This window comes from Durio zibethinus, chromosome 22 (genome assembly GCF_047325235.1).
Source record: "Durio zibethinus cultivar Kanyao isolate XHJ-2024 chromosome 22, ASM4732523v1, whole genome shotgun sequence".
NCBI lineage: Eukaryota > Viridiplantae > Streptophyta > Magnoliopsida > Malvales > Malvaceae > Durio > Durio zibethinus.
This window is the reverse complement of record NC_143183.1, coordinates 14685753-14757841: the sequence shown is the minus strand read 5'-3', so window position 1 is coordinate 14757841 and position 72089 is coordinate 14685753. Positions and strand designations below refer to the sequence as shown.

Below are 72089 nucleotides of genomic sequence, written 5' to 3'. Positions count from 1 at the left end.
TTAATTTTAATTTTAATGTTATTTTGGTTAAAAATTTGAAAGAGTGAAAAAAAAAGTTTAGAAAGGGCATAAGAAAAACGTCATATTTTGCAAAAAGGAAAGCCAATAAACCAAACAAAAAACATGTGAATTGTTTTGTTGACCCTTGGATTCGAGTTGGATTTTGGAATTTAATGGTTGAAGATTCTTAGGGAAACTTGGTCCCCAATTCATGCAAAAAAGGGAAAGAATTACTTAATTGAATCTCACAAGAAGTCCTAGATTAGGTATGACTTAGAAATTTCCAAATTCAAAAGGATTTGTCCCTATATGAATAACCCCCAGTCAAGAATCAAGGACACACAATAAGTAACCATGCACATAGAAGTAATAAGTGATCAAGCAGTAAAAAACTCAAGCAATCAACAGCAATTAAAAAATTTTCTAGGTTTTAACTCTGAGATTTTGGGTGATTTTCTTGGCTTTGATTCTTTTGGAATTTTTTAGGAAGTTTGGGCTTTTTGTGGTTTTGTTGGAAGTTGATTTTTATTTTTAGGTTTTGATTTGGTTTTAGATTTTGGTTTTTCAATTCATTTAAGTGTGCGTCTGAATTCACTGGAATTTTTTTGGAATTTTAGTTTTTTTTCTTGGAATTTTTTAAGTTTTAGGTTGAATTCTAGAAATTTTTTAGGTTGGAGTTTGAATTTTTGGGTTTTCTATAAATTGTTTGAATTTTCCAACGATGCTTTAATTTTTCAACAAGATACCCAACGGCCAAAGGGAATTTAAAGTTGTTAATTTTTAGGGTTTTTGGGTTGTTTGAATTTTTAAACAAGGCTTGAGTTTTTTTATGCTGAAATCTAGTTTTCTTAGCTAGTTTCTAGTTTACAGTTTTTGGTGTGTTTTTAGAAAGAAAGAAGAGAAACTGAGGACTAAAGAGAGAAAAAGCTAAGATAGTCTAAGAAGAACCAAGATTTTTGGCTTTTATACGTGATCAAAATGGTGTCATTTTGGAGAAACCTTTGACTTGTGTTTAGACCCAATTGCTTGCGCGTTGACTTGCATTAAGAACCGATCTAATCGCAGGTTTTTACTTTTCTTTTTCTATTTATTTTTGTTTTTTATGTTCTAGTTTTTTTTCCTGCTTTGCTTTTCTATTTTCTATTTTTATTTATTATTTTTAATTGTTCATTGAATTAAAAAAGAATGAAGAAAAAGAAAAGGAAAAATTGGTAAGATTTTATATGATATTTTTACTAATTTTTTTTTTTTTTGTAAAATATTAATTTTTGCATGAATTTAATTTAATTGCATATATTTGCATGATTATATATATATATACATGTTTATTGATTATTTGCATAGTTATTAATATATTTGCATGATTCATTATTATTAGCATGATTTGTTATATACATAATTTATCATATATTTGCATGATTTTTTTGCATGTTTATTTCTACATGATTTATTATGATATTTTTGGAATGATTATTCTATGATTTTATATTTATTGCATGATCTTTGCATGATTATGGTGTATTTTTATATATTTACTTGATTTTTGCATGATTTGCATGATAAAAACCATCTTTAGTTAAGGCTTACGTAAGATAACATGTAATTAATATGATACTAATTTTAGACGTAATGGGGTGCTAATATCTTCCTTGCACATAACAGACTCCCAAATTTAGTTCTATTGATGTAGATTAAAACCTATTCTTTTTAAGGTCCCTTAGTTTAAACTTAGAATAGCTTTAAAAATGATAGATTCATATAGGTAATCAATCATACATAGATAAAAAAGATTGGTGGTGACTTTATGATTTTTTTCTCTAATGGGTAGGTTTTCAGACTTAAATGTTATGACACCCTCAAAATTCCCCCCTAAAAAGAAAAAAAAACAAACAACAAACAAAATTGCTAACCTTATTCCTTATAAGAAAATCATACAAGTAGAAGGATTTATATGTATAGGGTATTTGGTTTTTTGTTTCTGAGATTCATTGGGCTTAGGGGAGTTTCTTAGAAAAATTTAATTTAGGGGTGTAAGAAGGAAAATAAGAGGTAATGTTCTAGGTTGAAAGTGGTGGTGGAAATGGCGGCAACGTAGGGGTGGTCCACTGTGGTGCGAATTGTTGGACGATTGGAAATGGTGGGAAGGAAAAAGAAAAGAATGAGAACATACTAAAATTTTAAAAGGATTGGACGATGGAAAGATGAAATTTTTTGGTTTAAAGTTTCAGTCCAAATTTTTATATTTAGGTAGATTTAGGCCATTTTGAAAAAATCTGAGGCTAGAAAGGTGATCAAAAGGTCAAAAAGAGCTTGTAGTGAAAATTTGGGCAGGAAAAGAGACAAGCCAACGACAGTGGGCTACAATGGGACAATCAACCTACCAAAAATTAGACAGATTGGGTAGTTATATATTAAAAAAAGATGGTTTTTTTTTTTTAAAACAAGATGAAAATGAATTAAAAAATGGTGGCTTTTTATAGCAGTTTAAAAAAAAAAAAAAGTTTGCAATTTAGTAAGGTGCTAAACGTACCATTTAGGTGAAAAGGAAAAAAAGCAGCTACTGACACAACCCAATATCAAGCCCAACTAGAATTAGGAACCCAACCCTACCTACATCAATTCCTTACCCAAGGGCCTCATAGATTTAGGGCCATCTTGTTTCGGTTGACTTTGGGTCAAGTCTAGATATTTGTTAAATACGTTTTCTCCCTAAATTTGAAGATGTCATTATTATATGAAATTGTTTGGTTGATAATTATTTGTGTTCTTTTTATTAAATAATCTTTGAAAATAAATTATTGACATCATAACAAATTAAATGAAAAAATAATAATAAACACCAAATACTTTTATTAGTAAAAGAGAAATGATAAATAAATTTGAAAAAAGGAATCAATCATTTTGATAAAAGCTTTAAAAAGTGATTTTAAGGAAAATAAAATGAAAGATAATATTTTTAAGTAAAATAATCTTAGAAACCTTACCTAGATATTAAAAGGAATTCAAATAATTATTTTACAAAGAAATATCAACTTTTTTTTTTTAATTTCATTATGTGAGTTCTTTTCAATTGAAAATTTATTTATTTTTATTTCTACATAGACATTGGGGAGTTAAAATAAATAAAAATAAAAATTTTTAACACCAAAAAATGTCATTCCATCATGAATAAAATCTATATTAAAAAGAAATGCAACCACATGCTACATACATCATTTAATTTATCTCATATTATCATATATACATTTTATGCATTAATAATAAATGTGAAATAGCAAAATAACAATTACGAAATATTCTTTTACAAAAAGATATGAAATAATTTTTTTAAAAAGTATTTTGGAGACCTTATCTAGATATTGAAGGAAATTCAAATCATATTTTATTAGGAAACATTATATTCATTTTTATAAAAAATAATTACGAGAATTTCTTAAATGAATGATTAATTTTCTTTAAATTCCACTTAGATATTGAAAAATTAAAAAAAATTTCCAACACAAAGAATAATAATAATAATAATAATAATAGCAACAATAAATAATAATAAATAAAATTTCTTTTATCACTAAAAGTTTTTAAAATAAATAATAAAAAATAGTAAAAAGCGATAAAAAAGAAAGTTTATAAGATGAATTCAATTGGCCATTTGCATCTTTTAATTTGTATCATCTGTTGGTTTTATATATGTTACATGATGCATTTTATTATTGTCAAAAACTATAAGGTAATAAATGGTGATTTTGGAAATTTGTTTTTGAAAAATAAAAGTAAACATTCTTAAATAAAAAGAATTGTTAGGACCCTACCAAGATATTGGAGGGCTTCTCAATAATTATTCTTTATAAAAAAATATTACGCCAGATTTGAAGAATAATTATGAGAATCTCAAGTGGAGAAATATTCTTCGAAATTTCGTCAAATGTTGGGTAATTTAGAAAATGTTTTGAAACTAAAGGTTTTCATTTTGTTCCGAAATAAAATGTTTTAAAAAGATTTTTGTAAAAAATAAAATAAAAAGGGGATTATTTTAAAAATTAGAATTAAGGTAATTTTTATCAAAGCAAAAAGATAAAATATGATCAGTTGATACTATTTTTAAAAAGGGCTCTGTGAGGGTACTAATCTTTGTCTACATGTAACTGTATTTTCGAACCTAAATTTATTTTTGAAAATCGAACGAAAATTATATTTTTAATAAGTTTTAATTTAGTTTAAAATTTTATTAAGAAGATAAGTTTGTAAGTAGCCAATCACATCTAACCAAAAAAGATTAGTGATGATTTCTCCTATTTTGAAATTTTTAAAATTTTCATCTAATAGTCCCTAAAATCATTATAACATTTAAAATCATAATTTTGTTATGTCATATACTAGAAAAGCCAATAACCTTTCCATTAGTCTATTCGTCTAAGAAATCAAATTTTTTTAAAAAAATGCAAGTTTTCATCTTCACATGATGTCAAGTACTCTTTTACTGTGAACTATCGGTGTAGCTAACAACAAATGTTGCCTTATTTCTCCATCTTTTTGTATCATGATCATCAGTTAAATTATTTACATTTCCTTTTGTATTTTTGGCATTGCCAATCCATGTATGATTGGCTAAAAAAATCCATATAAGTATATACAAAACATATAAAAGTTAGTTATATGTTGAAATTTTCTTTATTGTGCTTCAGGGTTATAAATGAAATGTTATGTACCAAAAAGGAAAAGTTTTTTTTTCTTTTAATGTTTGATTGTCACTTGGAAAAATGCCAATAAAAAAGCAAACACCAATAAAACTTGATAAGACTTGTGTTGATATCAAATAATTGCAAATATAAAGGAGAAAATAGGCTGAAACATAAAGCCAAAGGTGAATGGTTTGTCAAGTTATGTAATGGTGTTTGATAATCTCAATCAACTCTTTAAACTAATCTCTTGCCAAGAGTCAGCAAAAGTCGATTTGAACCAACTAGATCGACCAAAACTGAGTAGATTCAGTTCAGTTTATCCAATTTTGGTTATAATTGATTTTTTAAATCTATTAAATTGGTTAACTCGGTTAGTTTTCGATTTTTAAAATTGATAATTGAACTAATCGAATTAATCGACTTTCTAATAAGTAAAGATTAAAAATTTGAGATTAGTATTTTTATTTATTTTTTTCTTGTAAAATATTGTTGAAATTATTAAATTCTTTGGTGATTTAGTTTGAATGATACTTGAATTTGAGTTTTATTGAATTGAATTTGTGGTTAAATAATTATTCATAATAGGAAGAAAAAATAATAAAAAAAATTTGGTTATTTAATCGAATCGACCAAACTAAACCAATTTTGGTCAGCTCGGTTATAGTTAATTATTTAAAAATTTTCAATTGATTCTGTTATTTGTTAAATGAAAGTCAGTTAAATCAATTATTGATTTTTTCATACTGAACCGACCAATTGCTCACCCCTATTTCTTGGACCTGGAGATATTTTGTTTGGCCTTATTAACCCTAACAATGCTTTTGCTTGAACTTTAAATAGCAGAAGCAACCCGGCTAAACTATATATATCAGGGTTAATAGTAGAATGTTTTGCAAGTTTAAATATTTGAAAAAAAGAGACAACAGGGAGCTTGGGGGAATGGTTAAGTTTTTAATTTCCATTAAAAAAATATATTACAAAGGATTCTATCAAATTGGTTTGCATATAAAGATTTGCTACTTGTATTCTTTATTTTTTTTGATAAGTTACTATTTGTTCTCTTGTTTCATGGGTTTTTTTCCTCAAGAAATGGGTAATTTTTCAAGTATGTTTGGTTTGAATTGCTTTTTGTTTTATTTGTTGTTGGCAATTGAATTTATAACCCTTAGCTTTTGTTCGTATATGGCATTGAAATGTGCACAGCTGTTGTACTAAAATTTTAAATCTATAATGCTCATTGTCTTGACCTCAATTGATGAAATGGACATATCAACCATATATATATATATATATATATATATATAGATAAAGAGTTTGGATTTTGACCTTCTTAAGACATTGCAAGAGTTAGGATTAACTGTTCATTGTCTAGAGAAGCTTGCTAGCTTATTGGACATGAAATATTAAAAAACTAAAAAAAAAAAAAAACAGAAAGCATACCCTAACACCACAGGCAATTGATGAAGTAAGATTAGATTCATATTACTTACTTATTTTACTACAATTTAACAATTATTGAATCTCAAATATGTATAATAAGAAAGCTTAAAAAAAGCTTAAATGATTCCAAAAGTTCAAATTTTGCAAAAAGAAAAAAGACCCAAAGAAGAAAGGAAACCAATGTTTTCTTTCTGGTAATCGAGGACACTTGGTAAAAAGCTACCCAAAGTCAGACAAAAAGACAATAAAGATGATATAAGATATTACTAATATCTTTGGTATTATTAATCTTTCAGATGATTACCATGAATCAATCTTCTCCCTTGATGATGAACAGACTAAGAGATCATTATTCATGGTTAAGTAGTATGATGATAACAGCTCAAACTTAGACACAAATGATTATTCAAAAGATGATCATTGTTTTAAGTACATGTCAGTCTAAGAACTCTAAAAAATTCAAACCTTTCAACCTTCAAAAGTGACCTTAGCTCCAGTAGAGATCTTTACCCATAAACCACAAACACTCTTCTCCCATAACAGTCATAGCCTTCTTTGACATAGGTGTTGCCTAAACCATAGCCATCCTATTGTTTTACCAAAATCCTTTTGGAAAAAAATAGAAAACCTTTTTCAAAACCACTAATGAGAATGTATTTTCTATAGACTTTATGAGTAACCCTATTACCCTTTAAATATTCCTAGGATGTCAGATAACCCAAAGAATTTTAGGATTGCCACTTCCACAGAAATACCTAGTTATTGGTTTTGATGTGATTACTAGTATAATAGGTTTAAGACTCAATGGAAAAGGTATCAAGTTTGAAAATTATTTTCAACCTTAGAAAAACCTTCTAAACCTCTTCACAATCCAAATAGATTTATTCCAAGAATTCAAACAAAAGTTCATTCAGATTTCATGTGCAAATAATCATTCATAATTCCTCCAGAAATGTAAAACCCACTTTGGCAAAACCCTGATTTCTTCATTTCCCTTCTATTCAAGAAAGATGAAAATGTCAATCCCACAAAAGCTAGTCATTCAAGAACGACCCTAGATCATTTGAAACTAGCAATTGAAGAAAGTTCACCACTCTAAGCTCAAGGATTAATTGAACTAACCTCTTTTCCATAGGCATGTGAAGTGTTCTATGTTAACAAAAAATCAAAACAAGTTTGTGAAAAATTAAGATTGATGATTAATTATAAGCTTTTTAATGGTTTTCTTACAAATGTTAAGTTTCCTCTCCCCAATAGAAAGTCTTTGTTTACAAACCTGTCACAAGCTAAAATTTTCTCAAATTTTGATTTCAAGGTAGGATTTTGGCAATTAAGTATATATTCATAGGACAAATACAAAATGGTGTTTTACATTTTTTAACACCATTTCCAGTGGACAACTATGTCCTATGGTTTAAAAGTTGCTCCTTTACTATTTCAAAAAATGATGACAAAGATATTTGCCATGATTTTGGAGCATACACTTATCTACATTGATGATATCTTACTCTTCTTTTCAGATGTCACATCTCATGCACAGTTATTAGATAAGTTTTAAATAATTGTTCAACATATAGGATAATGCTCTCAGAGAAAAAGATGATCATTGGTGCTTCAGAAATTGATTTTTTAAGTATGTATTTGAAAGATGGTCAGTGCATTACTCAACCTCACATTGCTAAGACACTTGAAGATTTCCCTGATGAGTCTCCAAGAGATAAGTGCAACAATTCCTTGGCATAGTCAATTATATGAGTGAATTTCTTCTAGACTTTACTCAGATAACTCATCTTTTGAGATAAATGCTAAAGAAAAAACCATCTAAGTGGTCCCAGAAATAGACACGATTAGTATAAATGCTGAAGATAAGATCACAATCACTTTTAACTTTAAAGATTCCTTCAGATGGCAAAAGAGAATTGTAGAACAACCATTTCCTTTGCTTCTAAAACTAAAGACAAGTACAAACACTACTGCTACTTCCTTAAATCCTAACCTTGAAATTGCTTCTTAGACCTTAAAACCACTAACACAGTTTATGATTTCTCCCACACTAAATATCTTTCTAGAAATGCTACAACAAATGGCACAAGAGAACATCTTTTAATTTTTCATTGAAGATATCTTTTCCGCTAGATATGAAATAGAATCTTAGATGGAAAGTATTAAGTCAAAGAACTCAAATGATTTAGATAAAACACTTCCATAGATCTACATGATAGAATTAATAGTTGAAGTTCCAAAAGATAACCCAAAAGTGTACAACCTTGAAGTAATGGATGTTGAACAACAACCACCTCATCCTCCTTAGACACAAGCTTTTTCCACATCAATGTTTTCAACATCTACAATTGATGATATTCCTCCTTCCAGATGGTCCTTAAGACTTCAAGAGTTCCTAGCATAGGAACTTGTTAAATTAAACTTCAATCCCAATGTTATGATGAATAAGGTTTTAATTAGATTTGTCTCAATATTGGTTGGAACCCTCAAGAATTTTTAAGATAATATTGGTGAATATAGATAATTACAGTTACTCTATTGCCCAACAGTTATAGAAGCTATATCTCAATTTTCAACAATATTTTATGGCCAAGAAACTCATACATTGGAAAAGCTGAAAGAATAATTTTTCAAGCTAAAATGTTGTTTGCTTTATCCAAAAGATCTTGACAAACACTACCAATAGTTTTTTCAATATTTTTACGTACTTGGTAGATTTGATGATGTCAATCTAAAGTAAACTTTTCTTAATTCTATTTCAGAAGAACTTTCTTAATAGACAAGAGCTCACCTCAACGTAAGATCTATTTAATTAAGAACCATGAATCTTGATGATATCTACAAGATGATGATGAGAGCTTTAGCTAAGATTTGCAAAGAGCATACATACATTGCAAATTTGGTGAAAAACTCTAAAAACATGGATGGGTCATGTTCTTACTCCTCAATAGGTCTACAGATCAAATGTTCTTCCAAAGAATTCTTATGTCTTTGCCTTCATAAAAAAAAAAAAAACTTTAAAAAGATTAAACCCCTACACTAGTACCTTCACAACCAAGATAATACTTCACACTAATGTCAAAACAACCAGAACAATCTCCTTTTGGCACAACTGAAAAATGGATTCATTGACTTAGAGAAAAATAATCAGTTAATTATAAACCCAAGAGATAGCAGAACTTCCTCAAAAAGTTATTTGTAAGAAAAACTTATTCTAATATAAATATATTTTTCTAAACCCTCTCCTATCTTTTAGTAATTCTTTCCTCTTTCTTTTGCTGTTAGGTTTAGAATCAGAAAGAGTTTTCTATATCATGGTTTACAGTGATACAAGTTAAGTATGCTCTGTAGTTACCATAGTATTGTGGATCCTCTGTATCAAAAAGCCTTGTAAAATTGTCAAACAGAACATTAATCCGCTTAAGCAAAAATAATTTACTATACTAAGAAATACTAAAGTGGGCTACCATAGTGAAAGGCATGGCTCCATAAAAGTCAAGCCTCAAGTTCGACGAAATGCTAGGAAGGCACCAAGTTTTGAACACCGGCTAGAATACCTTAGTTATATGTCTGAACTATGGACTGTTTATTTTTTGCATTACTTTGATGTAGGTAATCATCCCCCCTTTCTTCGTATTAGAGCGAAACTCTATATAGAATTCTTGTTCTGTTCTATTTCTAACATTGAGTTGGATAGGAAAAGCAAAAAGATTCTTCTTTCTTATGGATTTATCAAAAGTCAATAGTTTGCAAACTTCTACTTCTAGATCTTCATTTAGTTTACCTTATCATCCTTTTCTTATAATTAGAAAATCTTTTTCTTCTAAGGTAGATTTCTTGTATGAAATTAATTATCTTCCATAAAATAAAAAAGTCCAAGAAATAAATCTTCCTATTGTAAATCCCTATATAACTTTCTCAAAAACTTTTACTTCTCTTTCTAGATCCATAAAAACCCTTTTAAAACCAAAATATCAAACTCCAAAAGAATATGTTCAAGCTTTAAAGTTTGATCAGCGTATTCTTTTAGCTGGATCTTAAGAGCATTTTGTTACTCTTCAAATTCTTCTAAATTTTCCATAACAATGGCTAGACCAAGGATATATTTACATCCACTTTGGTACCATCAGAATTGCATTAAACTTTTATGGTAAAATGGTTCTGCTTGTACTAGAATGGCTTTGCTAGATATAGGATTCAAGGATTATTAACATGCAGTACTTGGCATAATTGAGATAATGTTCAATGCTAGAACTGTCTTCTTCATAGTTTTCCCAAACTACAATATCTCTCTTTATGATTCAACACTACTAGATGCTTTAAAAGTTTAAGTATAGATTGTAGGAACTAAGTTGAAAGGATTCCAGCAACATTTCATCACCAGATGGCATATAAAATTCAAGATCATGCCATAAACTTACCTCTACCTAACTCTAGTGATGCTATATTTGTAAAGCTAAAAGTTACAGATAAAAATTCTAAATGTGTTCATATTCCAAAGCAAATCTCAAATGAAGAACTTGCTACTCTATATCCTAAGTCATGGACAATAAGTTATCAAAACATATGGAAGCAAGATGAACCAATTCAACACTTTGATCCTTCGTATAAGACAAACCTAGATAGTACTATCACAATTAAGTTTGATCATAGCAAAGAAAAAGAATCTCGACCCCAGTTGTCTTTCCCACATAGTTTATGATACAATGATGTCAAGCTGAACCAAATGTACCAATTACACATTTCAAACTTGATAAAAAACTAGTATATACATATAGATCTCTAGAAGGACATTTCTATTGGGACATTAATTGTGGATTCAAATGATGTCAGAAAGATAGCTATAGAAGCTTTCTTAATGATGATGATTCTCCAAACCAAAAAAAAAAAGTCTTCACAATAAAAGCTAAAAAAAAGGTGTGACAAAAAATACCCTAAAATTGATATCCTTGGTAAACCCTTAAGAAAGTTTGACTATTATATCATCTATCCTAAACACAAAAAACCAAACTCCCCTAAAAAAAATGTAAACCTCAAACACTTGAACACCTACAACTAAACTAACCCTTACCTTAAATGTGTATGATATAACCAAATCAGTCCTTTTATGATTTAGAATTTTGTCATTTTTAGAATTCAACAAGAGACCAATATAAAAACATTCCAAAAATCCTAAACCCCAGTGATAGAGATGAATATGAAATCAAAAAAGTATTTCTTGAGTAGAAGTAATTTTTTAGATAGAGAACTCTATTTAACAAAATGTATATCTGTACAGGATAAAAAACAAGCTAGATAAAGTGAGCCAACATTTTAATCAAAGTCTCATCAATTTGAAGAACATTATTCTTGACATTAAGATAAGAATAATTACTCTAGATAGAGAATTTACATACATGGCAAAAGCCAAAACTGGTTACATTTATGCTTTTGCAAAAAAAAAAAATGAAAAGTCTTAATATTCAACTTGCAAATCTGCATAATCAACTCCATCAGAAATAATAGTAGCAATAGTCAACTTCCAATATCTTTACTCCCATCAACATTGGAATACATAATACCACTAACCAAGCTTATGGTCCCCTTTTTTACCAACCTTACATCCCACCTTCACCTCCTAAACCTTTTTTCACACATTTTTCAGTACAAACCTATCCCATATAGCTAGACTGTTTGTAAAAGCCCTAATTCTTTTATGGTATCTTTGCCAACTTTACACTATTACCATTGAATTTAAAGTTTCAGACCTCAGGTGGGTAATCTTTATTCTAACCAACCAAGAATATCTGTACCTAGAAGATATTGGATTTGGAAAGTTTTTAAAATGGTTCAACAAGTTGAACAATTGGTTTCAATTCACTAACCATATTTCAACGCACTATCATGTCATTTTTATGTTTCATAGACCTTGTCAAGTATACAATGATGGTTTTGCCTTATTCCAGCCACATTCAAACATTTACGTATAAACTCCATATTCTTTATACAAATCTATATTCTTATATTTTGATGAGTACTGAGTTTTTTTCAAAAGGTTTTATATAATCAATCATATCTCTTAGATACTTGAAGAACTTCCCCCAGTCAAAAGAGAACCATAGTGGTGGTACTTTCCAGAATACATTTAGGAACTATGCAGACACCTCAAAAAATGGAGCCTTGAAACCTTTTTCAACAACTGATGAAGTGACTATCCAAAAAACTTATGAATTTTGATCTCTTCGACCATATATAATTAGCTCATATCCCTATTGGCAAGACCTAGAAAATGTTTCAAGAATAAAAGAAAGATTTGAACATAGAATACACAATCAGCTATTTCAAAATTATGATAAAGACCTTACTGAATTTGAAAAAAGTTATTCACATGGGTAGACAACTGTTTATCCATACAATAACATAAAGATTTTGAAGAATGATGCTGCTTCAGTCAAAAATTCAATCATGGTGTTAAAGCTAAAAGAAACCCCATGTTTTAGTCAATTATGTGTAATTATGTGTGATACTTTTTAGATTACTCCAAGACTCCAAGACAAGCATGATAATGATGTGTTAACACCAGTGTCAACATCAACATCAACTCAAGCTTTGCTTTGGTCTACATTAATTTTGGTGTCAACTTTATGTCTACTTTATAAAATGTCAGGTCATGCTTTAAGTCGTATTCAAAAAGCTACTTTGACAAAGGAAAAGGAATCTTACCTTTACTTTATTAAAGTTATTTTATTAAAGTTGCTTTAAGTCTAAGTCAATTGTTTTATGTTAAGTCATGGACACAATATAATTATTATAGGTCTTATTCTTTTTCTTTTCCGCTTATATAAGTTGTATACTTCCTTGAGAAGGATAGAGATAGCAGAACTTCCTGAAGAAGTTGTTTGTAAGAAAAACCTCGTCTAATATAAATATATTTTTCTAGGCTTTCTCCTCTCTTTTGGTTATTCTTTCTTTCTTTTTTAGTTGTTAGGTTTAGAATCAAAAAAAGCTTTTTATATCATAGTTTACAATGATACAAGTTAAGTATGCTCTGTAATTGCCACAGTATTATGGATTTTCTACATTAGAAAAGCTTGTAAAATTGTCAAACGGATCATTAATCCACTTAAGCAAAGAAAAGATACTATACCAAGAAATACTGAAGTAGGCTACTATAGTGAAAAACATGACTCCATAAAAGTCAAGCCACCAGTTCGATGTTATGCTAGGAGGGCACCAAGTCTTGAACACTAGCTAGAATACCTTGGTTATATATCTGAACTATGGACTGCTTATTTTTGGTATTACCTTAATGTGGACAATCGATCCCCTATTTCTTGGTATCAGAGCTACAGTCATGCTTTTTTATATATACTAGTTTTCATGATACAGACTAAGCACACATCATTCTTAATCAAGTTATAATTATAATATAAATTAATATAACTAAATAAATTTAATACTTTTTATAGTAAAAAAATTAAAATAATCATAACAATACTAAATTAAATTGAAAATATAAATTTGAGTTCAAAAAGTAAATAAATATAACATAAATTTTAAAATAAAACTCTAATAGAAAATAATTATAATGTCTAATATTTAAATATATAATCAGTGAATGTTAAAAAAAATGAATATAGCAAAAATTTTAAATATCTAATCTTTCTTTATTTTGATTTAGCTATTTAGAAGTTTTTTTTTCAAGTATTCTAGTGTTATGTCATCATCTTCATTCTTTTTTTATATATATTTTTTTCTTTTTTTGAAACTTTTTTACTCTAGAAATCATCTTCTATTACAACCAAATTGAATTATGCACTTTTTTTCTACTTTATGATTTTTTTAAATCTTTTTTTAGTTTCTTTGATGTGGATCTTTAACTTTAATTTTATGAATTTTTATACAATCAATAATTGTTAAACTCATTCAATCCTTGTTTCCCATCTATTTGATACTAAAAATTTAAATTCTTTGTTTTGATTTGAAAGCAAATTATTGTAAAACTATTGTTGCTTTAAATAAAATAAATATATAATGCTTCATTTTCCATCAACAACTTCCATTTTAACGCATACCTATGTATATAATATATATCATTGTAGTTTCATTTTATAATGAAAAGTGCATACTTACACTAATTTTATTAATTAAGAAATATTAATTTATAAACATGTTATAAAAAAAATGAAGCAATCAAGAAATATTAGTGTCTCAATCTAATCTTCAATGAAATTTATTTATGTATTTGCAAGGAATATTTACTAAAATTACTTTTAACTTCAAATATTGATTTCTTAAAAAACCACTAAATATACATAACTTACAAAAATGTATTACTATAAGAGTTTGAATAACTTACTTGTATATATACTTTATCCTAAATCAAATAGTTTTTTTTTTTTTATGTTCTTTAAACATTGAATACTTTTTTAATTAATTTTGATTCAATATGATTATTGTTTGTTAAAAAATATATGAATTTTAAAATTAATAAGATATGACATTTTAGATAACTGTAAAAAAATATTCTTACATTTTGAAGATAAACTTTGTTTTAAATCTTTTATTAGAATTCAAAATTATTAGTGAATTGTTTTTAATATTTGAATCTTTTGTTTTTAAATTACAATGGAGTAATTTCTTTATCTGATGGAAACTTAATTATATATCTAGTATAGGTCATATAAAAAATTCATCATTTAATTGATATTGTTATTAAATTATGTTAGAGAATTCATACTATTATTAATATTATTATTATTTAAAAATATTACGCATCCAAGAAAATAAACTTATAGATAATTTTTCTATGGTATTTTTTAAATAAGTTTCGAATCATTTCTCTTTTTCATTTCAAAGATATCCACAAAGACAATTATTTTTTGTTTAGTTGCCATTAGTGTTGTAATGGTTACCACACAACATAATAATTAATTTTAGTAAATAGTTTAAGTTAATAAAAATTAGATAGATGACAATTATATACTATAAGTTGGTGAAAATTTACTATGTTATATCATTGATTTACAATTAACATATAAATAATTTACTATTAAGTTATCAATCATTTATTGTTAAATTATCAATAATTTACTACTAAATTATCACTAATTTATTACTAAATTATCAATAATTTATTAGTTAGTTATCGATAATTTACTATTAAATTAACACTGATTTATTATTAAGTTATTATTAATTTATTGGCATCGCTAATTTATATTTAAGTTATAACTGATTCAGTATTAAGTTATTGATGATTTGTCATTAAGTTAACACTAATTTATTACTATTATTGATTTACTATTAACTAGACTCTTGATTTATTGTTAGAATATGTCTTTCCCTTTTACTTTTTAAAATCCTAATTCAACTTTAATTTTTCACACATAATTTCTAAATTTTGGCTACCCTAAGATTTATAATTTGCTTTCTTCTCACTTGTTCAGTAAACTTAATGAGTTGTTAACACTTTTATTTTTTTAGATTTATATTCTTAATTTGACCAATTTGAAATGCAAAAGTCTTTAACTCCTTAAATTTTGAATATTTCTTTCTAATCAAAGCATGTTGACATTTATTATTGTGTCTTTTTCTTTTTTAGTCCCAATAATTTCTTTCCATATTGATAAAATATAATTAAGAAATGTTCAATTGCTTTGTATATTATGCTTATGATATTCATATATTGTGCATATGATATTCATATAATTTTAATTTCTTACATGCTTATACTTATGTTTCTTAAGTTCATTATTTTAGTTTTTTTAAGGTAGTATAGCTTTCATTTTTTGTAAATTATTAGTTTATTATTTTAGTTCATCATTAATTTATCTCATAATAATTAATTACACTATTACAAGATAAATTTTTTTTATTCATCAAAACTTGGAGTTTGAAAAGTCTATTAAAAATATATGGGATTTTTTTATATAATAATATTATTATTTCATTCAAATTTAGAAATTTTTTACTAAATTTTTTTATTGAATAGGTTTGTAATAGGTTTACACTAACCCCAAAAATGAAAGTTTTGGTTTCAGTCTAGCTACTAACTAAGGTTTGATCTTTGATAACTTCAAGAGAAAAAAAAAAGTTATCATTAATTGACAACTAAGCTATCACTTATTAACTACTATGTTATCAGTGATTTACAACGAAACCATCAATGATTGTTTACTAAATTGTCATTGATTTATTACTATGTTATAAATGATTTGCTATTAAAATATTATTAATGTACTACTAAGTTATTAATAATTTTTTATACCGTTATCACTGATTTACTACTGAATTATCGATAATTTATTATAAAATTATAAATGATTAGCTAATATACTGCTAAATTATTACTGGTTTAGAACTAAATTATCATTAATTTACTATTATGTGACTTACTACTAAATTATCAATTATTACTAAGCTAGTGATAATTTGTTACTAAATTATTAATAATTTACTACTATGTTATTATGCATTTATCACTATGTTGTCATTGATTTACTATTAAGTTATTAATTATTTACTATAAAATTATCGTTGATTTACTTCTAAATTATCCATAATTTACTATTAAGTTGTCAATTATCACTAATTAACTATTGAGTTATCAATGATTTACTACTAAATTGCACTTATTTACTTTTAAGTTTCCAATGATTAACTACTAAGTTATCATTTATTTATTTACTTCTAAGTTATTTATGATTTATACTTTTAAGTTTAGCAATTCATTAATATTAAACAAAAATTGATTTACTATTAAGTTATCACTAATTTATTATTAAGTTTTCATTGATTCAGTACTAAATTATTAATGATTAACACTAAGTTTATCACTTATTTTTTATTAAGTTATTTGTGATTTACTACTATGTTATTATGCACTCACAACTATGATATAATTGATTTACTACTATGTTTTCAATTATCTACTAAAAATTATTACTAATTTACTATTAAATTATCCTTAATTCATTATTAAGTTATTATTGATTTACTATTTAGTTATTAGTTATCACTTATTGATTATTATATTATTGGTGATTTACTATTAAGTTATACTAATTTTATTTTTAAGTTTTTAAAGATCAACTACTAAATTATCAATTATTTACTATAAAGTTACATTGATTTATTTACTACTAAGTTATTTATGATTTATACTACTAAGTTTATCAATTAATTAATATTAAATTAAAATTGATTTACTATTAAATTATCACTAATTTACTACTAAATTATTGTTGTAATGTAGAGGTTTGAGAACCCAACCGATAGACGTGAAAACATCCTATGTAAAGAAAACATGCGGATTGACCTTCTACATTTATATGTGTAATACCATTAAGTAAATTTTATGTGTAACAAATTTTATACGTAATAATATTAAGTAAATATATTTTAGATTTTATATGTAATAATATTAAATAAAGATATTTTATGTTTTATTTTATTATATTTTCAAAAACTGTGTTTTTTATCTTTAAAATGTTTTCTTTATTGAATTCTAAAAAATAATTTTTTCTGCATTCAACAAAAACTGTATTTTCTATCTTAGAAACGTCATCTTTCTTAAATTTTAAAAATATTGTTTTTTACATTTTCAAACAAAACTACATTTTTATCTTAGAAATATTGTTTTTTCAACAAAGACTATGTTTTTTATTCTAAAATGGCTTTTTTTATTTAATTTTGAAAAATATTTTTTTTCTCATTTTCAATAAATGTTGCATTTTCTATCTTAAAGGCCTTATCAGTTGCTGTGGTTTATCAAAATTTAAGTTTCCATAACAACAAACATAGTCATTGATATAAAAAAAAATACACTAAAATTTAATTTTATCAATTACTACCTTTTTTACATAAAAAAATGTAGTTAAAAGTAAAAAAAAAAAAAATCATATTTTACTAATTTTATCAATAACAATATAAAAAAATGTTATGTTTCATCAATTACTACATTTTCATACTAAAAAATGTTGTTAATATTGAAAATATAAAATTTATTTTATTATTATTTTAAATGATTAACTATGTTTCATATGTGAAAAATGTAGTGCTTATGAAACTATAAAAAAATTCAAAATCATAATTTTGAAACAATTTACTACGTTTTTCTTTTAAAAATATTATTTTTAGTATAATTAATTTTTTTCATAACATATTATAACCTATGACTATGTTTCTAGCATAACAATGCTGTGTAAATGAAAATTTTTTATTTATTAAGATTTTATTTTATACAAGATCAATTATCTTTATAATTTAGAAAAGTTGTCTTTCTAAAACTTTATCAGTTGAAAACAAATATTTAAATTTATAGAATTTCAAATATACATGATTATTACTAGGTATCCAATCGTTTGGCTAAGAATGCAGTTTTGCCCAATTGTGTGGTTAGGAATGAAGCTTTGCTTGTCAAAATGGCTTTCGATTTCTCATGCAATTATGTTGATTTTAAGGAGGACAAATTTTATATTCCACCAAAAATCTTAAAAAACCTTAGCAAGAGGTGGGATTTTTATTCAGGGCTATCACCCTTATTTTTTAACACTGTTAGTAATCTTTAAAAACCTTGGGATTTAGATTCTGTGAACTAAACTAAGGAATCAAATTACGAGAAGCAAGATTCCAACCAATAATCTAACTTTCTCTCGAACCAAACACCTTTTAAGAATCTGTGTTTAATGTTTGCTAGGAGCTTAAAAAAATTTTCAAAGTTAGAAAGTTAGAGTTCTTGGTTATTTTAAAAGTGTTTAATGAAATAAAAATACAAATTTTCATGACTTTCTCAAGTGTTTGATAAATGGCTATATAGTGCTCTCTAACATGATCTAAGGGTCCTGGTCTTGGCATTGCTCATTACCTTGACTAAGCTCCTCTTTTCTCTCTTATAAATCTTTGAAAGTTGTAAATTTTTAACAATTGCAAATCTTTGAACTTATATAAATCTTAGAAATATTGCAAATCTTGGAATTTTCAACATTGAAACACTTTTTGACTTCACTTATAAATGTTTCAATCATTTATGAATCTTTGTACTTATGTTCGTAAATCTTTTGAACTAAAGCCTTTAAATCTCTAATATGAATCTAAAGCCCTACAACTATGAATCACTTACTCTAGTTGTGAATCCAGAGTCCTACAACTATGAATTGTTAACTCTAATATGAATCCAAAGTCTTATAACTATGAATCGTTAACTCTGATGTGAATCTAAAGTCCTATAACTGTGAATCTCGAGCCTTCTAATTAACCTTTGAATCTAATAAGAATTTAGACAACCTTAATTGTAAATCAAGAGTCCTACAATTGTTAATCATTGATTCTGATGTGAATCTCGAGTTTTCTAATTAACCTTCAAATTTGATATGAATAAAAAGACCTTTAGTTGTGAATCTTTGACTTTGATGTGAATAAAAGTCTTACAATTGTGAATCATTGACTTTAATGCAAATCCCAAGTCTTCTAATTTACTTTTAAGTCTAATAAAAATCTTAAGACTTCTTAGATAAGAATCTTAAGATCTAGTTGTAAATTTTTTACTCTGATGTGAATCCAGAGTCTATCAGTTATGAATCTTTGACTCCATTGTGAATTCTAATTAAAAATTAAAAAAATTAGAAATAAATAATCCAAAAAAAATTAAAAAGTTAAAAAAATCCAAAAAAGTAAAAAAAAATAAAAAATAAACTCCCTAAATCCTTAATTCCAAACAAAATTATTGTCTTTGTTTTTATATTATTTTTATTTTAAAAAAATAATGATTTAGATGTTTAAAATTCATGTTGGATTTCAAAGGAGAAGTGAAGGTACAAAAATGTCATTTAGGGGTATTTTTGTAATTTAGCCTTTTAGGAGTTGGGTTTTTGGGAAGAGCTTTAGATTATGATTAAGGATTTTTTTTCATGATTTTTGGTTAAATAAAAGCACAAAAATCATCATCAAATCATAAAATCAGGAGAAAAAGCATGGAAAAGGCATTTAATAACTAATAAAGGTAATTTGGTAAATATGCATGCAACCAAGGGACTTCTCTATATGTGGTTATAAGATGTTTTGTAATATATTGGAGCCATTAGATTTAAAGGTACAATGATCCAATAGCCCTCATTGCAAGCCTTGGTTATCAAGTTTGAAGAAAAAAAATAAAAGAATTACTACCATTGGATACATTTTGATCTAATGGTTGAGAGTCATGCTTTGACTTTTTAAATTGACGTGCATGGGACTGTAGAGACTTTCTCTTTTACAACAACCAAAAGTGCACCATAAAAAAGCTCTTAAAAAAAATTACTCCTATGGAATAAAGCTTTCTTAAGTAGTATAATTTCTTACTTTTCATGTATTTTTTTTCATCTTCATCCATGTAGTTCTTTTCATTACTTTGATAGTTTGTTGGTTGCTATTACGTGTTTTAATGAGTTTTTGGTAAAGCAATCTTATTATTGTGTGTTTCATTACTTTGTGATTTTATGCCACATGTTTTATGATTTTAACATCTAGTTTTCTTCAACTAGTTATTTTGGTAATTTGTTATGCGTTGGATAAATATTCTTGTTAATAAAAATGGTTTTTTAAATATGCTTCCCAAATGTTTGATAAAATTTTTTCAAAAGAAAAAGTAGTATTATAGGAATTTTCTATGTTTTGATGAAATAAAAATATGGTTTTTTACCATGTTTTCTAAGTGTTTGTGAAATTATCTTTTTCATATAATTGCATGGTAACCTAATTGCATTCATCATTTGCAGTTAGTTTAATTTCATTATTAGCACTTAATTATCATAAGTGTTCGCATGAGGAAAAAGTGAGAATTATGCTAATTAAACTTGTTTCAAAAGTCTACCTAAATTTTGAAGATTTATGAAGATGTTTTAATTACCATTGATGCTTCTTTTTCTAACCCTTAAATCTAAACCTAATGAAACCCTAAACCTAGCCTAAAACCTAACTAGCCAAAACCCTAAATGAAACCTTAACTTGGCCTAAACCCTAAACCTAACCCTACACCTAACCCTAAATTAAATGATAAACCTTAAACCAAGACTTAGCCCTAAATTCTAACTCAAAACCTTAAACCCAAACTACATTCTCTTATGTTTGTATTTTACTTGTTTAAACAATTTATACATGCATTAGCATGTTTAATTGTCATTCTCATGTCATTTTTATTATGATCATACATTTATATTTGGCATCTTATTTTTTTTTCTTGTTATGCATATGATTTATGTTGTCACATTTCATGCATTTTATTTTATGATTCATATCACTTATTTTATTGCACTCATGGTTTTTATAAATAAAGAAAAGAAATGTTTTAGAAATAAATAAGGATATATGCTTAGTAAAGATGATTTTAAGACTTGGCCTAAATATAGGGGAGATTTTCAATAATTATCTTTATAAAGAATAATATCTTTGTTTTGATGGATTATTACAGAATCCTTAAAGTAAAGGGATGTTTTTAGGATTTCGCTTAAATGAAGGGGAGTATAGAAAATTTTTCAATACCAAAGGTTTCCATTTTAATCCAAAAATAAAATGGTTTGCATTTTTAAAAGAAAAAACAACAAAAATAAGATTTGTGGAAACAAATTAAATCTAATGAGTTAATTTTAAAATGTAAAACTACTAGAACTCAAGAATAACATACAATTAATTAGTACCATTTTTAACAAAGATGTTGTGGGGATTCTATTCCTTTCCTAAACGTAGCCATACTCACAAACACAACTCTATTTTCAAAGATCAAAACTACTTTTTTGATAATCTTTAAACTCGTTTTTGGTTTTATTAAAAATATAAACCTTTTGGATAACTAATCACATCTACCAAAAAAAATTAGTGGGGACTCTTTGTTTTGATATCCAAGTTATTTGTCTAAGCAGTCAGGTTTTCAGAGCCGCATGTTGCGACCAAGTAAAATAATGAGTGAGTGACTTAATTTCCTCACAACTTTTATCTTGATCTATGTATATTTATAATTAACTTCTCTGAAATTGATTTAATCTTTTCCAATTATATTAAATTACTTGCATTTTTTGTTGTCCGGATGGTTGAACAAATTTAAGCAAATTATTTTAAGTAAAAAATTACTAAGTAAAGAAAGATTAATTATTTTTGATGAATTCTTTCAAGGTGAAATAAAATTTATTAGAACCATCTTTTAAATGTACTTATGTCAAAGTTACATTCATTCATGAAAATTTATATTGTTAATTTTGAAAATAAAATTGTGATAAATTGCATGGGTTCTATATAATAGGTTTGCTATTCTAATGATTGAAATTTACTTAAGAAGAAAACATGACTAGATATCAAGGTTGGAAATTCATTTTATTTTTTTTAAACTATGTATTTTAATATTTATATAATAAAACTTTACATATAAAAAATATTTTCAGGTAATAGAAAAATTATGCATTCAATGAGTCAAACGTATAATTACATTCAATTGATGAAAGCACCAATGAAGGACTAATTATCCTAAGAGAAAACAAAGATGAAAGATTGACTGGTTATATATGGCTCTATCTTCTCTTTATAACAAATAAGGTTAGTGTTATATGATATTTAATGAAAATTATACAAATGTATTGCTTTTGAAAATGTACAAATGTATTGATTTTGAATTTCTTTAGATTTAATATGAAACTCTTTTTATTAAGAAAAAATTTATATACTCCTTCATTTTCCCATTATTAAGACCTATAATAAATCAATGATAGTTTAATAGTAAATAATTGATTTCTTCAAAGTAAATCAATGTTAACATAATAGTAAATGTATAATCACTTAGTAATAAATAAATTATAACATATGTGTAAATGTATAATAATTAACATAGCAGTAAATCATGCATAACAAAAAATGAAAGGTAACTTAGCAATCAATTTGTGGTAGCTTGGTAATAAATCAATAATAACTGCAGACATTTAATTTTGTTTAGACATGTTTTAATCAATTTTGACATCTTAAAATCAAGACTCAGGTCTGTTCCAAAGTTTGTTGACCTTTATAAACATTCCAAAGTTTTTTAGTGAGTTGATTTTCATGATTGTTGTAAAGAAAAATGATCAAAGTCAAGGAAAAATCAAAACTCAACCTTAAAGCCAACTTAGTAAAACTTGGTGAACTTAATATTTTAAAGACCTAAAACTGAGGGGGAGTTTTAAAATCATTCAAGACCAGGATCATTTGATAACATTTATGAAAAAGTTTCGGTTAAATTTTTAGTGAAATTGATCTAAAAAAGTCAACCTAGGCCTAAAAAGTCAAACTTAATCAAAATAAAAGATTTTGAAGATTTTTACTTAAGGAACCTTTGGATTTGTTAGAACTTGAAAAATGATAAAAATACTCTCCAATCAAAACCTAGGTCAAAATAGGTTAAAATCAAGATGCTTTGGAAATTTTGAGTCAAACAATTGGTTTTTAGATGAGTATAAATGAGAATTTTCAAATTTGGGCAAAATTTGTTAACACAACTAAAATACCCTTGAGTTGGGCTTAGGGCACATTTTGGTCAAAGTTTGTTGAAATTGACCAAAATCATTTATCTAGTTAAGTTTTGTCAAAGCCTGATGTTTAGAAAGAAAATCCTTGAAAAATAGAATTTTGAGTTGAAATGACGAAAATACCTCTATTGCCAATACAAGATGCAAATACGAATAATGTAAATACCCCTCAAATGCAAAGTCTCATAAGAAAATCCAAATTCCATGCTGATGTAAAAAACATTTATCTTTTTTTTTTCTCTTCTTTTTTCAACAAAAATGTTTTTATTTCATGAATTAAAACTTATCTAACCAATTCTTATCATTCATAATCAAAATAATCACACTTAACTAAGCATTCAATACTTTTTTCAAGATGATAAATTGTCCCACATAATTAAATTTCTTGATAAATAAAATACCCTAAACAAATGACCTTTAAGTCTCTTAAAATTAGTAATCATTATCATAAATGAAAGGTGTGACAATTTTCTTTTTCAAATAGATTGAATAGTTAAGTATGTCAAGATCTCAGTTTATTTAAAAAGACTTCACAAATTTAAAGGAAAGAAATAGGTGTGTATTCTTCCATCTAGGCTCACAAGTAAAAACAATTATTTTTCTAAGCAATAGCAATTCCTTGAAAATCAAAATGTTTGACACTCTTTTTAATCTTCAAATGTGGCATTTTGATAAATGTCAAGATCAACTGTGATAGGCTCAAGATTTTGGAATATTATTTTGAAATGGAAGAAAAGATTCAAAATATCAATTCTCTTTAATAATCTCAAACTTTTGAAACATTGATATTCTTAGCTTTCTTAAAGCTTTAGGTTGCTTCATGTTGCCCACTTTTACTTGGTTTAGACTCCCATTTTTTAGGGTTTCACCTTTGAGCCTCATTTGTTTTTCATTTTTTCTTTGTCTTGATTATTTCATCATGCGCTCGATAATTCAAATTTCATCCAAAAAGGTTTGATGGTTCAAACAAGTATTTTGGTAGTAAAAAGAGACAAAAGACTCAAAGGTAGCTCTCTAATTTAAGCATCCACGCTTGATCAAAATAGATTTTTCAAAGGACATAACATAGGTCAAGGTTTGAGGTTGTGAAAGAAATGATAAATATGCCCAAAGCATGGGTTTATGGGTGATCAAACTAATCATCATTTCATATCCAATGAATGATTCCCTTTTAGGGCACTTATTCTTTCATTTTCACATGTTTATCACTTTTTTTAACCTCCAATATGAAGGGTGATCCTAGGTTTAAGTTATTTTAGAATGAATTCATCAAGCCCAAATGAGGTAGTAAAAGAATAATTTCATATTTATGAAGAGGTGATGAAAGACAATCATTTGTCATATCAAGCATGGTTATTTAATTTGATGGGTAAATCTTTTTAAGAAACTGTTCTTAAAGATATTTTTTTCAAAATTTTCTTTTTTGGGAATTTTTGTTTTTCTTATCTTTTTTTTTTATTTTTTTTTTCATTTGCTCTTCCTAGCTTCTTCGACCAAAATTATGTTTTTTTCAAATTTTCAAATCCTTGTTTAGATTTATTCAAACTACTTAAATGCATAAGTCATAATCATTTTTTTGTTGTTTTTTTCCTCTTTTTTCTTCTTTTTCTTTTCTTTTCTTCTCTTTTTTTTTTGTTTTTGTATGCCCTTATAACTCATATATTAATTTATTTTGCCAATAATGCAATTTTATAAAAAGGTGCCCCATTTTAGCAATTTAACTCTAATGAACTCGTTTAAGGTATCAAATTGTTCCTGTTAGTCCATAAATGAAAAAGATTGGTCATAACTTAGGTTATCTTAAGGCAATGAGTGGTCTTGCTTTTTTGGTCAATGCATCCTAAGACACAGAGCAAAGACAATATTTGGTAGAAAGTTAAATGATTAGAGTGCTTAAGGTTATCTAAAAAAATCTAGGTAGGTGGTTTTTAGCATGTTTGGAGATCTAACATAGTCTTAACACATATCAAATTACCAGCAATTAAAACCTTAAAAATGTCATATGATCTTAATTTTTAAGAATCCACAAAAAAATATTTTTCAAATTAACTGTTTCATTATTCATTGCCTAGGCAAAGATTAACACATTTTTTGTTATGGCATGATCAAATGATGGTTTGATTCATAGAATCCAAAAGTATGCCCTTTTAAATATTAAAGCTCTTAAATAATTTTCATTCAAATGGTCTTGGTCATGAAATATTTGAGAGGAAAAATGTAAGGGTATTTATTGGGATGAGTTCATTTCTAAAAGTGATTGCCAACTTTTCTATACTTTTTTCATCATTTATTATAAAATAAAACTATCTCTTCTTTTTTTCTTTTTTTTTATTTTCCCCCTTTTTTTATGGTTTTTTAAACTAATTATGTGAGGTTTTATTCTCACATAATTACTTAAAATCAAAATCTCATAAAAAATTTACAAAGCATTCAATTCTTTGGGAATGAATACAAAGATAATATTGAAAAAGATACATGCAAAAGAAAATAACGATTCAAGTGGACATATTTATTGCATACATAAAAAGAAATCCAAGTAATCCTCAAAACAAATTCAAAAAAGTCTTTTCCAAACTACTCTAGCCTATCTCATCATTTTGAGAATTACACCCCATATGGTCTAATTCAGGTTTGACATCAAGCCTCTTGGCTTATCAAAACTTATTAAGCTTGCTTTGATAAGACTTTGAACTTTGTGCATGAAAGTAGGGCAACTTTCTATTGAATGACCCATGTTCCCATTGTAATAATTGCATTTAGCATTGGCATTATATCATTTAAGAATAAGGAGGTTTTAGTGGTTCTAGATGAATAAGTGATACTAAATAACTCTTAACAAGTTCTGGGAATAACTCAGTATATGACATGGAATTCGGTCAATGTGACTTTTTTGTTGATGATCTCATGCTTTCCTTGAACCACTTATCTAGTTATTAGGCCTTGAAACTAGTCTAATAAATGGTGGAGCAATAGGGGTTTAAAACATATGATGAAAAGCTATATTAGTATTGGTTGATAGGGGTATAGTATTTAGGTCACTTGATTGTTGAAGGGTATTAAGGGGACATGTTGTTTATAGGTGGTGTGGGATAAAAGGCTTTTTGACTTTTAATTTTATTGTTTTTATGGCATTCTCAATATCTCTTCAAAGATCACCATATTAGTGAAATTTTTAATAGTATTACCTACTAGCTTGTTATCAAAATGATAGACTATAAATTCACATTAGAGTAAAAAATTTTCAACTAGATCATAAGATTCTCATCTATGAGGGCTCAAGATTCTTATCATCTCAAAACTAAATTAGAAAACTCAAGATTCATATTAGAGTCAACAATTCACAAATGTAGGTGTCATAACGTATAGATTCGTGGACCTAGCACTTGACACAACCTTAAGAGTTGCCACCAATCTCTTTTGTTTAGGTGTGATTGGCCATCTTGGTAAATCTATCCCTTTAAGAAAGTCCTAAGCTTGACTAAGGATCCATAAAAGAATAGGTTATGGTTTACATTTCAAAACTAAATTCGAAAGTTCAATTACATATAGAGACGATTGTGCCACCCCACACACCCATCCAAAAAATAGTACAACTTAATTTTAAATTATCCTAAGAATTTTTATTCTAATGGTATTCATTTAAATTTTAATGTTTAAATATTGAAAATAATTTCTAAAATTTTTTCATTAATTTGGTATAATTTTTAAAAATATTTTATCACATCAAGAGCATTCAAAAATCCAATTTACTTTCTTGAAAAAGATCCATCGTCAGATTGATTTTGATTAATTTATTGTTAATCATCATTCATTTATTCTATTAAAATTATCTAAACTTTTCACCATTCTGGAAATATTTAGAAATATTTTCCTATTTAGAAATTTAAAAGAAAATAAACCATTCTTGATTTCTTAAAATTATCATTAGATTTATCTTATTTTTATTTCAAAATTTTATTTTTATTATTTCTAAAATTTAATATTTCTATCCTTATTATTTACTATGCTTAAAATAATCATTATTAAAATTATACCTAATTTTACCAATATTCTGGCAAAAATTAGAAATAAATTTCTCATCTACAAAATTTTAGAGAATTAACTATTTTTTATCTCTTAGAGTTTCGTTATTAAAATAATTGCATAATTGAAAATATTTTTTTCAAATTATTATTTTTAATTATTAAACCAATGTTTTTTCAAATCACGAAAACATATCCTTAATCTGATAGTATAAATACATATATAAATAAAAAAAATAAAAGCAAATACATAAATAAATGTTAAAACTAAAAAATAAAATAGGAAATATAATACCAGAATTTTGGCTAAGACACAAATCAAAATCAATTTGGGATGGTTTTAGGCCTGGTTTGATCACAAGTGGAAGTAGGCCTAGAATTGCTATCCAAATGGGCTTAGCCTCAATTGCTATATTGATCAAGTCTAGAATGGGTTGCAATTGGGTTGCCTGAAACAGGTTGTAATGGTAGAAAATGGGTTTGATATTGGTGTAGATCATTTTCTTCCTTTAGACTCCAAACAATGCCATCTCCTATTAGAATAAAATCCCTTCTTTCAATCTTTTCTTCTCTCAAACTCTTTTTTGTTTCTTTTCTTTTTCCAGAGACCTCAGTCGTTTCTACAACCATGGGCCACCATTGATTGTTGGAAATGAACAGCATCGCCTTCTATCATTATAACCACCATAAATCGTTTCTCCTCTACTAACAAAAAAATCTAAAAAAATAAAAAAAACTCATAAGAAAATTAAGCCCAAACAGAGTATCATAAAGCCATAAAAAATTGTTGTTAATTTCCTTGTTATTCACCAACGAAACACCCAAAAAATATTCCTCATCACACCTTTTTGTTTAGTTGTTTGTCACCTTCTTTTAATCTCCAAGCAAGACTAGAAAATCCATAGCCCAGAAGTAGTAGCCAGTCCTTCCTTTCATCATCGTTGGCTATCAACCACCATCGTTTTCTAGTCACCCACGTAGAGAGAAAACCATATCATAGCTTGCCTCAGTCTCTTTTCTGTTTGGCTTGGTAATAAAAAGAACTTTAAGAATTAATTAAATCGAAAACTAAAAAATCTAGCCACAGTTTTTCTTTTTAGGCCAAAAAGCCTCTATCTAATCAAGTCAGTGGAAGCATAATCAAATAATAAATCAATCACACAAGAGACAACAATTTAACGTGGTTCGATCCAACTTACTTACATCCATAGATAAGAAAAAAGATCCATTAGTTGTAAAGAATTACAAACATACATTAAATTAATCTCACTTAACAATTAATACCCATAGGCTCTTTCAATCTACTCTAGACGTATGGAGTATTTTCAACATAAACAAATACATACCCATGTGTACCCTTTCAATACAAACAATACATACTCATATGTACCCATCTATCATACCTATGTGGACTATCTCTATCTCCTCTAGTCCACTTACATGCACTATACTTATGTAGATCCTCTCATAAACATACAAACATATACACCCATAAGAGGTAAATCTTCAGTAATCTTATAAGGTGTCTATCCCATAAAACCCTACAACTTTTTTACATCTTTTTCTCATACCTAATCCTACAGAGACTTCACATATTTATAAGCATACAAACTTGCTTATTAAAAATCCTTTTTCTCTTAAAATTCTTCTTTTGCAAGTCAAAGTTGCCTATTAAGAATCTCTTTCCTTTTAGAATTCTTCTTTTGCAAGTATTCTTGTCCATCAAGCAATATCTAACTAATCCCAAATAAATCTGTTATAAGATTTAAGTTACTATTTCCAACAATCTCCACCTTGACTCAAATTCCATCAAATCCTCTATCTCCATGCTAGACATGTTTAGCTCTACCTATAATAGAAATCTCACAATCATCTTCTCTTATGTATCTTCATGTTTCACACAAACTAATCCTTAATTCTCAAAATTTGAACTCGAACTCTTTTCTTGAATCGAGCTCTTCTGGGCTTGCCTCTTCCCATGCCTTGAACCATGCTCTAATACCACTTGTTGAGGATCATCATAGCTCTAATACCACTTGTTAGACTAAAAAATCTCTATCCAATCAAGCCAACAGAAGCATAATCAAATAATTAATCAATCACATAAGAGACAATAATTTAACATGGTTTGATCCAACTGACCTATGCTCACAAATAAGAAAAAAGATCCATTAGTTATAGAGAATTCCAAACATACATTAAATCAATCTCACTTAACAATCAATACCTATAGGCCCTCTCAATCTACTTTAGTCATATAAAGTATTCTCAACCAAACAAACACATACTCATGTGCACCATTTCAACACAAACAAATGTATACTTATATGCACCCATACATCATACTTGTGTAGACCATCTCAATCTCTTCTAATCCACTCACATGCATTATACCAATATGGACCTTTTCAGTTTCCTCTAATCTACTCACAAACATATAAACATATATACATATAAGACGTAAATCTCTAGTAGTTTTATGGGGTGTTTATCCCATAAAATCCTACAACTTTCTTACATCTTTTTCTTATACCTAACCCTATAAAAACTTCACCTATTTTGAGTATACAAAATTGTTTATTAAGAATCTTTTTTCCCTTAAAATTCTTTTTCTATAAGTCAAACTTACCTATTAAGAATCCATTTACTTTTAGATTTTTTTTTTGGAAATCTTGTTCATCAAGTAGTATCTAACCAATCCCAAACAAATCTATTATGGATATGAGTCACTATTTCATTTATTTTTGGCCTGTGTCCTTTTTTGGATTATTGTCTGATTTTAGGTTGTAGTTAGATTTTGAGTTTTTTGATTACTGATTTTAGTGGTTATGGATTTAGGCTAGATAACTAGGGCTGTGGGTGATTCTGACTTAGCAATAGAGCAGTGATGAAGGCAACGAGATGATGATGTAGTGGCATTTTGCTTGGTGGAGGAATGGTTTCAATTAAGATAGTGTGTCAATTTGGTAATGGGGTGGTGAGGTATTGGTGAACAATAATCTCTAGAGGAAGGGTACATCTCTATTAACACTCACTGTGGTGTATCATTTTTCTCCAATGGTTACTGTCGAGGCAAAAATTCGAGCATTTGTGCTTCTAGGTTTTTGCTAATGCTAGGCTTTCTTGACTGATAATTGAGGCTTGTTGACAATCAGATTTTTTCTTTTTGGGCTTAGGAACTAAGTTCCCCTGTTTTCTGTTTTTGACTTCCCTATTATAGAGATTAACAATAAACTTGAAAAAAGTCCAAGAAAGATTTAAATAAAATTTTATTTTGAATTTCAATTTATCAAAAATACCAACTCAGCAAGAACTCAATTCCAAATTTGGATTTATCTCTATTTTTTAGCTTTTTCAATTTTCCTTTTTTTGAAAAATAAAATAAGAAAGAAAAAAATAATTAAACTTAATTGGGCTCTAAAATGGAAAAGTCCAAAAAATTATGAATTAGGTCCAAAAAGAAACTTAAAGGCCCAAATTTAGACTAAGAGTATAAAAATCCAAATAACTTTGAAAAACCTTAAACTCAATAAGGTGTTTATTGTAGGACCCTAAATCATATTAAAGTAAAAAATTCACAATTATATGTTTATAAATTCACATTGATTCAACAATTCACAATTGGAGAACTTTGGATTCATAGTTGTAAAGCTCTAGATTCACAACTAGAGGTCTCCAGATTCAGATAAGATTCAATGATTAACAATTAGATAACTATGGACTTATAATTAGAGTTAACAATTCATAGTTGTAGTACTTTGGATTCACAACTAAAGTTAATTATTCATAGTTGTAAGATTCTAGATTCATAACTAAAGGGCTTTGGGTTCACATCAAATTCAACGATTCATAGTTGTAAGACTCTAGATTCATAACTATATGTCTCTAGATTTACATTAGATTCAACAGTTCACAATTGTAAGACTCTAGATTTATAGCTAAAGGTCTCTGGATTCATATCAGGTTCAACTATTCATAGTTGTAGGACTCTAGATTCATAACTATAGGTTTTTATATTCATATCAGATTCAACAATTCACAGTTACAGAACCAGAGTTAATGATTCATAGTTCTAGGACTCTTGATTCACAATTGTAGACTCTGGATTCACAACTTAAGGTCTCTAGATTCACATCAAATCAATGATTTACAATTGCAAGACCCTGAATTCACAACTAGAAGTCTCTATATTCATATCAGATTCAATGATTTACAATTGAAAAGCTTGAATTCACAACTAAAGTTAACGATTCACGGTTGTAAGACTCTGAATTCATAATTAGAGTTAACGATTCATAGTATAGGACTCTAAATTCACAACTAAAGTTAATGATACACAATTGTAATACTCTAGATTCGCATTAACAGTTTAAAGGTTTTATTATTATTATTTTTATATGCTCTTATTAGAATCTTTTTTTTTTTTTACATGCTCTTATAACTCATACATTAATCCATTTTGCCAACAATACAATTCATGAAAGATGCTCTATTTTAACATGCCAACCATAACGAAGGTCTATGTGAAAAAAAAATGTCATGGGAAATTAACTCATTTAGGGTGTCATATTGTTCACTCTACAAATAAAAAGGACTGGTCATTGTAGACATCAAATTTGTCCGACCTTAATCAAATTTGCTATTAAAAAATATATATTAATAAGATAATATTATTTTTATTACATACAATAATAATATAAAAAAACTAAAAAAACACAAACTAAAAAACAAAAAAGGAAAAAACAAAAGAGCTAATGGCAGTGGGTGCCGTGCACGGCACCACTGCCACCCCCCATTGTTCACTACCCATGCCCCAACCCCTGCCAAGACCTTATGCTTACCCAGGCATAGGGCCAACACCAGTAAATAGAAAAAATAAAGGTAGATGGAGGTTGGAGCCTATGGTGCCCTACACAGCACCCTCCCTTTGCCAAGCCAAGCATGGGGCATGGTCAAAGCTTTATAAATAGAGTTTCGTGCCAGACCCCAAAAAAAAAAGACAGAGAGGGGGATATTGCAAAAAAAAAAAGTTTTTAGAAAAAAATCTTTCTGTCAAAGAAAAATCATTCAAACAAAAATCACAGTCCTCGTTGAATCAGCGAGAAACCAAATGCCAAGCCAAACCTGTAATAAAAAAATAAGATAGTTAGTTTTTAGTTAAAAAAAAGGGGAGACCAAAATTTTAAACCTTAATCTACATCGATCAGGGTTGTTTTCAGTGAAAATGAGGTCGGATCTGATAAGAAGGGGTTAAGGGAAACGTTTTGGTGTTTTTTGGGTATTTTTCAATGATCGGTCGACGACCAACAATGACGATCGAAGTGACGGATGGTGATCGATCTACTGGTCTAGAGAAAAAAGGTCTGAGAGGTAAAAAGAGAAAGGGAAAAGAGAAAATGAGAGAAATTTTTTTTTTTGGCTTTTATAGAAAGCTAAAAGCCAAAACAATGTCGTTTCATTAAAGGGTCAAAACGACATCGTTTTGACCCGAAGGATCCACGCATCTGCCCACGACCCAACCCAAGATCCGTGCATCCAACCCGATAACATGTTTCTTATTTAGCCTCTGACCAGTCCAACTGAACCGAACCATATCAAGTCAAACCGACCTCGAATCGTTGAACTGACTCAGACTGAGCCGGACCAATCCCGAACCGTTAAACCCGACCAGACCGTCGAACCGTCCGGACCGTTGATCAGTCCAATTCAGGTGATTTTTTTTTAATTTTTTTTATTTTTGTAAATATTATTTTTGTTATTTTAAATTTTATTATTAATATTTATACATATTAAAATATTTAAATTTGCTAGAATAAATTTTTGTTGTTTTATAATATTAATAAATAAGAATAAATAATGAAATACATAGTAAAAATTTTTGATAATTTTGTTATTTTAAAATAAATCTTATAAAATAATACAAAAATAAGAAAGAAAAGAAAAAAATTTTTATCCAACGATGAGATTCAAAGGTACTTTGAGTAGTGATACCTACGAAATCTTTAAATGAGAAGATTTTTTTTAAAATACTGCCAGTGTTTTAGAGTATTTATTAAAAAAATTTCAATACAATAAAAATTTTCTTTTGTTATAAAATTGTAAATAATAATTAACTAATAAATTAAGAATAAGTAATAAAAAAATGAGAAAAAGGAAATTTTATCCGATGACAGGATTCTAAAAGTATTTTGAGTAAAGATGCTTTAAAAGATCCCTAGGTGAAAAGATTTTTTTAAATATTACCAGTATATTTGAATAGTTACAGAAAATCTTCAATATAATAAAAATTCTTCTTTTCTTCAAAGTTTAAAAAAAAATTATTAATTAATAAAAATTAATAAAATTTCTAAATAAAAAAAATGTGTACATTAACGTATTATCATTTGTATTACATGCATGACATAGTTTTTTGTGAAAAAATAAATTTGAGCCTCCGAGGATGAGATTCTAAGGTATTCCGAGAAGTAATGCCTAAGAAATCTCTAGGTGAGAAAGAGTTCTTTCAATGTTACCAATGTACTTGAACGTTTTAAGAATTATTTCAATAAAAAGGTTCTAATTTATTTTTCTCGAATAAAATTTGAATAATAAACTTTTTAATTTAAAGAAAAAAACTAATTTCCAATAAATAAAAAAATAAGAAAATTATTTTTTTCTAACACCGAAAATAAGACTATTTTTTATTAAATCAATGGATAACACATAGTTAATTGATACCGTTTCAAACGGACGTTATGGGAGTGCTAATCTTTCCTTACATGTAACCGACTCCCGAACCCAGACTGTTTCGCAAATCGTTTCTTTTTGATAAATTTTAATTAATTTTAAAATCTTATTAAAAGGATAAATTTTAATAGGTGGCCAATTACACCTAACCAAAAAAGATTGGCGGAACTCTTTTTTTTATTTTCGTTTTCAAATTCATCGGTGGCTCCAAAACCACTACAATAGTTTGGCAACTTCACTGGGGAGGCCATTCGAAAGTTTAGCCAAAATTAACTATATGTTATCCTTAAATTTTGATTTAAAAAACTCTAATTGTTTTTTTACTTTCGATAAGAAAAAAGCCAAAAAAACAACAAAGCGAAAACAAAAAGAAAATTTTTGCACATGGTTTTTACTATGCTTCCTATGCTTTATTTTTTTGTATATATTACTCTTGATAAATTAGGAAACATATACACACATAATCATATGATGCATCTCATGCATGAGCTCTATGCCTGGGCTTCATCCTTTATAAGAGGAAGTAAAGTACCTATGCCCTCGTGAGGTGATAACCTCCGTAATGGCAAGCGAAATACTTCCACTCAAATTGAACCCTTTCTGTTCATAGCTTGTAATGAGTGAGGATCGGGGTACCTTACTAGTTCAGCGAAGATGACAGTAAGGAATAATTTGAGAAACTTTAGATGCATGTCAACCTAAACCCAACATGAAAAAAGCCTAAAAAGCTAACCTTCAGTAAAGCTTTGCCCACCCATTTGTAAAAAAAAAACCTAAGTCCAAAACGAGTAAGAATAAAAGTTGTGTGTACTACAAAACAAAACAAAAATCTCAAAACATAAAAAATGTTTTTTAATCTCAAACCACATCATCACACTAACTCAATTTGTTTGGTTTTTTTTACATTAATCATATCATACAGTTCTACATGAAAGTATTTGATCTGAGATATTTTTCTCTTGAAAAGTCTTCATGGATCTCATAGAACTATAGATTTGCTCAAGTCTCATGTAACAAAAGTTGTATGGAATTAATGAGAATTTTTAGTGCTGAAATTTGTCCAAGAGCAAATATCTTCCATTTGCATTCATGCATCATGTGTACCATTTTTGTTTTTTTCAAAAAAAAATGCAAAGTAAGATTTTCAACACATGGCATTCTGATTTTTTTTTTTTAATTTTGTGATAACAAAGGTTTAAGAATAGCTTGCCCATCAAAAAATTTTGACTCAACCTATTTGCCATTCATACAATACAAGAGTTCAAACAAAAATCATGGAACAAAAACAAGCTAGTTGATTTGAGAGGATAAAAAGGTTCAAAAAGAGCTAAGATGGGTTATTAATAAGATAATGGACATGCTTAAGAATCTTGATAAAGAAAAGTGGTGGAAAGAAATCCCAGTTTCCAAGAGCAATCACCAAATATGGTGGATCCTACATACCCTCCAAGGTTTGGACAACGGCCAACCTAACCTTTTCAAGGAGTCAGAGTTTAAATTTTTACCCTGAGAGGATATGCTTATCCATATCTAGGAATAATGTTCACACCTGCTCTAGGACAATTCCAAAATTTTACTAATCCTGTCATGGTAGAAAAACCATCTAAACCAAACTTGATTCCATACTCAGATGATTCCAATAAGAGAGAAAAACTAAGGTTGAAGACATTTGAGAAAGTAAAAGACACCAGTGCTCAACAGAATATGAAATTATTAGAAGAAAGACTTAAAGCCATAGAGAGAGTGGATTTTTATGGCTCCATAGATGAACTGAGCTTTTTGTAGTTTCAAATGTGGTCATTCCACCTAAATTCAAGGTCCTTGAGTTTGAAAAATATGATGGCATAAATGCCTAATGACTCATATTACCATGTATTATCGCAAGATGACGACACATGCTCGTGATGAGAAGTTGTTAATGCATGTATTTCAGGATAGCCTTACGGGATCTATAGCCAAATGGTATGTTCAACTAGACAAGACTCGTATTCATTCCTGGCAAGAGCTCTTAAGGGCATTCATTACATAATACCGACATGTCATGGATTTAGCTTCAGATCGTTTATCTCTACAGAACATGAAAAAAAAGGTAACTAAAAACTTTAAAAAGTATGCACAGAGATAGAAAGATATGGCTACACAACTTCAACCTCCCTTCACTGAGAAAAAGATAACTGTCTTATTTGTGAACACCTTAAAAGCACCTTACTATGAGAGATTGATAGGCAATGCCACTAAAAGCTTTACAGATATGGTGATATCTGATGAAATTATTGAAAATGCCATAAAGAATGGCAAGCTCGATGCAAGAGAGACAAGCGAAGCAAAGAAAAGTGAAGCCCCTAAAAGAAAAGAGAATGAAGCCCACGCAGTGAACTCTATAAGGCAATAGTTTGAAGGTTTCACTCCATACCCCACACCAATGTATCAAAAGCATTACCCTCCTATAAACAATGTTACATCCATTCCTTATCCTTGTTAGTCGTATCAGCCGCTATAACAACCAGCTTGCACACTCTATTTTCAGTCATTCTTTTAGACACCCAACTATTCATACAACCATTTCACTGCATCTACTAGATCAGAACAAATATCCAATCTAAGTAATGGTCTAAGAGTCTCAAAAAATACTAAAAAAAAGAATCACTTTTGATCTTATTTCTATATCTTACACAAAATTGTTACCCCAACTCATCCAGGATTAGCTTTTGGAACCTGTGCATTTAGAACCCCTTCAACCCCCTTTCTCAAAATGGTATGATCCTAATGCAAAGTATGATTACTATAATAGAAATTAGGGTCACTCAACAAAAACTGTCCTGCATTGAAATACAAGGTTAAAGATCTTATTAAAGCTGAAAAAATAAAATTTGAAACTAATAAAGATTATCGTGTTGTTGAAAACTCTCTACCTTGATATTTTGAAAAAGAAGTGAACCAAGGGTGTTAAAGCATTGATATAAATTTTGATGTGATGGACAGATGAGGATTTGGAGAATGATTCTATGGCTTTTCTCAAAAAATGATGGATACTTCATTTGGTATTGCAAATAGGTGGATTGATTTAAAATAAAAAATGTGCCCCTTTGTTTCTTTTTTCACTTCTGTATTAAACATCTGTATAAACTTCATGACTTGTATGAAAGTTAAATTTGAATGCTAAGAGCCTTATTTTTCTCTTTTTGTCTCAAGTTTTTTAGAAAAGTAAAAAAATTTCCCTCTTTATAACAAAAAGTCTCAAAAACTTTCGTGGTTATTATTATGAACCTAGCCGAATAAAATATTCCCATGTCTTTTTCATGTCCCAAAATCACTTGAAAAAGAAACCTTAATGCTCCAAAAGATAGAAGTTTGAACTTTGTGATGCCTCTCTTAGAGTAACAAATACTAAAATGATCAATCTGAAAAAAAAAACTTTTAAGTTCATTAAAAATCAAGCAAATAATGTTCTTTTATCTAGATGTTGGTGATTTGATAGGTGTCAAGATTATGCTTTAAACAAAAACTCATATAGATAGCCATGAATACCCAAACACAATATTTTTTATCTAGGAGGAATACTAACGGAAGAGCATGATTTTTAGTTGCCTTAAGATTACCTAGTTTAAGGCACAAGGTAATTTCAGGATTATGACCCAAATAAACCCTTTCAACATGATTTTCATTGTCACATAAAGCTTATTACCTTGTTGACTTATCAAGATGGGATAAAGATTGGTTGTGATGTGAGCTATGAAAATAAGAAGAAAAAGAAAAAAATATTGATGGTTACATCGTGCACTCTAGATATTCAAACGATCCAAAAAAAATAACAAGGAAAAATAGAGGTGATAAAAATAAAATTTTGATTTTTCAAGGAATCATTCTTCAGTACAAGTGACCAGATTTGAGATGAAAAATGGACATCTGTCCTTATCCTTTCACAAATAAGAAATTATCCATTTGCTACTCGTTTTAGCCTAGTGAATTTTTTCTAAATGAACCTTGATCAAGGATCATCTTTTACATTAACAGAAAAATACAAAGAAAGATCCATCTGATGACGGCATGCTTCGACAACAAAGTAAGAATGCCTTAAGTTGTAGGGACAAATGTCAAACAAATTGAGTTTAGAAGTTTTGAACATATTCCAGCAAATATTAAAATATACAAGAAAGAGTAAAAGTGAAAGCAAAAAAAAAAAAAAAAAAAGAGAAAAATGAGATGATTAGATGTTACGACTGAAGAAATAAAAAGGATGAATGCCTAAAATAAAGTCCTGCACATGATGTAAAATGGTCATTAGTTTGATCACCTTTAAATACATATTTTGAGCCTATTTATCCATTCTTTCAGAACCTTAAATCCTGGCCTATCTTACATACCTTGAAAAGCCCATTTCGATCAAACATGGATGCTTGAACTAAAGAATTTATTTCTTGTAGAATCTTTCATCACCAACTTCGCTTTTATGCATTTTTGTTTTCACAAGAATACTTTAGTGCATGATGAAATCGTATAAAATAAAATAATAAAAAACCAAAAAAAAGGCAAAAAAAATGAAAGAATAAGCTCTATGGTGAAAACCCAAAAATGGATAGTCTAGAGCGAGAATGGGATTGCAATGTGAGAACTCATCGTAACCAATGATTGAGATGTGTATAAGGGTTATCATAGAAAATCTTGGCCTTGTCCAATATGATCTTGAATTTACCACAGCTGGTCTTGACATCTATTAAAATACCACATTGTGTACTAAAAAGGGTGTCAAATCTGATTTAACCACAAAAAACCTCCCAAAAATTTTTTTTGTGAAGCCTAGATAAAAATTTAATTTTCCATGGAGACCTTAATTTGACAATTAATCATCCAAGCCTTTTGAAAAAATAAAATTGCCATTTGCATAATAATAATCACTATTTTTTTTAGACTTAAAAGTCACATTGCTTCATAAAGGTTGACTAAGGCAATTTTTTTTTTTTAGAATTTTTATCATTAAAATAAAATGTTTTTAGAGAGGAAATAGAAAATTTTAAAAAAAATTGAGTAAAATAAGGGGTAATATGGGAACACAAAAGTATGTTTAATCAATTGAGTTTTTACCATGGTTTAAGGGCACGTTTTTTTTAATTCCCTTTCATCAAGTTTGAATTGGTCATATATATGTTCGATTTGAAGATGAAAATGGAAAGGAAAGTCGAGAAATCCAAATTGTGAAGAAAGAAAGCAAAATTGATGAAAATGAGTAGCAAAGAAAGGATTTGGAATTGAGATGGAAAATTCGAGATTGAATGAAAGAGAACTTTGAAGAAAAGAAGATTTTGGGCAATAGCATATCTTGACCTTTTTAAAAAAAAAAAAACTTAAGCATTTGAACCTTTTAACATTTCATTTGCATCATTAGCTTGTCATTCATTGATAAAGCATGTGTTTATTGGTATATTTTGAAAAGATATTTGTATTTCATGTGCATCATTTTAAGAAAAGACATTTGTATTTCATGTGCATCATTTTAGGAAAAGATATTTGTATTTGCATCCTCATTTTAAGAGAAGACATTTGCATCATAATGGTGTTCACCAATTTTGAAAGCAGAAAAAAGAAAAAAAAAGGGTAAAAACATACTCTAAAGATTAAGATGAAATGGCATAAGATGAGAGCTTTAAACCTAATATAGCTGGCAAGAAAGTTGTTAACCTAGTGAAATCGACATCAGCAAGGAAAATATTGTGATAAATTATTTTCAAAGTTCTCGGTGGTGATATTCAGGTATTAAAGTATGAGTTACATTTTTTTGTGGTGATATCCGTGACATTTTCAAAAATAATCGGTGGTGATATTTGAGTTTAAAGTTTAAATTTGCACTTGCATTCTCTCAGTAGTGATATCCGAGTATCAAGGCTTGAATTACATTTTCTTGATCGTGATATTCAAGTTTCTTTCGGTGGGCGATATCCGAAGTCATTTGCATCTTCTTAGTAGTGATATTTGAGTTTAAAGTTTGAATTTGCATTTGCATTCTCTTAGTGGTGAGATCCGAGTATCAAGATTTGAATTGCATTTTCTCGATGGTGATATCCAAAGTCATTTACATCTTTTTGATGGTGATATTCGAGTTTAAAGTTTGAATTTGCATTTGCATTCTCTCGATGGTGATATCTGAGTATTAAAGCTTGAATTGCATTTTTTTGATGGTGATATTCGAGCTTCCTTTGGTGGTGATATCCAAAGTCATTTATATCTTCTCGGTGGTGATATCTGAGTTTAAAATTTGAATTTGCATTTGCATTCTCTCGGTAGTGATATATGAAGTTATTTGCATATTCTTGGTGATGATATCTGAGTTTAAAGTTTGAATTTGCATTTGCATTCTCTTAGTGGTGATATCCGAGTATTAAAGCTTGAATTACATTTTCTTGATGGTGATATTTAAGTTTCCTTTAGTGGAGATATTTGAAGTCATTTACATATTCTTGGTGGTGATATCCGAGTATTAAAGCTTGAATTGCATTTTCTCGATGATAATATTCGAGTTTCCTTCGGTGATGATATTTGAAGTCATTTGCATATTCTCGATGGTGACATCTAAGATTATTTATCCTTCGATAGTGATATTTGAAGTTATTTTTTTAAAGGTTTAATTTAAAGTTGTTTAGCCTCTACTAAGAGGAGCTTTTTTCAAGATTAGAATTTTTTTAAGTTGTTGAGCCTCTATTGAGAGGAGCTAGTTTCAAGATAGAATTTTTAAAGATGTGGAGCCTCTGCTGAGAGAAGCTTTTTTCAAGATAGATTTTAAAGTTGTTGAACCTCTGTTGAGAGGAGCTTTTTCTAAGGTGAGATTTTAAAGTTGTTGAGCCTCTGCTGAGATAAGCCTTTTTCATATTTTAAATTTTCAAAAGTTGTTGAACCTTGAGTATAAGGAGCATTTTGATTTGATGAGAAAAGCTTTCTGATTAGTTTAAGTATAAAAAAAATATTTTTTTGAACAAAATTGATGTCTTTGTCTTTGCACTATTCCTAATTCTCAGCAATGTGCAAAGAGAGGCAACTGTAGACATCAAATTTGTTTGGCTTTGATCAAATTTGCTATTTAATAATATATATTAATAAGATAATAATAATATTATTAAATACAATAATAATATAAAAAATACAAAAAAATGAAAGCTAAAACACAAAAAAGGAAAAAAACAAAAGAGCTAGTGGTAATGGGTGCCATGCACAGCACCACTACCACCCCCTTGTTCACCACCCATGGCCCTACCCCTGCCAAGACCCTATGCTTACCTAGGCACAGGGCCAACACCAGTAAACAAAAAAAATAAAGGTAGAGGGAGGCTTGAGCCTGGGCTGTCGTACACGGCACCTTCCCTCTACCAAGCTAGGCACGGGGCATGGTCGGAGCTTTATAAATAAAACTCCATGCCAGACCTCAAAAAAAAGATAGAGGGGGGGATCCTGCAAAAAAAAAAAAGAAAAAAAAGTTTCCAGAATAAAAAAAATCTTTCTGCCAAAGAAAAACCATTCAAACAAAAATCACAGTCCTCACTGAATCGATGAGGAACCTAGTGCCAAACCAAACCTGTAAAAACATAAATATAAAATAATTGGTTTTTAGTTAAAAAAAAAAAAGGGAAACCAAAACTTTAAACCCCGATCTAAGTCGATCAGGGCTGTTTTTAGTGAAAAAGAGATCAGATCCGGTAAAAAGAGGTTGAGGGAAATGTGTTAGTGATTTTTAAGTATTTCGGTGACCAGTCGATGACCACCGACGGCGGCCAGAGCGACGGACAGTGACCAAAGATCGGTCTAGAGAAAGAGGGTCTAAGAGTGTAGAGAGAGAGAGAAGAGAAAATGAGAGAAAAAAATTTTTTTGGCTTTTATAGAGCATTAAAAAATATTATGCTTTTAATTTTCAAGAAATCAACCAAAATTTTGTTTTTAAATTAACTGTTTCATTATTCATTGCCTAGGAAAATTATCACCCTTATTATCACAGTATGATCAAGTGAATGTTTAGTCCATGAAATTCAAATGTATGCTTCTTGAAAAGTTAAAGTTTTTTATCTCATTTAATGGTCTTGGCCATAAAATATTTGAAAGGAAAAATATAAAGGCATTTACTATGATTAGTTCATTTCTAATAGTGATCACTAATTTTTTTAGGACTCTTTTTCACCTTTTATGAAAAAAGTTTTTTTTTCTCTTTTTATAGTCTCATAAACTAATTAGATGGGGCTTTATTTGTATCTAAAATTTTCCTTCCTACTCTTTTTTCTTTCATGAAAAATCCTAAAAACCTAAAACTTAAATGAAATTAAAAACTTCAAATGACAATATTCACAAATTCATGAGAAAATATGATGCACCATGTTCATTCATTCAATATAAACATTCAAGCCCAATCCAAAATTCACAACTTCAGTAGTGTTCTGAAAATGACATACAAACTTAAACAAAATATGCCCCGGTTTGTAGTCCCAGGCTTAAAACTTTGACTTCATCATGGTATCATATTTGGCATTGGGATCATATTATTTTATGTAAGGTGATTTTAAGTGTTATAAAGGTATAGGTGCAAAAGGTCTTTTGGACCAATTAAGGATAGAGTTATCCATATAGGATAGGAATATGGTCCAATTGTGCATATCTCTTCTTCTTGGGTTGTTTTTAGGCAATAAATTAGCTAAAAGTCCTAGTATTTGATGGTGGTGTAAAGGTTTGAATATGGAATGTTGGTTGAACATACGGTTCGAAGATAGTAGGCCCAAGATATAAGTTTAGATCTAAACCTTCAGAGGATGCACGAAGTTTGGTGGATAGGTCCTATACATCTAAAAAGAAGGTTGAAAATAGGCATAAAGAGGGTTTGAGTGCAGGTTTGGGCTTGAAATAGTTTGTGAGGGTTATATGAAACTTGGTAACTCCAACTTAGGCATCAAACTTTGTAGTTCATTCATTAACATGATCAATTCATCCATTTCTTTCCTGTGCTTATCCTAACTATGATGTTTACTCGAACTACTATGTGTATTAGTTTCCTTTCAATAAATGTTAGACCTATCAAAGATTGAATGATCTTGGCTTCACAAGTTCTTAAGATCTGGTTGAGATGGAAGTGATAAAAACCCTTGAAGAGAAACAAACTTAATTTCATTATGACTTTTAACCATTTATAACAACTAGGTGAGCTATTGTTTTATCTTTCAAAACTTGTGCTCGAGTTCCTCTTGATTTAGTTTTAATTCACTGATCCTTCTGATTGATCCCCCATTTTGCCCTTCAATACTTCTAAAACAAATATTTTGTTTTAGGGGTTTTAACAAAAAGTCCTTATTATTACTTTTATTTATGAATGACACAATGCATATGTACCAAACACATTTATGAATGCATGTGTAGTGCAAAATGCCATTAGAATGCAAAGATACTTAAAAAAAAATGAAAGTACACACGTATGATGCCTACGTGACAAAAGTCATATGACTATAAATGTATGTGCAAGAAATAAAATGTCCTGTTTACATGGAAGCTGAAATGTGTTCACATGAAATGCAGTTTGTATAATGCAAGTTTTATTACAATTATATCATTCGTGAATCCATATGCATGAAACAAAACTATATACTACTTGAGTAATAAGATATAGGTACATAAATGATGAAACATGTTTACATGAAATGCATTGACACATTATATGCATGATAAGATATGTTTACATAAAATACAATCAATGTACTATACAAATCCAATGAAATTGACACTATCATTTAAATATTTGTTGATGAGATGAAGTGTATTTACAATCTTATTATTTTCAAATATAAAACATGATGAAAATGAATGCAAAAATGATCAAATGAAATACATAGGTACAATAACATTCAAAATCAAAATTTTCTTTTTTTTCATAAAAAGAAATAAGAATTTAAAAAATATTTCATATGGAAAAAAAGCACATAAAATGACCCGAATTCAATGATTCCTTTTTTTTCGCACTTTTGTTTTTTATTTTGGCTAATAAAACAAAGAAATTAAAAAAAAAAACTCTTTTTTTAAAATTTTTTGCTTTTTTTTTTTGTTGAAAAACACATAAAATATCTTTTTTCTAAAAACAAATTTTGAAGATGCAAATCTTGGAAAAACACTAAACAAATTGACCAGTACATCAAAAAAAAAATTTATTGAAAGAAATTTTATTCAAAATTTTCTTATTTTCCCAAAATTTTAGTTCTCTTGCATTATTATCACTTCTAAATACAGATTGTATCCAAGTGTTCCTCATGTGTCTTAATTTGGATAATTTCTACAAAAAGTGTTGATATGGCTCTACTTAAGGCTAGTCCTTTAGGCTTACATTATGCAGGGCTAAGATTTACACATCTAAAGGTTCTTAAATCATTTCTTACATCATTGTCCATTATAGACTAGTAAAGCACTACGATCTTCACCCATGACAGTTCCAAATGAAAATATTTCAATTTGAGTGACAGTGTTTGGTTAGCTATTATGGAAGTATTCACCTCACAATAATGTAGCTACTTTACTTCTTCCTAGAAAGGGTTAAAGCTTTAGTATAGAGCTCATTCATGCAATGTACATGTGAGTTATGTGAAGAAATAAACAGACTTTTAACATTTTTTACCAAAACAACCATATCCTAAATGCCCCCATAATTATTTAGATCAAGATAAATAAAAACAACTCAAAATAAATGACAATATTAAAATGTGCATGAAATGTGAAACCTTTTTTAATTTTTTTAATTTTTTTTTTTATTTTTCTTGTTCTTACAACAAGAAAATTGAAATTAAGGAATTAAACTTAAATATTAATTAGAACTATTAAATAAAAACTTAGGATAACATGCAATTAATTTTTAAAAATGGTATCAATTAATCGCATGTTATCCTTAAGTTTTAATAAAAATGATTTCAATTTTAATATTTAAAATTAATTTATTGGATTTAATTTATTTCCACAAATCTTATTTTTGTTGTTTTTTCTTTTAAAAATGCAAATTATTTTTTGGATTAAAATATAAACTTTGGTATTAAAGCATTTTCTTAATTCCCCTATATTTTTGTAGAATCCTAAAAACATCCCTTTACTTAGAGGTTTCCGAAATAATCCATCAAAATAAAGATAATATTCTTTATAAAGACAACTATTAAGAATCCCCTTTTTGTTTAGAACAAGTCTAAAAAATTATTTTTACCAAGAATATTGCCTTATTTATTTCTAAAGCATTTCTTTTCTTTATTTTTAAAAACCATAAATGCAACAAGATAAATGATATGAATCACAAAATCAAAATGTATGAAATGTGACAACATAAATAAATGACATGAGACAAGAATGACAATTAAAAATGCTAATACATGTATAAATTATTTAAACAAGTAAAATGCAAATGCTTGAAAATGTAGGTTATGTTTAGGGTCTTAGGTTGGAGTTTAGGATTTGGTTTAGGGTTAGATTTACATTTTAGAGTTAAGGTTTGTGATTTAAGGTTTAGGATTTAGGGTTTGGCTAGGTTAGGGTTTAGGTTGGGCTAAGGTTGCATTAGGGTTTTAGGTAGGTTTAGGTTTTAGGGTTAGAAAATGGAGCATCAATGATGATTAAAACCTTTTCATAAATTTCCAATATTTAAATAAACTTTTGAAGTAAGTTTAATTAGCATAATTCTTACTTTTTTCTTAATTAGCATAATTCTTACTTTCTCTTAATTAGTATAATTCTTACTTTTTTCTTAATTAGTGTAATTCTTAATTTTTTCTTATGCAAATGCTTCTGGTAACTAATTGCTTAACATCAAATTAAATTACATGAAAATGATTAATGCAATTAGGCTACCATGCAATTAAGTGACAAAGACAATGTCACAAACACTTGAAAATATGATAAAAGACCACATTTTTATTTCATCAAACACTTAGAAAATTCCTACAATACCTTTTTTTTTAAAAAAATATCAAACACTTAGAAAGCATATTTAAAACACCATATTTATTAACAAGAAATTTATTAAACATATAACAAACTAAGAAATTAACTAGTTGAATGTAACAAACAAATCACAAAGCAAAGAAACACATAATAATAAGATTTCATCACCAAAGACTCATTAAAACACATAAAGGTAACCAACAAACCATCAAAATAATGAAAAAAAACTCCACAGATAAAGATGAAAAAATAAATGAAAAATAAAAAAAACTACCTAAGAAAGCTTTCTTTTACAAGAGAGATTTTTTTTTCAATAGCTTTTTTTATTGTGGTTATTTGATTGCTAGAAAAGCCAGTCTCTACAACCCCATGCATGTCAATGTAAAAAGTCAAACCACCTCTACATCCAAGGGAAGTAATCTTTTGTTTTTTCTTCAAACTTAGTGTTAAGGCTTGCAATGAGAGCCTTTGGATCATTGTGGCTTTAAATCTAATGGCTCTAAGAAATTATAGCACATATTTTAGCAACATACAGAGTCATTTTTTGGTAGCATACGAATTTATTAAATTACTTTTATTAGTGATTAAATGCTTTTTTCATTATTTTCTCTTAATTTTACAATTTACTGGTGTTTTTTGTGATTTTATTAAACCAAAATTCATGAAATAATCCCTACTCATGATTTGGAATTTTACCCAATAAACCAACTGCCAAAAGGCTAAATTACGAAAATGCTACTAAAAGGTATTTTTGTACTTTCACCTTATCTTTGAGTTCCAACATGGCTTCATACTAAGCCTTAATAATCCTAGTCAATTGCAAATTCCAAGGGTTGTCTCAAGTTTGACCAAGTTGATCAAAGGGTATTTTGGTCATTTTATCTCGATATTTAGTTTTGCAAGGATTTTCTTTCTAAACATTAGGCTTTGACAAAACTTGACCAAATCTAAAAATTTTGACCAACTTTGACTTGAGTCCACATTAGGGGTATTTTGGTCAAAATGCCTATTTTTACTCAAAACTTAAAATTTGCTTTAAAAGCTTCACGAATCCAATACTTGGTTCGATTCTCCCAAAATGACCAATATTTGACCTAGTTTTGACCTAAATAGACCAAGTTTGAACAAGTTTGTTTAAGTTTACTTTTAGGTTGATCTTTTTTTTACTTTTTCTTTGATTTTTTCCATTTTTGTTACATCAACCTAAAAATCAACTTATTTAAAAATCTTGGAATATTTGTCAAACCTAAAAATCTTAAACAAGACCTAGTTCTTCATTTTTAAAGCATCGCAATTGATTGGAAATGTCCGAACAAAATTAGGTTTTTACGTACTTAAAGTGAACAATTTTCATGGAAATTTTGTTGGATCCAATCCTGAACTATTGATAGCTTCACCACCTTTTGAATTGTCTAACTCTATAGATGCAAAGTTCAAATGAAATGTTCAAAGTGTTCAATGAATCATAAAGTGCTAAATGTTGGTGACGAGTGTGCAATTAATTTGCATTTGATTTGATATTGGTTTTTACTTATACAAATAACAATTAGAAAATTTTTAAAAAAAAATACAAAAGAAAAATTAATTATAGAGGTCAGATTAAATTGTAAAAATAATATATATTAAATAATTATTTAATGGATTTAAAGAGTCTTTTATTTTGATAAAAGTTTAGATTTACTTGGTTATTTCATTAGCTTCTTTTTTTAGTTGTTCATAGCTAATTATTTTCATCCTAAATATGATATTGTTAAAGTTGGAGGGATTGAAAATTAAAATATTGAATAAAATGTGGAAAAGAAGAAAAATAAAGAGAAAAAATATTTTAGTCATTATTTTTCTCAAAGTGAACAACTTTTATGCAAATTTAGTAGGATCCAGTCTTGAATTAATGGTAACTTCACCATCTTTTGAATTGTCTAATTCTACATGTGGAAAGTCCACTAAAAATATTTAAAGTGTTCAATGAATCTCAAGTGCTAATTGTTGGTGATAGGTGTGTGATTGGTTTGAATTTGATTTTATATTAGTTTTTCTTAATGAGAATAACGATTAAAAATTTTATGAAGAAAAAATACAAATGAAAATTAATTATAGATACCAAGTTAAATTGTAAGAATGATATATATTAAAGAATTATTTAAGGGATTAAAAGAATTCTTTATTTTGATGGAAGTTTAGGTTTATTCGGTTATTTTATTAACTTCTTTTGTTAGTTGATCATAACTAATTATTCCAACTTGAATATGACATTGTTAAAGTTGGAGGGATTGAAAATTAAAAGAATGAATAAAATGTGAAAAATAAAATAAAAAAAGTAGATAGAAAAAATAAATGATTTTGTTTTAAATTAATGAAAAAATCTTAAGTGATTAAATAAAACTTTTTAAACAATAATAATATAGTTTATTTTGCTCTTAATTATGACAAGTGTCATTTTAATGTACTTTAAAATTAAAGTATTCATGATATAATAAAAGAAAAGGAATAATTTAACTTTGAATTTTTTAAAAAAACTTTCATTAAAGAAGTAATGTTTCAAAATTAAAGAGCTTTACTTTCAATAATTTTATTTTATTTTTTATATTTTATTTCATATGAAAATAATACTTTATGTTTCAATAGAAGTCATTACATGAAAATGGAGATTTAGTGGCTATTTTTTAGTGACGGTTTTAAATAAACGCTATAAAGTTTTGTGTTTTAATAAGGTTAGTGACGTTTTTTTTTTAAAACACCACTAAATTCTTATATAACGGCGTTTGGATTTAAAAACACCACTAAAAATATATTTTTGTGGTGTTTGTTAACCTAAATGCCTTCAATAATCTCCTTTCATTTTTTTAGAGATTATTCAAGGTATTTTTGGCTAGAAAAGGTCTTGAATGATCCATTACAAAAAATTGAATGGGGTTATTCAAGGTATTTTTGGCCAAAAATACCTTGAATAATCCCCTTCAATTAAAAAATGGAAAGGATTATTCAAGGCATTTTTGGCTAAAAATAATTTCAATAATCCCTTTTAATTTTTTGGGTATTACTGAACGTATTTTTGGCCAGAAAATACCTTGAATAATCCCTTCCAAAAAATTGAATGGGGTTATTCAAGGTATTTCTGGTTAAAAATATCTTCAATAATCCTTGCTTCACCCTCTTTATTCATTTTAGGATAGAATTTTCTCTAACACTCATAGTTCCTCCTCTCTCTCCCTCACAAAGTTATTTTTCTCCCTTTCATTTTAAGTTTTTGTAGAGCCAAAACCTAAAACCTAACCTCAAACCTAAATCTCTAATAGCCAAATTCATTTTAGGATTTTGCAGAGCCAAGTTCGGGTTTCGTGATATCGATGTCTCCATGTTTAAGCCATATTCATTTTAGGCTTTTGTGTTTTAGCTAGGCCTATAAATAAAGTAAAAAACTTAAGTGTATATGTGTGATAAAGGCTGTGAATGTGAAAACAAAACAGATAGCAAAACGTGAGAGCAAAAATAGAAAGGGGAAATGCTAGGTCGTGTCGTGAACAAGAGAAGAAAAAAATGGGTTGTTGCTTTTAATGAGAGATATGCAAATTTTTGTGTAAGTTTGTTTTTATTCTACTTAATAAATATGTTTGATGTATTTTGAAGTGGAGAAATTTGTTATTTTGATTGTTATTTATAAACTTGAATGTTATTTTTGACCAAAAATGCCTTAAATAATCCCTTTCAATTAAAAAATATAAGGGATTATTTAAGGTATTTTTAGCAAAATGCCTTCAATAATCCTTTTCAATTTTTTAGGGATTATTGAAGACGTTTATGGCTAAAAAATGCCTTGAATAATCCTTTCCAAAAATTGAATGAGGTTATTCAAGGTGTTTCTAGTTAAAAATACCTTTAGTAATCCCCGATTCACCCTCTTTATTCATTTTAGGCTAGAATTTTCTCTAACACTCATAGTTCCTCCTCTCTCTCCCTCACAAAGTTATTTTTCTCCCTTCCATTTCAAGCTTTTGTAGAGCCAAAACCTAAAACCTAACCTTAAATCTAAACCTCTAATAGCCAAATTTGTTTTAGGCTTTTATAGAGCCAAATTCGAGTTTCGTGTTATTGATGCCTCCATGTTCAAGCCATATTCGTTTTAGGCTTTTATGTTTTAGCTAGGCCCATAAATGAAGTAAAAAACTTAAGTGTATGTGTGTGATGAGGGCTATGAATGTGAAAACACAACAAAGAGCAAAATATAAGACCAAAAATAGAAAAGGGAAATGCTAGGTCATGTCATGAACAAGAGAAGAAAAAATGGGTTGTTGCCTTTAATGAGAGATATGCAAATTTTTGTGTAAGTTTGTTTTTATTCTACTAAATAAATATGTTTGATGAATTTTGAAGTGAAGAAATTTGTTATTTTGATTGTTATTTATAAATTTGAATGTTAGTTGTGATTGACAGTTGATTACTTGGTTGCATTGAAAGTTAAACTTAGTTGTTTGGAGATTTTTTTGTGTGAAATTTGAGCTAAAAATTTGTGTATGATTGAGGTGATAAATTGTGATCTGTGGTTGTTGATTAAAGATTGGGTTATTATGTATCAAGATGGTTTATGCAGTGTGCATACCAAGTGTTTGTGAAAATATCTATTGGAGCCTTTTTCCCTACACTTCTATCATAATTCTTGAAGCATCTATCTTTGAATGAGTAGCTCTATTTCATGCAGATGATGGTTAAACTAGAATTGACTTTTTAGCAACTTTCATGCAATATATATAACAACTTTTAATTATTTGATTTAGTGGGTGAATTCATGTGATTTAGCTTAAAAACAATAGTTTTTATCACCACAAACTCTGTTTCTCTAACTATTAATAGCATTATAAGCTAAATAGAAAAATATAGATCCTACCACTTACTTTTGTTAATCATGCTTTGATAGAGAAACCTAATGAGCTTATTTCATGCGCCTTGTAACAAAAACTTAGCCTATTCACAATTTCTTCTTAACTTGTTAAGTAAATTGTAATATGCATATCTACTTTTATATCCCTCTCCTATGTAGTATTTGGTTATTTATTTTGCCTCTACATCTAAAGACACACACACACGCTTTCTCTCTTTTATGGCCAATTAATATATGCTCTTGACTTGTGCCTTTTAGTCATCTGAGGTTTGTTAATACTTTTGATTGCACACCATCAAGCAAACATGGAGTTTATTATGAGAAATAGGGAATTGACAACGACAAGAATGATGTAGGTAAACTAATTGGTTCCTTTTTGCTAGCACATGCATGCATATTCACACATTCAGACATATATATACACTGTTGTTTCATTACTAGCTTGTTAATCTATTTGTATGCATCTTTCTTAGGCACTATGTGAGGAGTTGGCTTCTGCAGAAATGAGAGCAAAAGAAAAACGTGCAGCCCATAATGCTACCAAAATGGTCCATATTTGGAACATTGATTTATTTACTTTTTGTTGTTATCTTGCACTCTAATAATCTCTATTTTTGGAACAGGCTACCATGGAAAGGGAAGTTGAAGTGGAATATTAAGTTGTTGAGGCATCCACAGCTTTTACTGAGATGCAGGTAATATAAGGATTCTTTGTTTTTTATTCCACGGCCAAATCAACACCTAATTTGCATGCATAATATTCTTGTTTTTGCTTTTATGAGTGTCTTCTTTTCTATGTTTCAGTTACAATGCTATTAAAAGTTTGCAATGTTAATGTCTTCAATAATATGTTTATGGAGTTGTTGTTTTTTTTTTTTCTTTTAGAAACAAATTCAAGTTATGTTTATAAATGTCTCTTGGTGGCTTTCCAAGTTCTTAAGCATTTTAATCCATTGTTGCTAGGTGGAGCTCAAGAAGAACTTGTTAATTTTTTGAAAAATGACAATAAAATAATAAAAGAAGGCATTGTGCATGTTTTGGCTAAGGTTGGTGGTACCATCTGATAACAACTTGCAGTATCACCAAGGTGTGACTTTGGAATGCCTAAGTTGTCATATTTAGTCCTTAATTCATATTCTTACCATCTTCCTAATCATTGTTTGCAATTCAATTGATCTAATATTGGAGAGGCTTTGTTTAGAAGATAGTCGAAGACAAGCCAAGTATGTAGTGCATGCACTAGTTGCCAAGTATTTAGTGCAAAGACACATTTGCTAGTCATACTAAAGTCTTTAGAATGTATAGCTCATATTGCAATACTTGTTTTTAAAACTAGAGGGAGTGAAATTGAAGAGTTTATTAAATGCACAATATATTATCCTTTTTATGTATTTAGATATTTAAATATTTATAATATTCAATTTACGAATTTCAATTCATTTTTATTTATTTTGAAACTTTTTTATTTAATTATAGTAATAAATATTGAAAGAAATAAAAAAAAAGTAATTTTTCTAATTCAACAACCTTTATATGAAAAAAAACGCTACTAAATTTAAAAATTAGTGGCGTTTGTGTTTAAAAATGCCACTAAATTTAGTAGCATTTATGAAGACAAACACTGCTAAATTTAGGAATTAGTGACATTTGTGTACAAGAATGTCACTAAATTTAGCGGTATTTGTGTAAAAAAAACCTCTAAATTGCACAAATTAACGGCATTTATCGACACAACACCTCTAAGTTAGTAATGTTTTTTCATAAAATGTCATTACTTTCCTTAACGCAGGTATAAATAACATTCTTAACGATGTTTTTGGCAAACACTACTAATTATTTAGTGGCGTTTATAAACATCGCTAAATATATATAAAAAAAAGCCGCTAAAACTCTATTCTCCTGTAGTGAGTCTAATAATAAAAAATTATTTAAAATAAAATTTATAAAAAAATTTACTAAGAATATGTTAATCAATTAGTATTAGTTCCTTTGAAATTATAATTTTATTAAAAATATTTTAGCCTATCACTTTTAATACTTTTAAAATTCACATTTTTACATAAAAAGGCCTAATATATGTCTCATGTCCAACACACATGATGTTAAATGTTAATTATCATGTATTTGTTGAATAGGTTATGTTCAATAATGAAAAAAATTATTAAAACAGTTCTCACATTGCGGACCATAATTACCACTTCATACAAGTTCAATTTCATATATTTGTTTCAATACCTTAAGCCCGTTGAAAAATAGTATTACTAATATGTTACAGAGAATTAACTTTCAAAATAGAATCCTAGACTAATATTAATCAATCAACCAACAAAAAATGATAACTACTAAACAGAACCAATCAAAAAATCGAAAACAATAAAGCAAGACAAAACATAGTGAAAGTATCAAATCTTACAACCCAATTTAAATAACAAACTAATTAATTCCTCAAAGAAACAAAAGATGACAGATTATGACTTGCTAGCCGATCGACAATACCTACAGTTGCTCGGTAGGCCCTCTACAAACTCAGAAGGGTTAGTTTTAGCCAACACTAGGAAAGTTTAGTGATTGGGATTAATTTCAGCTTGCAACAAGTCTAAGCAATGACATCTTACTTAAACCCTAAAACCAAACCAAATGACTCTAAGTGATAAACGGAAGGTCTTAACTATTAAGTGATAAGTTTTTTTTATTAAATTTAAGCCATATACTTAATATTTAATTATTATAAAACTTTTTCATATTATATATATAGCATGGAATTATTGATTTTAATAAATTTAAAGAATTAGATAAATAAGTTAAAAAATAATTTAATCTATTTTTTGAATCTATTAAAATCAATTATTAAAAAAGTATAAAATTAAAAAGTTTTATATTGATATAAACTGATTATTCATATATATATATATATATATATATGTGTGTGTGTGTATCACATGGAATATTTTTATTTGCATTATGTAATTATTCATCATTTTATGTTACCATTTATATTTATATTATATATAAAACATTTGATGGAGCGACCCTTAAGAATCAAGTGATATCAACTTGATCAAAGAATTGATAAAAAATCAAATAAAATTATTTTAATAAATATAAAATTAAAGATATTCACGTCATCTATACTAGAAATAAAAATTATCTCCTTTTCCAATTTAAAGGAACATATAAGCAAAGTAAATAAAAAAAAAATTAAGGGGTAAATTTGGAAAATATTTTCTCTAAAAGCTTCTCCAAAACCTCAAGCTAGAAACTTCTTTAGGTGGGGAAAAAAACTTTTTGAAGAAGACAACTTGAAAAAATTAAAAGAGAGAAAGGGGGAGGAGAAAGAGATACTGAAAGAAAAGAAGAAAAGCTTGGTGTTTTTGTTACTTTCTATTAGAGATGTAATCGATCAAATTCAAATCGATACAATATTAAGTTCGAACTTGAGTTTAATTTGAAATTGAAAATTCGAAACTCGATCGAATTTTTTTTTTTTAGTCGAGCTTGACTCGATATAGAAATTGAGCTACTCAAACTCACTCAACTAGGTTCGATTATCATATAAAAATAAATTTGATTCTTATATTCGATAAAAGCTCGATTATTTATGCTCAAGCTCGAGTTTGAGTTTGACATAGTTTATTGATTAAAATAATAAAAATACATTAAAATATAAAAGCTCAATTAGGCTTGTGAGCTACTCGAACTGATATAAGAATACTCAAACTTGACTCAATTGATAAGTCAAGTTACTCGAGTTAGAGCTCAACTCGATAATAATTGAATCGAATTTAAATTTTATTCAAATCAAATTTTGAATCGAATCTAAATAACTTAAGAATATTAATACGTCATTTACATCCCTATTTCCCATTCTAATGGTTCCCTTTTGAGTTTTTTTAAAAATGCTACCTTTAAGGCTCAAAATGATATCTACTTTTTCTCTCCACTTTTCACTTTTTTTTTAAAACATAATTTTTTCAGTTAATTATAATGCATAGTTTTTTTTTTCTTTCTTCCTTTTTAAGTTTAAAATGGAAATGAAATAATTTTATCTCGAAACTTTACATTAGCATGACAAATTAGCTATGATTTCTTCTTAGATTTGTAATGATGGTGAAACTTTTTTGTCGGGTGACAACCTACGAATTAATCTCTGGAACCTGGAAATTAGTAACCAAAGTTTTAACATTGTTGATGCAGTGAACTTAAAGAATTGGAAAGACAGTCTGCTTTAAACAGGCGTTGCGCTGGACTTATTAATGAGGCATTGCAGTTATATGAAGACTCCTTTGTGCGTGACCTGTTCCAAGGTAATTTAAATTGCCTATTTAATTATATTCTTTAATATAATATTGCATTAAATCCATGAGCTAGTCTTTGGTATTTGAGGCTGTTAAGGTTTGAACCCTAATTACTGGAATTAATGATCCCACACTCTACCAATATACCCCGCAGTTTGTTGGCAATATACTGCTTTGCATGTACAAGAAATGAGGTTCTGTTTTTGATGTTGCAGACGTGTTATAAAATTATCAATAGAAGCATTTCTGTATTCAGGGCCTTAGCCTCTCGTAATTGTTGAAGCAATACCTCTGTCAAAGAAGACATGTTCTGTATCACTTCAATTGTCCCATTCAAACTCTGCCCATTAACCCAGAAAGACTGAATCATAGAACCCGCAAACTCGGCAGGTAATTCTCCTTCAAGATTGTTCATAGCCAAATGCAGTTCTACCAATGTTGGAAAAGTAGTAGGGTCAAACAAACCTGGAAATCTCCCTTTAATATTAGCCTTGTTGGCAGAGAAGTTTTTCAAAGAAGTTGCTTCCTTTACGCTCTCTGGAATCTCCAACGGTTTGAAAGGGTTTTAGTCTAGATAAACAGAATTCAATGAAGTTAAGCCAGTGAAGAAATCTGAAGGGAAAGATGAGAAATTGTTGTTGTCAAAGTCAGCTTCTTCCATCTGGCTTAACCCAGCAAGGCTTGGGATTGGACCACTGATTTGGTTGTTCATGACTTCGAAGGAGGTAAGCTGAGACAGGTTCTTGAGATCAAGAAGAAGGATTCCACCAACCTTTTTGCTGGGTATTGCGATCCTGGTGACACGGATTTTTTCACAGGCAACGTAGATCCGTACGCAAGGGTCAGGGTCTGACCAGTCAAGGGAAGATGAGATCTTAAGGCTTGTTTTTAGCTTTTCCATGACAGAAGAGTCAGGGTTGGATTGAGAAGAAACCTATAAAGTGAAGAAGCAAAGGACTGAAAGAAACATGGAGGATTTGACTGGTAGGCATCCGTTTTTTAGATTGTCAATTATGGATCTATTTGGATTTTTTATCATTCATTGCTTATGGTTGATTGGTAAAAGAATCAATTCTTTCTGGTGTCCACATGATCTGTTTGCTTTCCCTTTTTTTGTTTTGGTTATCTATCTTCAAGTTTTCATCCTCTTTTCAAGAGGTAATTGCATGTGTTTTTGTTGAAAAATTCATGTTTCTATGAAATTTTCAAACTTATAGCAATGTCTAAAAAATTAATATAAGGGGTATTTTTGACATAGAAGAAGATGAGTTCAAGAAAGAGAGGAAGGGATTTTGTTTCTTAAGTTCAACAAAGAGAAGTGTCATGCACTTCTTCATTTGTCCATAAATATAATTTTCCTGTTTTTGATTTAAAAAAATTTTTTTTCAGTGAAGAAGCTGTTTGTATTTGAATCCTATTGGTTGGGTAATTAAAAATCACATAGTTTTTTCTGTCTTACCAAATCTATGCTTGTCTTTAGCTTGCTATGACTTGCTGAGTGTTTTACAAATGTAAATATGGAGCAGTCATTGCTCGAGGGGTAGCAGCAGAACTTCATGCAGCAGGAGTTATTTGTATTAATATCAAACCATCTAATCTGCCTTCGGATGCAAGTGGTCGGTTTCTGATTTTGGGCTTGCCGCAATTCTGAAGAAATCGGCTCTTTGTTTGGGTACTAATGCAGAATCTAATACTACCTAATAGTATTATTTTAAGGAATTAAAATTGCTAATCAGTCTAGTTGCTCTTGAATAGTAATTATTTAAATGTTGATTGTATAACAAAATAACAATACTATATTTAAATATTATTATTCTTATTTTGTTAATGATAACTGATGTCTCCTAATATTTTAGTTAGAAAGTATGAAACAGGGTCAATCTCTAGTGTCACGGTGGGGAGCAGATCCAGATTCCTTTGGCTGTTATTCATATGATGTGGTTGGCATGGCAGGAAATTTGTATGAGAAGGCTTAGAGCACCCTTGGGTAACATTTTCTTAGGAGGGGAAGCTGTTAGTGAAGAGCACCAAGGATCAGTGCATGAAGCTTACTCTGCTGGAGTCATGGCAACTCAAAACTGTCAAAGCCATCTCTTACAGAGATGAGGTAACTTGAACAAGCTCCAGCTAATGTCTTTTAGGGCTGAATTATTGTTAGAACCTATATTATTTGCTCTCCATATTTCAAGGATGTGAAGATTATCAAATTTTAGAAACAGGGTCCGTCCTTTGTGTGCGTTGTCTAATTTTCTAGTTAGATTTCTTCCCATCCCATACGTTAAACTTAATAGATTATATGTTTGTCAAATAAAATAAATATGTTTGAAATATTCTTGCATTATCTCAATTTAAAAAAAAAAAAAAGTGTTCATATTATATATATATATATATATATATATATAGATCATACAATTATTTACATAAAAATAGACCTTTATTTGTTTGGAGGGGAAACATTGACAGATAATAGCTTTTTTTTTATAGGTATGTGATGTAGATGGCATGGCATGGAATGTGGCAAAGGAATTCCACACCATCTACACTTCGTAGTAATCAAGGAAGCTAACTTTGATCATGTTTTTATTTTAAATAAGGGTTTAAATATTATAAAAAATAAATAAATTTGTTACCATTAAAATATGGGACTCATATGATAAATTTAATTCAATTACTAAGGGGTCTCTTTTATTAGTGTTTTAGCATGCTTAGTATATATTTATGTGTTTGTACGTGTTATGAGAGGTAGTTATTGTAAAATTAGTTTATAGCATTAGATAAAATTTATTGATGAAAACACATAGGTTATGTCAAATTTCTTGGATCAAATGCAATGGAATCATCGTCCGTGTTTGATTTGAAAGTTTTATTTGATAATCCTAATCGTTTGCCAAAGCTCAAGGTACATAATTTGTTCTCTCTTTTTTTTTTTTTTTTTAATTTCATGATATTAATTGATTTATTTGTAATTAAAAAAAAAAAAAGAGAAAACAAGATAATTTTTTTTTGTTTAATCTTTTGTTCTTTTATAGAGTAACAGGTTTTGGTTGTATTCATTGGACTGGTAATAATATCAGAAAAATTAGACATTCAATTTTAATATAAGGCTGCAGTTCAGTCGGAAGCTACTGCCATATTTAGGAAAACAAATCACCCTATTATTTTGAAAGTATGCGCATTTATTTTACAAGTGAATCCTTGAAATTAAAAAGGCGGGGCATAGTATTAATCCAATTATCGAAATTAAAAAGGAACATGTGGGAAATCCACAATATAGGATTCCCATATTTCACCGTAACCACTGGCCCAATGTTTGGGGAGAAATTAAGTGATTGAGTGCCCAATACAATCTTACACTATTCATCTAAATTAAAGCTAAGAACCTTCCGTGAGGAGTAGGCAACAGTAGCAGATTACCAACCTTGAAAAGCAAAGCCTTAACCCTCATTACTCCATAATGAAGCTGAGTTGCCCTTTAAATTTTCCATGATTGAGGAAGGATATTCTTTTTAGATGACATTGTATGAATCAATTGTGATTCACTATTTCAACTTTTTACTGCTCGCATCGCATCTTCTTCTTTGTTTTAAATTTTAGCTTACACATGGCGTTCGAATAATATAAGTTGGAAAGCATGTCCAAACTTTCCTTTGGAATTAAAGGATGACAGTGATAAATAATTTGGTGTTTCTATACAGCAGTAGCTACCTTCCAGGCAAGCATGCCTTTTGATCTTCATACGTCTATGCTTTGATCATTTATCATAAATAATTAAACCAGGAAGCTAATTGTTCATCCAGCCAAAAAAAAAAAAGGGGATAAAAAAGAAATTGGGATCATGATTATATTTTAATGGAGTTCATTTTTGTTGCAGAAGTCATAAGTGACATGCTCCAAAACCAAGAAAACCAAAAGTATCAGAATTATTTTGAATTTAACCTTATCTTCTCTCCACTTCACATGTTTACCTGCGCTTAAGCTCATCTCGTCACCATTCGCCTTATTCTAGATTTAAGCTTTTCACATTAACTGATGTTGCTTTATTAATACAAGATTGATAACTTGGCAAGCAGTAAGAACTGTAACGCCACATTTTATCGGAAATATTCTTTGAACGAAAACGGGCTTTGGTCAAAAGTTGGGCTCGATTGACAAGTTTCGGGCTCAATAAAATTTTTTTTAATTTTAATTTTAATTTTAATTTGATTTATTTATTATTTATTTATTTAATTTTACTTATTTTAAAAAATAAAAAAAGGGAAATTAGAAAATACAAAAAAAAGAAGAAAGAAAAAAAAAATGTTTTGGAAATCAATTGCATCAAATCTGCATAATAATGAAATAATTTCGGAATCAAATTTGTTGGATTTCACTAAAGGAAAATCCAAGATAGATCTTCATTAATCACATATTAAATTCAAATCAAATCCCAAATTAACCAGTGAAAATTTTTCAAAATTAAAAGAGATTTGATCTCTATAAAACCAACAACAATCAACCACACAAAGGAGGGGAAATGATAAAAAGGGGAAGCAACAATTGAATTTCGGGTTTACAAAGACGTTTTTGGAAATTTTTACTTTTCTGAAAAATTCTGGGTTATGTGTTTAAACAGTTGAAATTTCAAGTTTTTTGGACTATGATGATTTTTTTTTTCTGTTGTAGAATTGTCTTGAGTTTATGGGTTTTGGAAAAACTGTTTGGATTTCGGGTTAGTTTTAAAATTTCTGGAAAGTTTTGTTTTTTGGAATTTTTTTTGGGTTTTTTGGGTTTTTTATGCAGATTCTGATAAATCTTTGAACTTTCTGATGAAGTTCACAGTGGTTGCTTTTTGAGTTCTTTTAATTTTTTAGAAAGGATTAAGCTTTCCGGTGGCCGGTTGAAATTTTCAACCTCAAAATTTGGGTTTTTGGCCAGTTTTTGAAATCGCTTGAAGTTTCTAGTGGAAGCCTTAAAGAGAAGGTAGAGAAAAGGGATTTAGAGAGAGAAAGGAGCAAGATATTTTGAGGAGAAAGAAGATTTTTTTTGCTTTTATAGAGGATCAATGAGATGTCGTTTTGGGTTAAAAAGCTAAACCTGCGAGAACCCATGGCAACCCACGCATCGACCTGGCTCCAACCTGACATGTTTTGTAGGTTTTGCTTTTTCTTTTTTTGATTTTTTTTTTGCTTTTATTTTCTTGTTTTATTTTTATGTTTTTTTTATATTTATATTTTAATATATATTTAATTACATGATATTACATTTTGCATGATATGAATAGATATTTTATTTTTATAATTATATTCAATTGTATAATTATTAATACATTTATTTGTATAATTATATATATCATTTTGTTTGTACGATTCATTTTTACATGATTATTAATTAATTACGTGATTGTATTTTATTACATGATAATTCATATTATTACATAATATTTTATTATTATTATATGACATGTATTATTATTTTATGATATTAGTGGCATGATGATTTTTTTTTTGTTTATGTTAATTTTTTTCTTTTGTTCTTTTAAGTTTACAAAAAAAAAATTTTTCAAAAAAATATTTTCCAATTCTATCAAACTATTAAATGATTTAAATCTTGAATTAAGTTTTATTAAAATATTGAAAGATTTAATAAATTTTTTTAAAAAATATTTTTAAAAAATCATATCAACATATTGGATGATACTTTTTAACAGAAAATTTTACCAACGGATTGGGAGATTTTTCTGACTATAAATCTAGTTTATAGATATTTATTTCTATAAGAAAAATTTAAGAAATCCGATGATGGAGTTTTTTCAAAGTGGGACACTAGTTTTTATGAATACTTCTGAGATAAAAAAATTATTTTAAATTATTATCAAAATTATTCAAGTAATTTTAAGAATAATTTTTAATATTAAATATTTTGATAAATCACAAATATGGTTAAGGCTTGGATAAGTTGAAATCAAACTAATACCATCCTTTGAATCAGTGCTGTAAGAGTGTTATAACCTTCTTCATGCATAATCGCACTCTCGAACTTAAAATATGATTTTGTGAACTTGAATCTATTATTTAAAGATACCTAAGTAAATCTTAAGACTCATTTTTAGATAGAATAAATTCAGTTAGGTGATCAATCGCATTTAAATAAAAAAGATTGATGATGACTTCTAAAGCCTATTTCTGATAGTAGGTTTACGAATCTATACGTTATGATAAGAATAGATTTAACTTTTTCAATAATAAACAAAGAAAAAAGCATTATCATAAAATTCCAATATCTTTTTTTTTTTTCTTTATGTTAAAAGCATATATGTTGCCTTTAAATTCTCTTTCTAATCGTGCTTATGATCTATATTTTTTTATTATTTATGTTAGAGGCATATATGGATGACTTGTTATAAGTGATGAGAAACCAAGGAAATGACGCAGTGTTTCTAGATATGGCAGAAGGTACTTAAAACTATAATTAACTATTCAATCTTATTATGTGTTTCTCTTTTGCCACATTTTTACTAACTAATTGTTTTTATGTTTGTTTTCTAAATTTGCAAAATTCAAGCTTCGGTTCTTAGTGAATTTTTAAAAAGTACATATTTTAATTATTGTGCACTTTATTATTTCCAAAATTCATTTATTTAGTGTGACTGGAAATGGTTGGTCAGCACTTCATGAAATTAAAAAATTATATGTTAGTCTAGAGAATATTAAAAAGTATTTATTTATTGAAAGAAAATTTAATTGCTAGAAAGGCTTTCAACATGTTGAAATAATTGTATGAGAAATTCATGAAAAAAGACCAATTAGATTAGTAGTCAGTTAGTGTTTCTTTGAGTATAATTAAAAGTCTAAAATTTTTCCAAGGAATGTCTTGAATATTCACCTTATTGTTTGGGTAGTTTTCAAGTTGGCATAAAATTAAGTCAACTTAGGTAATTGCATGTTTTAATCCTATAATGCATTTTAAATATGTTTGTGTGTGAGAGAATAAGACATTGCATTGGTGTATCATTCATATAGTAATCATGATGGTTGTGTGCCTACCCTTTTTTTTTTATGACAATTTTTAGGAGGACAAGTAATGTGTATAAAGGGTTGTTACCTTACAGTATTACTTAAAAGTGCTTGCAATCAATGACAGATTTTGACATTTAATTTTATTGAGACTAAAAAAATATTTTATAATAATTTTTTAAAATACATAAAATCTATTAATAATTAAAAATAAATGCAAAATATAATAATAAAACTTACAATTATGAGCATGCTAATATATAAATATATATACAACAAAATAGATATATTAAACAATTAATCTCACGATTTTCTAATTATAAATCACTAACAACATTGCTTATAAAATTTAAATCTTTATATTTTTTACAATATTAATACATTGTTTTATCATATTTAATATTTAAAGTATTAAAGTGAAAAAAATCACAATTTTTTTAAAAATAAAAAATTAAATTTTAAAATAATAAAATAAAGACTTTAATACGATGAATTGAAACTTTCTAATTTTTTATGTAGTATTTTTACATTATGAAAAATACAAAGGTATTTAAACTAATCATATTAATTATTGTGACATATAACAATTTTCAAATAAAATGAGAATGCATATAGTAAAAAAATCACAATAGGATATTTTTAAGTCTTTTTTAGTTATTATAATACTTACATATATATATATGTATATTAAACTTAAATTTACATGTGTGTGGAAGTATAGTGTTAGACAAATTTACTAAATTGAAAATCATTAATAATAAGTAAACACAAATTAAAGAATTGTTCTTTTTTTTTTTTTTTTTAAATTAAGAGTTGTAATATTTAGATACAAATGATTTTTGTAACTATATATTCAATATAAATATATAAAAAATAATATATATTAACACAATAAACTTAAGTTTAAGGAGCTGAACTAATTTTATTTTCTAAAAAATTTAAGATTATTATAAAAATTATATATGTATAAAAAAATTCAAAATTCCTTAAAGGGCCTCAAGGATCCCCCATTGCTTGCAATATTAGGATAAGAGAGAAAATGTAACATCTACAGCTAAAATCTTTGCCTTGCAAGAAATACATCTCTCTAACAATATTGATTGACTTTTTGAAATTATGCTTAAATTACTTTATATGTTGTTGTACACATAAATACGCTATAATAATTTAAATTTTAATTATTAAGCATTATTATAGTGATATTGACTAGCTTAATCTCAAACTATACTCTGTTTTTAACGAAATGATGGAGCTTTTGACATCAACAAAAGTTAGCTTCTATATAATAATTCAAATTTCAATTGAGTTTATGATTTTCTTTTCCGTAAAATAGATTTTGTTTAGAGTTCTTCATTTTTTATTTTTATTTTTTCTAAAAGGGGACCATAAGAGATTGGATGGCCCATTAACCCAATATTTTCACTCCACCACAGCCGAATCCGCAATAATTTTTTGACTCCACCAACACAAAAAGGCAAAAGTTTCATTAATTCAGCCGGCGTGAAATGGCGGTTTCGCTGCAATTCCCAGTCTCATCTTCAATAAAAACAATTGCTCCTTCTCCAACCTCCGTACAACCGAAAGCTGCACCTGTCAGTCGCCGTCTTTTTTATTTCCCTTCCAAAACTACACCTTTTCTCAAATTCAGCGGCAACTTAAACAAAAACCGATTCTTTCCTGTCAAGGCCATCGACCAAAACAAAGAGAGCGTGGAAGAGCCGGAGACCGCAAAGGAAGTGGAAGCAGATGCTTCGGCGAGTGAAGAAAGCAAGTTGAGCGAGATAGGAGCGGAGATTAAGAAGGCGATGAAGGAGAGAGAAGGGAACGGTAATAATCTTGCGGGCGGAGTGGCGGAGGAGATAAGGGAAATCGAGTGGCCTGCGTTTGGAAAAGTGTTGGGGACCACCGGCGTTGTGCTTGGGGTCATTGCTGGGTCTAGTGTCGTTTTACTTACTGTTAATGCCGTTTTAGCCGAGCTTTCTGATAGGGTTTTTGCTGGCAAAGGTATCCAAGATTTCTTCAGCTGATGATATTTATTGGAATATAACTTTTTATTTTTAATTACAGTTGTCAATGGAATTTCTTATATCTGCTAATTCATGCCAAAAATAAACGAAATTTGGCTAAGAAACAAATAGATTTGCTGAATACTTATATGCCGGCATATTCATGGAGAAATTTAATGTTGCAATGGGTCTCAAATTACTCGACAACATAGCTAAAACGTCAAAATCTTAAATAAAACTGATGAGATTCAGCCAAGGAAAACTGGCAGAAAGCTCATGGCTCAAAGTCGTGCTCTCTGCTTCCTTCTTACTGATTCAAACAGCACTGAGGATAAATACCTTTCTCCAAAGCTCGGAAATATCGCCTGTGTAAAATTTATGGAATATATCAGTGCAGTTTAGAGTGGTAGAGATGTTCGAATTCATGAAGTTGAAGTAGTACTAGGCAGATATTGCTTTTCATGTCTAACAAGACCCAGAATTGACCTTACAACAATGAGTTTTCCAGCATTCTCAGGTCTCTTTGCAATTTTGATTGCAGCTGCGGTGGCAGCGCCGGATGATATTCCAACCTGTAACAGATGCTTGCTTATCAGCTAAGTGCAGGGGACCATAGAAATGGATCAAGGTAAGCCCCCGGCTTTAGAGAATTTAAAAGACTGAACAACTTACAAGTAAGCCTTCCTTCAGTGCAAGAAGCTTTGCAGCTTCAATAGCTTCATCACTGGATACCTGCAAATTTACAAAATTCTGCAAATTTACAAAATTAATAGGAATGGACGACAGTTGTGGCTTATTAATATTCATTATAATAAGCTTTCATTGAACAGGACAAGAATATAAATAAACCATCTAATATTTAATCTTTTTCATCAATAATTTAGAAGGAAAACTTACAAGAGAATAAGAGGATAAATATTAATGCATGATCAACATTTTGGCCTTGAACAACTTCATCGAGGATATTGACTTCCAAAACACCAGGGAGAAAACCAGCGCCTATCCTTGGATCTTGTGCGGACCTTGATATTCATACACAAGCATGGAGCAACCGTCAGCAGAACAAAAACTTTTTGCTCATCGTAATATCTTAGAGAGGGTCAAACAATAAATATAAGGAAAGCAGACTCGTGGTGAGAAGATGAAATTTCGTGTTGCATAATCCATAGACATGCCTTTTGGCATAATTTCATGTTGTATAGTCCAAGGCCAATGTGCAAAAGAGACAGAAGAATCACTCAATGACTCACGTGAACATCTTTTCAGAACATAAAAAATTTGTGAAACACACTACTACACCCTTTCCATTCGATGAAACATGCCAAAAGGAAATGTGTCATGGCTCAGATTACGACAAATTAATTTGTACCTCAATCATTTTGCCGAACGATGCCAACCGCAACTAAATAATGCGCAAGAATGACGATTTGTAACTTACCAGGCTTTCCTCCAGAGAGAATAGGACTTTCAACTGGCTCAACACCATAAAGCTATCATACACATTACACAGGTAAACCAATGAGAAAGTTAGATTGTATGGGGAACTAGATATGAAAAACAGATTATCACTAATTTATCTGCTTGACCACTGTAAACTAACAAATGATTTAACAGTGAACTAGTAGTAGAATAAAAGATACCAGCTTACCTTTATGTTGGAGTTCTGTTCTTTCAGGTATTTGCCTTCACCTGTTATGGTACCGCCAGTACCTATGCCAGAAACAAGGGCATCAATTTTACCTACCGAACCTTTCCATAACTCTGGTCCAGTAGTCTCGTAGTGCATCTAAACCAACAACATTATGTGTTAATTGACTTTAACAGACAACAATTGGATCCGTTAAAATATTGTTTCAGAAAATACCTTCGGGTTGGCAGGGTTTTCAAACTGCTGGAGCATTTATGCATTAGGTGTCTTAGCCAATATCTCCTCTACCTTCTGTACAGCCCCTTTCATGCCCTTAGCAGGATCCGTGAGAACCAACTCAGCCCCAAATGCTCGGAGAATGATCCTTCTTTCAAGACTCATTGAAGCAGGCATTGTAATGATAAGCCTGTATCTCTTGGCAGCAGCCATAAACGCTAGCCCTATCCCAGTGTTTCCACTTGTAGGTTCAATGAAGACACTCTTCGACAACCATTCATAAAACAAAGTTAAAACACAAAATTCAAGGGACATTTTACTTGAAGCATTCTGCCTTCAGGAACAAACTCATATTATTTTTGTCCAAATTAAATAATAATCAACCATCCCACGGGCAATTAAGGCAAACAACAATTAATAATGCACGTATTTCCATTAAGTAAGAACTCACATTCAAAATTTGCTATTAATTTACAAATTACAACAAAAGGTATAACCAATCCTGCACCGTTAGAAAACACCTGTTAAGTTTAAGCAACCATTCAATAAAAAACAGAAATTCAGATAAGAACATGAAATATTTTGGGGAACTCAGCAATTCTAGCAAGATAAACACACTAATCATGGAAGCAATGAACCAAAAAGAAACAAAAAAATGGGGTACCTGTCTTTGACACTAGAACAGGGTTCCATCGTTTCAAGCTTAGCAGCAATGCGAGCAACACAACCATCCACCACATTGTTCAGATATATCGATGGAGTATTACCAATCAACTTTAACCGCAAAATTAAAACCAAAAAAACAATGGACAACAGTAAGTAAATCACTCTACCAAAAAAAATAAAAAAAGAAAAAGCCAAATAAAATTAAAGCGACATCCAAAGAAAAGAAAGAGAAAAAATTACTTCAGCGACATCTTTGGCAATCCCAATACTCTCGTGCGCCATTTTCCAGACAACTGAAACGAAGAAAACCCCGCTACATAAAATAAATAAAAGGCTCATCTTTTGCAGACTTCAAAGAGTAAAGTGTATGGTAAGATTGCATTTTGTTCGAAGAAAAATGAGACAAAATTAAATTTTGATATTTCCTTTATGTTACTCCATGTTATAGGCACCCAAACAAGTTCTTATTTATGAGAACAAACCCAATCAAGATTAATAAAATCTCTTCTATATCCACAAAAACAAGAGATCAAAATGATTATGATTTTAATAAAAATGCGAATGTAATTAACAGATTCGAAATAGAGGATTAAAAAAAGTCACATTTGATAGTCTAAAAGCGGATGAACTATAACAGATTCTGGGGAAAATCGGCTTCCATCCAAGATGGATCAAAATTATACTGAATTGTGTTACTTCGGTTACATAATTCCCTCGTGATTAATGGTGATACTACTCATGTGTTCTATCCAGAGAGAGGTCTCCATCAAGAAGAACCTCTCTCGCCTTACCTTTTCCTGATGTGCACAGAAAGTTTAGCAGCAATGTTGAATGACAAGCAAAAGCAGGGACTGATACAGGGAGTGAGAGCAAGTAGATCGGGTCCGAGAGTGAAGCATCTCTTCTTTTTTTATGACAGTCTACTGTTTGCAATGGTAGATAGAAGTGAAAGCGAGAGGGCGAAGCGCGTGCGATAGAAATATGAAAAAAGTTCAGGACGGCAGATAAATTTTGACAAGTCAGCTTTGTACTTCAGTAAAAATGTGGCAAAGGAGCATAAGCACATTACCAAAGACATGTATGGAGCTAAAAGACAAAATTCATTCAAGGTTGAGTGGATGGAGTCATTGATCGCTGTCACAATGGGGGAAGGAAGTATTCATAAAATCCATTCTCTAAGCCATCCCCACTTACACGATGAGCTGCTTTCTATTGCCAGCGTCCTTGTGTCAAGAAATGAACAGCTGTTTAAGCCACTACTGGTGGGGACATGGGAAAGATCAAAAAGGGATGCACTGGGTTCAGTGTAAGCAATTATGCCGGCCAAGGGGAGAAGGTGGAATGGACTTTAGAGACATGGGAATTTTTAATAAAGCTCTCCTGGCCAAGCAATGGTGGAGGCTACTGGCTAATAAAGATACCTTATTATATAGGGTATTAAAATCCAGATACTTTCCTAATGGACCCTTCTTCGACTCTAAACTGGAAAACTCCCCGTCACTAACATGGCGAAGTGTTTCGGTAGATAAAGCAGTCCTCCAACAGGGAGTACGATGGAGAATTGGAGATGGGGAGACCGTGTGGATCTGGAGGGATAAATGGATGCCATTCACAGAGGATTTCAGGCCAAGATCGCGAAAGGGGAGTTGGGATGAGAATAAGAAGGAATCGATGGCCAATCAAAATGATGGAAATGGTTAACACTTCAAGAGAGGTTCTCACTGGAAGAAGCAGAAGCTATCATCGCAATACCACTTAGAAAAACTGGATCATCAGACAGGCAAGTATGACATTTTGACAAATTTGGGATATCCACTGTTAAGAGCACATAAAAAGTCCTTTACAATCTAAGGGACATGAAAGAGTCTGGTGGATATGGAAACCAACAGGGATCGAACACATTGACTGTATGGAGTAGAATATGGTCTACAATGGTGCCAACAAAAATAAAAATCTTCATGCGGTTATGTAGAATTTTCTATGAAGAAGGATGCAGGTCAGCCCATACTGTCCTACATGCGGAGACACCAACGAAACAGTGGCTCATGCAATAATTGGGTGTGAACATGCAAAGAGGGTTTGGAACGTTTTGGACGTGAGCTGAGACGATGGGAATGGTAGCAATACAAACATGGCAGAAAGATTGTGGAGGATTATGGAGAACACAGTGCGCTACATGGTGAGCAAAGGAGAGACTCCACCGAGTCAGCATGGTTTGCAAAAAAGTGCCGGCAGGATTTTAACAATGCCCAACCACAACTTTCATGCATACAGACGCATAGAAAACAGAAATGGGAACCCCCGCCCAGTGGTGTTTGTAAGGTCAATTTTGATGGAGTTGTGAACGTGGTTTGAAAGAATGGAGGAACCGGTGTGATAATCAGAAACTCTTAGGAATTGTGTTGGGAGCATGCACGGCTAACTGCCAAGGATTACGGATCTATTAACTATTAAAACGGTTGCGGTAGTGTGTGTAGTGGATTTAGCAAGAAAGATGGGTCTTTCAGACGTGGTTCTCGAAGGAGACATTGTTACTGTGATTTCAAAACTGGGAGCAGCAGAGCAAGATTTGTCTAAAGTGGGAACACTTGTTAAGGAAGCTAGGACGAAGATGCAACAGTTAAGAAAACAGTCTCTATAAATCATATCAACAGAGAAGCCAACAAAGCAGCGCATTGATTAGCTAAGGCAGGGGTAGACGCTAGAGAAGGTACATATTAGATAGAGGAGTGTCTATTTATGTTCAAAATATTGTAGCATCGATGCATGAAAGTTATCTTTACTGTAAAAAAAAAAAAAAAACACTAAATTAAATTTAATAATTTATTTAGATATAAATCAAATGTTAAGTGTTTATTTAAATGAAAATTAAAATTTGAAGGTTTATTTAGATATAATAAGATATAAATATTTATTTAAATAAAATAATAATTTTAAGAAATTTTTGTTATTTTAACCTAATTACTTTTAAGATAAAATATAAAAAAATTATTTTATAGTTTGATTTGTGAAATAAAAATAAAGTTAGAACATTGTTATGTTTGGTTAATTAGAAGTAGATAAGGAATATGTAAAAAACAAGTATCATTTTACCCTTCACTAAAAATCAATATTTAAAACTTTTATATATATTTAAATAATTTTATTAATATGAATTTATAATTAAATAAAATAATAATGTTTTCATAAAAATATTATTTTTTAATCTAAGAAAAATAGAGATGGTAGGATTTGAATTCCCACCTTACATATCTTTCTAAATTTTCTTATCCACTAAGCGAAGAAACTAAAAGCTAAAAGCTATAAAAATACTATTTTGATTAAAATTTTTTAGCATATATATTTTTTAAATTCATGCAAAAATATCAGTTTACTTTTTTAATAAATATTAACATTTTTATTAAAAATCAAAATTCCTTTTACATTTCTTTATTTTCCCTTGTCTATTTTCCTTTTTACTTTTAGTTTTTAGTTTTTTGTTGTCTTTTTCTTTTTCTTATTTTTTTTATATCTAAATCCACCATTAGTGAGAATTTGTAGGCAAAGAGGCTTTTTGACTCAAATTTGAAGGGATTTCAAAGCACAAGGCTTCGGTTAAGGCTACCAAGGGTCACATTTATTTGTTAACACATTGGATTGGCAATGCTAACGCTAAATCTAACCCTTGATGTGCTAAATCTTGTCTACCAACAACCTATCTTGGCCTAAAGACACCTTGATCTGTGATGAGCTTGATGGAAAATAGTAAGTTCTGCATCAACAAGACTATGACAAAGGTTATAGCAAAGAATGAATAGGAATTACTAAGAGATGAATTGAAAGCAGACAATAGAATAGGTGAATACAAGAAGAAAGATAATGACGTTAGTTATTAATCTATTATCTAAGAATACTAATGGTGATGTTAGTTATTAATCATTAGCTAGGAATAATCTGGAATTTTGTATTTTTTGCACTTTTGTATGACAGTTACATGATAGTTGTATGTAAATAATTCTTTAGTTGCAACTGATTTTCATGAATGAAAAAGATATTTTTCTCCTCTCAATTCTCTTCTATTCTTTTCCTAATCTCCCTATTATCTAAAACCTTAACAAAGTCACAACTGAGTTGTGACAAATTGATATTAGAACTTGTTGCAATTCTATATCAGTGTTAAGAAAAAGTAGGAAACCACTCTTTATGGTTGAAGGGACTCGATTTAATACCTTACATGAATAGGTCCAGAACATTTTAACACAGTTGGATGACATGAAGGCAACACAGACCTCCATGTTAAAGTTATGGGAAAATCAAAAGAAAGAGTTAGAAATCAAGATGGTTGAGAATCATAATAGCTTGACCAAGATGCTAGAATCCTTGCTACAAAAAGAGGAATCTCCAACCTGGCTAGATCTAAGAGGAAACGAACATGTTGGCAGTTTTCATTTGGCTCTGTTGGTGAAAACCAAAAGAAAAGAATCCTATTGAGATAATTGTTATCGATAAATATAGTAAGTTTAGCTATAGGCCTAATGATCCAGTGTTATTACAAAAACTTTGGTAGGATAGTAGCCTGAGTAATATACATAATAGAGTGATGGTAGGCAAACATATTGAAGCTTCACTTAGAACTAACTACCACCTAGGCGTAAATGCTTTTATCCCACGATAAAAAATTTGTTAGCTCAAAGAATTGAAATAAACCAAGAGGGAGGTGAATTGGTTGATAATAAAAATTTCAAAAATCAATACCTAATAAGCATAAATTCTGTAAAACAATTTTTCTAAGTAAATGAACATAATAAATGAAAGTAAACTAACAATCTTAAAAATAAGAGATAGAGATAGAGATTTATACACCAAGATTTATAGAGGTTCGATCCTTCTTTTAGGCACCACATCCTCTCTTTTAGCTTTACTTGCTAAGGAGTTCAATTTACTATGTGTTGAAAGTTATAACCTAGCTTCTCAAAGCTTTGCACAATCAACACCACAAACTCTAAAGGGTTATCTTCCCCCTTAAGTTCACAATCTCACAATACAAAATTTTTAAAGTGTTTTACAAACTTAAAGAACCTCTTTAAGGGTAGGTGTTTGCTAACTTAA

At 28.9% G+C, this 72089-nt stretch overlaps 1 protein-coding gene and 1 pseudogene across 2 annotated transcripts; one reads left to right on the top strand and one right to left on the bottom strand.

Annotated features, from left to right (window-relative positions):
* Window positions 1-63803: 63803 nt before the first annotated feature.
* On the top strand, window positions 63804-65156 carry LOC111307960 (preprotein translocase subunit SECE1-like). Its single transcript, XM_022906343.2, has 2 exons — window positions 63804-64469; window positions 65013-65156. Exons 1-2 carry the CDS (start codon window positions 63971-63973, stop codon window positions 65069-65071), a joined length of 558 nt encoding a protein of 185 aa, XP_022762078.2. The 5' UTR covers window positions 63804-63970; the 3' UTR covers window positions 65072-65156.
* LOC111307959 (cysteine synthase-like) lies at window positions 64584-68958 on the bottom strand (annotated as a pseudogene). Its single transcript, XR_016331880.1, has 10 exons — window positions 67793-68958; window positions 67242-67294; window positions 67000-67109; window positions 66336-66599; window positions 66120-66257; window positions 65910-65961; window positions 65406-65493; window positions 65144-65203; window positions 64963-65043; window positions 64584-64836 (listed from the first exon to the last, which is right to left on the bottom strand). The product of XR_016331880.1 is annotated as a cysteine synthase-like (transcript).
* Between the last annotated feature and the right edge of the window lie 3131 nt (window positions 68959-72089).

What these genes read in the sequence shown, in the direction of transcription:
- LOC111307960 (XM_022906343.2), top strand. Translation starts at nt 63,971, where the DNA reads ATGGCGGTTTCGCTGCAATTCCCAGTCTCATCTTCAATAAAAACAATT. An exon ending in TAGGGTTTTTGCTGGCAAAG is followed by an intron (nt 64,470 to 65,012) that starts GTATCCAAGATT and finishes TTTTGATTGCAG; the next exon opens with CTGCGGTGGCAGCGCCGGAT.